The sequence below is a fragment of the Triticum aestivum genome, chromosome 7A (assembly GCF_018294505.1).
Source record: "Triticum aestivum cultivar Chinese Spring chromosome 7A, IWGSC CS RefSeq v2.1, whole genome shotgun sequence".
Classification (NCBI taxonomy): Eukaryota; Viridiplantae; Streptophyta; class Magnoliopsida; order Poales; family Poaceae; genus Triticum; species Triticum aestivum.
The window spans coordinates 373763969-373836057 of record NC_057812.1 but is presented as its reverse complement, the minus strand read 5'-3'; positions in this window follow the sequence as shown (position 1 = coordinate 373836057).

The window sequence follows — 72089 nt, the reverse complement described above, 5'->3', positions numbered from 1 at the left end:
CCCCACGTCAAGGAAGGAACGAGTTGCTCACGAGGGTGGGGGGCGCCCCCCTAGGGCATGCCCCCTATCTCGTGGGGCCCTCGTGGCTCCCCTGACATACCTCCTGCACCCATATATATCTACGTGACCTAAAACTTCCAGAACACACAATAGATCGGGAGTTCCGCCGCCAGAAGCCTCCATAGCCACCAAAAGTCAATCGGGACCCTGTTCCGGCACCCTGCCGGAGGGGGGGGGGATCCCTCACCGGTGGCCATCTTCATCACCCCAGTGCTCTCCATGACGAGGAGGGAGTAGTTCTCCCTCGGGGCTGACGGTATGTACCAGTAGCTATGTGTTTGATCTTCTCTCTCTCATGTTCTTGATTTGGCACGATCTTGATGTATCGCGAGCTTTGCTATTATAGTTGGATCTTATGTTTCTCCTCCCCCTCTTCTCTTTTGTAATGAATTGAGTTTTCCCCTTGAAGTAATCTTATCGGATTGAGTCTTAAAGACTTGAGAACACTTGATGTATGTCTTGCCGTGGATATTTGTGGTGACAATGGGATACCACGTGCCACTTGATGTATGTTAAGGTGACCAACTTGTGGGTTTTGTGACATTGGGAACCTATGCATAGGGGTTAGCACACGTTTTCGTCGTGATTCTCCGGTGGAACTTTGGGGAACTCTTTGAGGTTCTATGTGTTGGTTGAATAGATGAATCTGAGATTGTGTGACATTGGCGTATCTAGGTGACATTAGGGTTTTGGTTGATTTGTATCTTAAGGTGTTATTCTAGTACGAAGTCTAGGGTTGTTTGTGACACTTATAGGAATAGCCCAACGGATTGATTGGAAAGAATAACTTTGAGGTGGTTTCGTACCCTACCATAATCTCTTCATTCGTTCTTTGCTATTAGTGACTTTGGAGTGACTCTTTGTTGCATGTTGAGGGATAGTTATGTGATCCAATTATGTTAGTATTGTTGAGGGAACTTACACTAGCGAAAGTATGAATCCTAGGCCTTGTTTCAACGCATTGCAATACCGTTTACGCTCACTTTTATCACTTGCTACCTTGCTGTTTTTATTATTTCAGATTACAAAAACTATTATCTACTATCCATATTGCACTTGTATCACCATCTCTTCGCCGAACTAGTGCACCTATACAATTTACCATTGTATTGGGTGTGTTGGGGACACAAGAGACTCTTTGTTATTTGGTTGCAGGGTTGCTTGAGAGAGACCATCTTCATCCTACGCCTCCTACGGATTGATAAACCTTAGGTCATCCACTTGAGGGAAATTTGCTACTGTCCTACAAACCTCTGCACTTGGAGGCCCAACAACGCCTACAAGAAGAAGCTTCTGTAGTAGACATCAAGCTCTTTTCTGGCGTCGTTGCCGAGGAGACAAGGAAAGCGGCACTAACACACCCCGTCAACTAAGCTCTTTTCTGGCACCGTTGCCGGGGAGGTGAGTGCTTGAAGGTATATCTTTAGATCTTGCAATCGAGTCTTTTAGTTTCTTGTTGTATCACTAGTTTAGTCTATAAAAGAAAACTACAAAAAAATGGAATTGAGTTTGTCTCATACGCTTCACCTTTTTAATATCTTTCGTGAGTATGATGGAAAGGAAAATTGTGCTCAAGTGCTAGAAGAAGAAATCTATAAAATGTTTGGCCCTAAATATTTGAATGATGAGCATGATTGCAATGTTGTTAGTATGAATTCTTTGAATATCCATGATGCTAATGATATGCAAAGCCACAAGCTTGGGGAAGCTATGTTTGATGAAGATGATATTTTTTCCCCCAAGCTTTAAAGAACAATGATAACCATGAAACTTGTCATATTTATCTTAATTTTCAATCACATGATAGTTATTTTGTTGAGTTTGCTCCCACTATTATTCATGAGAAGAATTTTACTTATGTGGGAAGTAGTAAATTTTCTATGCTTGTAGATCATGATAAGAATGCTTTATGTGCTGGTTATATTGTTTAATTCATTCATGATGCTGCTGAAAATTATTATTAGGGAGGAACATATTCTTGTAGGAATTGCAATAATATCAAGTTTCCTCTCTATGTGCTTAAAATCTTGAAATTATGCTTGTTTTGCTCTCCTATGCTAGTTGATTATTGTTCCCACAAGTTATTTACTCACAAAATCCCTATGTATAGGAAGTATGTTAGACTTAAATGTGCTAGTCATATTCTTCATGATGCTCTCTTTATGTTATAATTCTTATCTTATATGTGAGCATCATTGAAATCATCATGCCTAGCTAGGGGCGTTAAACGATAGCGCTTGTTGGGAGGCAACCCAATTTTATTTTTGTTCCTGTTTAGTAATAAATAATTCATCTAGCCTCTGTTTAGATGTTGTTTTATGCTTTTAATTAGTGTTTGTGCCAAGTAGAACCTTTGGGAAGACTTTGGGAAAGTCTTGTTGATCATGCTGTCAAAAACAGAAACTTTAGCGCTCACGAGAATTGCTGCCATTTTTATTTGGAGAGTTCTATTTAGTTAATTATTTTTTCAGATTATTAATATATAAATTCCTCAGGTCCAGCAATTTATTTGAGAATTTTATGAGTTCGATAAGTATACGTTTGATCCAGATTTCTACAGACTGTTCTGTTTTTGACAGATTCTGTTTTTCATGTGTTGTTTACTAATTTTGATGAATCTATGGCTAGTAAAATAGTTTATAAACTATAGATAAGTTGGAATACAGTAGGTTTAACACCAATATAAATAAAGAATGAGTTCATTACAGTACCTTGAAGTAGTGTTTTGTTTTCTTTCGCTAACGGAGCTTACAAGTTTTCTGTTAAGTTTTGTGTTGTGAAGTTTTCAAGTTTTGGGTAAGGATTCGATGGACTACGGAATAAGGAGTGGCAAGAGCCTAAGATTGGCGATGCCCAAGGCACTCCAAGGTAATATTCAAGGACAACCAAGAGCCTAAGCTTGGGGATGCCCCGGAAGGCATCCCCTCTTTCGTCTTCGTTCATCGGTAACTTTACTTGGAGCTATATTTTTATTTACCACATGATATGTGTTTTGCTTGGAGCGTCAATTTATTCTGTTAGGATTTGCTTGCTGTTATTTAGAACAATGTTTTGCATCTTTTATTTCAATAAAAGTGGCATTGATAGCCCTTACTATGCCTATGTTACAAGTCCACATGTTGCTGTTTGAAAACAGAAAGTCTACCGCTGTTGCAATAATTCCCTAGAAAAGTTAGAATGTAATAAAATGTTGAAACCTTTTGCATATCAAGCTCTGATAAATTTACTACAGTGGGAATTTTCTTTCATAATTTTTTGAGCTAGGGAAGTATGGATGTTGCAGCATTCTTTACATACTATCCTGTTTAGGCAGATTGCTGTTTTGTTTGCATTGTTTGAATATGTTTGCTTCTTTAATGATTCTATTTGAGGATAGGACTATTAAATATGCAGAGGCATTTAGTATGCAATATTGAATAATAATTTTTGTGGTTTGCTACAGTAGAGTATGATAAGGTTTTTGCAATGGTCTATACTAACTTATCTCACGAGTCCTTGTTGAGTTTTATGTGGATGAAGCTTTTGAGATTTAGGGAGACCGTGATATGAGAGGAATTAAGGAGACACAAAAGCTCAAGCTTGGGTATCCAAAGGCATCCCAAGATAATATTTCAATAATTCTCAAGCGTCTAAGCTTGGGGATGCCCCGGTTGGCATCCCACCTTTCTTCTTCAACAACTATCGGTTAGTATCGGTTGATCCTAAGTTTTTGCTTCTTCACATGCTGTTTGCTATTCTTTGATGTCATTTTATTTTGCTTTTGCTTTCTGTTTGAATAGAGTACCAAGATCTGAAATTATTAAATGTTAGAGAGTCTTCACATGGTTTCATAATTATTCAACTACTCATTGATCTTCACTTATATCTTTCGGAGTAGTTTGTCATTTGCTCTAGTACTTCACTTATATCTTTTAGAGCACGGTGGTGGATTTTTTTATAGAAACTATTGATCTCTCATGCTTCACTTAGATTATTTTGAGAGTCTTAAATAGCATGGTAATGTGCTTAAAAATCCTAATATGCTAGCTATTCAAGAATAATAAAATTCTCTTATGAGTGTGTTGAATACTATGAGAAGTTTGATACTTGATAATTGTTTTGAGATATGGAGATGGTGATATTAGAGTCATGCTAGTTGAGTGGTTATGAATTTGAGAAATACTTGTGTCGAAGTTTGTGATTCCCGTAGCATGCAGGTATGGTGAACCGTTATGTGACGAAGTCGGAGCATGATTTATTTATTGATTGTCTTCCTTATGAGTGGCAGTTGGGGACGGGCGATGGTCTTTTCCTACCAATCTATCCCCCTAGGAGCATGCGCGTAATACTTTGCTTTGATAACTTCAAGATTTTTGCAATAAGTATATGAGTTCTTTATGACTAATGTTGAGTCCATGGATTATATGCACTCTCACCCTTCCACCTTTGCTAGCCTCTCTAGTACCGCGCAACTTTCGCCGGTACCATACACCCACCATATACCTTCCTCAAAACAGCCACCATACCTACCTATTATGGCATTTCCATAGCCATTCCGAGATATATTGCCATGCAACTTTCCACCGTCTAGTTCATCATGACACATTCATCATTGTCATATTTCTTAGCATGATCATGTAGTTGACATAGTATTTGTGGCAAAGCCACCGTTCCTAATTCTTTCATACATGTCACTCATGCATCATTGCACATCCCGGTACACCGCCGGAGGCATTCATATAGAGTCATACTTTGTTCTACTATCAAGTTGTAATCATTGAGTTGTAATCATTGAGTTGTAAATAAATATAAGTGTGATGATCATCATTAATAAAGCATTGTCCCCAAAAAAGTAAGGCCAAAAAAGGGAAGGCCAAATAAAAAAAAGAGAAAGGCCATAAAAAAGGAAAGGCCAAATAAAAATATATATATATAAGGGGCAATGCTACTATCCTTTTACCACACTTGTGCTTCAAAGTAGCACCATGTTATTCATATAGAGAGTCTCACGTTTTGTCATTTTCATATACTAGTGGGAATTTTACATTATAGAACTTGGCTTGTATATTCCAATGATGGGCTTCTTCAAAATTGCCCTAGGTCTTCGTGAGCAAGCAAGTTGGATGCACACCCACTAGTTTCTTTTGTTGAGCTTTCATACATTTATAGCTCTAGTGCATCCGTTGCATGGCAATCCCTACTCACTCACATTGATATCTATTGACGGGCATTTCCATAGCCCATTGATACACCTAGTTGATGTGAGACTATCTTCTCCCTTTTTGTTTTCTCCACAACCACCATTCTATTCCACCCATAGTGTTATGTCCATGGCTCACGCTCATGTATTTGCGTGAAGATTGAAAAAGTTCGAGAACATCAAAAGTATGAAACAATTGCTTGGCTTGTCATCGGGGTTGTGCATGATTTAAATATTTTGTGTGGTGAAGATGGAGAATAGCCAGACTATATGATTTTGTAGGGATAACTTCCATTGGCCATGTTATTTTGAGAAGACGTGACTTCTTAGTTAGTATGCTTGAAGTATTATTATTTTTATGTCAATATGATCTTTTGTCTCGAATCTTATGGATCTAAATATTCATGCCACAATTAAGAAGAATTACATTGAAATTATGCCAACTAGAATTCCACATCAAAAATTATCTTTTTATCATTTACATACTCGAGGACGAGCAGGAATTAAGCTTGGGGATGCTTGATACGTCTCCAACGTATCTATAATTTTTGATTGCTCCATGATATATTATCTACTGTTTTGGGAAATATTAGGCTTTATTATCCACTTTTATATTATTTTTGGGACTAACCTATTAACCGGAGGCCCAACCCAGATTTTTTGTTTTATGCCTATTTCAGTGTTTTGAAGAAAAGGAATATCACACGGAGTCGAAACGAAACGAAATCAACTGGAGAAGTTATTTTTGGAAGGAAACACACCTGGTGGACTTGGACCCTATGTAAAGGAAGGAACGAGGAGCTCACGAGGGTGGGGGCGCGCCCCCTGTCTCGTGGGGCCCTCGTGGCTCCCCTGATGTACCTCCTGCACCCATATATACCTATGTGACCTAAAACTTCCAGAACACACAATAGATCGGGAGTTCTGCCGCCAGAAGCCTCCGTAGCCACCAAAAGTCAATCGGGACCCTGTTCCGGCACCCTGCCGGAGGGGGGATCCCTCACCGGTGGCCATCTTCATCATCCCGGTGCTCTCCATGACGAGGAGGGAGTAGTTCTCCCTCGGGGCTGAGGGTATGTACCAGTAGCTATGTGTTTGATCTCTCTTTCTCTCGTGTTCTTGATTTGGCACGATCTTGATGTATCGCGAGCTTTGCTATTATAGTTGGATCTTATGTTTCTCCTCCCCCTCTTCTCTCTTGTAATGAATTGAGTTTTCCCCTTGAAGTAATCTTATCGGATTGAGTCTTTAAAGACTTGAGAACACTTGATGTATGTCTTGCCGTGGATATCTGTGGTGACAATGGGATACCACGTGCCACTTGATATATGTTAAGGTGACCAACTTGCGGGTTTCGCGACATTGGGAACCTATGCATAGGGGTTGGCACATGTTTACGTCGTGATTCTCCGGTAGAACTTTGGGGCACTCTTTGAGGTTCTATGTGTTGGTTGAATAGATGAATCTGAGATTGTGTGATGCATATCGTATAATCATACCCACGGATACTTGAGGTGACATTGGAGTATCTAGGTGACATTAGGGTTTTGGTTGATTTGTATATTAAGGTGTTATTCTAGTACAAACTCTAGGGCTGTTTGTGACACCTATAGGAATAGCCCAACGGATTGATTGGAAAGAATAACTTTGTGGTGGTTTCGTACCCTACCATAATCTCTTCGTTCCTTCTTCGCCATTAGTGACTTTGGAGTGACTCTTTGTTGCATGTTGAGGGATAGTTACGTGATCCAATTATGTTAGTATTGCTGAGGGAACTTACACTAGCGAAAGTATGAACCCTAGGCCTTGTTTCAACGCATTGCAATACCGTTTACGCTCACTTTTATCACTTGCTACCTTGCTGTTTTTATTATTTCAGATTACAAAAACTAGTATCTACTACCCATATTGCACTTGTATCACCATCTCTTCGCCGAACTAGTGCACCTGTACAATTTACCATTGTATTGGGTGTGTTGGGGACACAAGAGACTCTTTGTTATTTGGTTGCAGGGTTGCTTGAGAGAGACCATCTTCATCCTACGGATTGATAAACCTTAGGTCATCCACTTGAGGGAAATTTGCTACTGTCCTACAAACCTTTGCACTTGGAGGCCCAACAACGTCTACAAGAAGAAGGTTGTGTAGTAGACATCAATCTCCTCGTCCTCACCCCGTTTTCCCTGGTCCTCTCTAATCCCCGCGCCGCATCACCTGCAAGACACCGCCACCATGGTCAACCATCGCCGGAGCTCCAAATCGCTGCCGCCGTTGGCCAGATCCGGGCCAGGCGCCCCGGATCCGAGCTCAACCACCGCAGATCCGACCTCCCTTCGCCTCCCCGACCGGATCCGCCATCCCATGTCGTCGTTGACCGCCGGAACCGCCGCCGCTGCCTTCCCATGCGAGAGGAGGACGAGCCCCTCGCCCTTGTGCCTCCTCTACTCGCACGTGCATGGGCCCGGTTCGCCAGGACCAGCATCGCCCGTCTCCTGCATCCGGCCTGCGTCGCCCGGCCAGCGCTCCGCCAGGCCGGCCTGCCTCTACCTCCTGTGTAGATGGGGCAAGGCCTGCTGGGTGAGGCCACACCCCAGCGCCCCTCCTCTATTTTTTTTTCTCCTGTTGGGCCAACTTGATTCAGACCGTCATGTTTTTTTCCCTGTCCAGTGGTTTTAGCATTTTTCCAGGGAATTGGCAGATTTGCAGAAAACCCCCTAAGTTCATGCATGTCATATCTCACAAATCTTGCATCGGTTTAAAATAAACTTTATATGTAAAATGACTATAATTTCATCTAGTTTCATAATATCCAACTTTCATGCATGTTTGAAATATTTAAAATGTTGTTTGTGTTTAATTTTCTCAAATGCCATGTTAAAATGTTTTACTTCATAACTAAATAACCATAGCTCCATTCTAAATAAACTTTATATGTAAATGGGGTAGAAAATGCATAGATTAACTTGTTGAACTTTATTTTCCTGTTTAATAACTCTAAAATGTGGTTTAGGGCAGAACATTAGCTTTTTCGAAATATGCATATGAGGATTTTGCGGAATTGTTGTTGTTTCCGGCCTCATTTAAACTTGCCTAAATAGTGAGTTTACTTATGTTTCACCTCTTGCCTTCTTTAACAACATTTAATATTGATGAGTACATAACCGAGAGAGAACTAAATAAGTAATGTGGTGTTTCGTCAATGTGCAACTCGTTGTATATTGAGCTCCACTTAATTTGTAGTTTTGTTTGTGCACTTTGCCATGCCATGCCTCATTAAACCAGACATGCATCATAATTGGTTGTGCATCATGACATGTTTATGTGATGGTTGTTTACTATGTTGCTTGCTTCTTTCCATGTTGCTTCTCTCGTTAGCTTCGGTTTTGTTCCGGAGTTGTGAGGATCCGTTCGACTACGTCCATTTGTCTTCTTCATGGACTCGTTCTTCTTCCTTGCGGGATCTCAGGAAAGATGACCATACCCTCGAAAATCACTTCTATCTTTGCTTGCTAGTTGTTCGTTCGATCGCTATGTTGCGCTACCTACCACTTGTTATATCATGCCTCCCATATTGCCATGTCAAGCCTCTAACCCACCTTCCTAGCAAACCGTTGTTTGGCTAAGTTACCGCTTTTGCTCAGCCCCTCTTATAGCGTTGTTAGTTGCAGGTTAAGTTGAAGATTGTTCCATGTTGAAACATGGATATGTTGGGATATCACAAAATCTCTTATTTAATTAATGCATCTATATACTTGGTAAAGGGTGGAAGGCTCGGCCTTATGCCTGGTGTTTTGTTCCACTCTTGCCTCCCTAGTTTCCGTCATACCGGTGTTATGTTCCTTGATTTTGCGTTCCTTACGCGGTTAGGTGTTATGGGAACCCCTTGACAGTTCGCTTTGAATAAAACTCCTCCAGCAAGGCCCAACCTTGGTTTTACATTTTCCTAACAACCTAAGCCTTTTTCCCCTTGGGTTTCCGAAGTCCAAGGGTCATCTTTATTTACCCCCCGGGGCCAGTGGTCCTCCGAGTGTTGGTCCAACCTGGGCGATGTCGGGCACTCCCTGGGCAACCAGGGTCTATGCCAACCCAATGTCTGGCCCATTCCGTGTGCCCTGAGAACGAGATACGTGCGACTCCTATCGGGATTTGTCAGCACATCTGGCGGCTTTGATGGTCTTGTTTTACCATTGTCGAAATGTCTTGTAATCGAGATTCCGAGACTGGCCGGGTCTTCCCGGGAGAAGTAATATCCTTCATTGACTGTGAGAGCTTGTGATGGGCTAAGTTGCGACACCCCTGTAGGGTATAAACTTTCGAGAGCCGTGCCCATGGTTATGTGGCAGATGGGAATTTGTTAATGTCCAGTTGTAGAGAAAAACACTTGACTTAATTAAAATGCACCAACCACGTGTGTAGCTGTGATGGTCTCTTTTCGGCGGAGTCCGGGAAGTGAACATGGTTCTTGTGTTATGGTTGTGTGTAAGTAGTTTCAGGATCACTTCTTGATCACTTCTAGCTTCACGACTATTGCGTTGCTTCTCTTCTCGCTCTTATTTGCGTATGTTAGCCACCATATAAGCTTAGTGCTTGCTGCAGATCCACCTCATTACCTTTCCCTACCCATAAGCTTAAGTAGTCTTGATCTCGCGGGTGTGAGATTGCCGAGTCCTCGTGACTCAAGGATACTTCCAAAACAGTTGCAGGTGCCGATGATACCAGTGCAAGTGGCGCAACCGAGCTCAAGTGGGAGCTCGATGAAGATCTTAGTCGTTGTCTTGTGTCTTTTCCGGATGATCAGTAGTGGAGCCCAGTTGGGACGATCGGGGATCTACCATTTGGGGTTGTCTTCTTTTATTTTGGTTCCGTAGTCAGACCTTTGATTGTACTCTAGATGATATATGTTTAACTTGTTATTTGTGTGAAGTGGCAATTGTAAGCAAACTCTTTATCCCTTTATTATTCAGTACATGGGATTGTGTGAATATTACCCCACTTGCGACTAAACCACCATGCGGTAATGCCTCTAAGTCATGCCTCGACACGTGGGAGATATAGCCGCATCATGGGTGTTACAAGTTGGTAATCAAAGCCATCCCCGTCTTAGGAGCCCCCTGCTCGATCGAATCGCTGACGTTGTTAAGTCTAGAACAAAAATGTTTTGAATCTTAAGATTACACATATCGGAGAGTATGATTCTTTTTACTCCTCAGTCCCTTCGTCGCTCTGGTGAGGCCTCCTGACGTAGAAGTTTTGACTTTCCTCTCCTCATATTTCACGAATTTTTTTTAGGATCACGCGGGTATCTTGGAATCGTTCTGATAGTCTTGTGATGAGAACATTGTTCTTGGTGCCTCCTGACATTTAAGCGTTGTGGCAGTGTCCCGGGGAGTTGAGCTCCGAGGTGTTGTCGTCACAATTTTACCGTTGCAGTTCTGGAATATCTGAGTTCGCCGACATCGAAAATTTCTTTTATGCAGTTGTTGGTGAGATAACCTCGACCCCACCCAGTACTGGGGCGGGAGTTCGGAAGTAGTGCCATAACTCGTATAACAGATGCTTTTCGAAGGTTGAGGTACATGATTTCCGAAGGTTTCTTGGTTATGTGTTGAAGGATGGATACAGCTGGATGTAGGGATTGTTAGTTTGGGTGAGATATTATCCTTCCCCTCGTATCCCCAACACCTGATTGCATAACAAGAAAGTTTTGGTAGTTTATAAGTGAGAATTCAAGTATCTCGTAGGATATATTTCCAATATACACATGATACGGCATGGGATCTATCATATGTTTGTTTCCGGCTTATTCTGCAAGCCGATCTTTTGTTTTTGTTTTGGTTTGTGGTATTCGAGTTGCTTTGAAGTCAAGTGTTGATTCCATACCTTTCCTAAGCGGTGTTCTCATATTTCTATGTGAATACTAATCCTTCATGATAATTGAGATGGTCATGTCAATCCTTTTCAACCGGCGTGTTTCTCTTCAAGTGGATTCGATCATTTTCAACATCCGCGAGATCAACTCAAAGTCTTCTCAACGTTATTTGTTTCATCCGTCCCAAGTTGCCTTTTTTCCCTCCCTCCCATCCTTTTTCTTCAAGGACTTAGATTTCTTAATCAAGTATTTTTATTATTATTGATGGGAAGCCTATCCATTCTTTTCCGTCAATGTTCTTATCCGGTGATTCTCAGGAAGATACTAACGGAGCCTCAAGTCTATCATTCTTCATTCCTTTCTTCTCCGGTGGATTCAAGTCAAGCTTTGCCAATCATATCCTTTCCTCGTTTTAAATGTCTTCTCATGCCGATGCACCTCTTAATCATCCACTTCTCGCTATTCAATTGTTCCGGAGTGCCGAAGATATCTCAGAAGATTCACGTTTCCATTCTCGATCCATTCAAGTTGTTTCGAGGTTGTTATCTCATTCAAGCCATTTAATTCAATCGGTGCATTCTCTCTTTAAAATCGTTCAACGGTGTTTCTCTTGAGTGGGCCCTAACCCACAGGTCTTTTCCCAGGATCTTACCTGACTCTTCTATTTTTTCGGAGTTACTCTTAAATTCTTTTCAAAGTTTGACGTAAGAATGAATTGTCATCGGTCAAATGTCTTTCTCCAAGATCTTTCAAATTCTTTTCATCATCGGTCCAACCTTTATAATTTTCGTCCCGGAGTATCTCAACAATTCATGGTGGTGTTTCTCATCGTCATTCTCTGCATTTGAAGACTGAATAAGTGTTTCCCCTAAATATTGTTCCGTTCTCTCGAAGATTCATGGTTCTAGTGTTATGCCATCCTCTCATAATTGTTCATGATGGTGAGAATTCTTTCCACCCCTCCGGAGCAATTCATGAGTCTTTTTAGTTTGATTCTCCGGAGCCCATCATCTAAGAATTATTCAATCTCAGCATGTAGCTATCGTTCTCCAAATCTACCGGTGCATCATTCAAGTATTCTCTAGTTAGTTCATGATCTCTTCATTTCACTTGTATCTAAATTCTCTCAAGTTTTTTTTCATTTTCCAATTCCTCCTGGCGATGCGGTCGTTTTCTTCGCTCATTCTTTTAGTCCTAACGGTAGTTCCTCCAACATTCCTCTTCCGTCATTATCGTATCAATGCATTCGTGCTTTGCAAATCCTACTGGTGGTTCTTTGAAGTCCTTCGCAAGTTTGTGCTATATCTCTCTTAATCATTTCTACGAGAATAAGTAGTATGCCAAATCTGTTGCTTGTCATCAATTTAAATTGGTGAAGGATAAGCATAATGTAATTCTTATTCTTGTTTCATCGAGCAAATTCAATTCCTTATTCCGGAGGTTCATCAAAATTCATGGTTTCAATTGCTCATCTTTCTTTTCTGGAGTTCCATGTTTTCTCGGTTACATCGTCGTGAAGCTCCATCTAAATCATTGCAAGGCTTCACCTTATGTTCTCAACTTCTCTTTCTTTTTGATCATTCTTTTTTTACCGGAGTCTTCATGGAGGCTCTACATGGTGGTTCGTCAAGGATTCTTTTCATCCATCAATTGTTCTTCAAGATTTCTCTCAAAGTTATGGCCCGCCAAGCTATACTCAAAGATAAACATGGTTCTCAACGCATGTTTTGTTTTGAGGAGTTCAATTATTCTTCATCTTGCATTCCGAAGTGCAATTCTTTCTACCTTATCTTTTGAGACGGTGTTATGTCATTCTTGACAATTTCCTTCGTGTTTCGCGTTTCACATGTTGTTAACAACGAGATATTTTCAAGCCATTAATCTCTTCGTTGGAGTTATCTTTTGTCCGATTTCACCTAAAAGCTTCCCTAAGGAATGTTGTTGTTATGGTGCTTAGCAATGACCAAAGTTCTTCATTTATCCTCCTGGTGAAATAAGTTTCTCGTCTCCTTGTTGATATCAATCCAATCTATTGTTTTCTGTTAGTGGCAGAATTTCACCTCATAATGTTGAGAAGTTCTCCATAAGCCCACTACAAGCTTGTTCTTTTCGTTGTTGGTTTTCCAACAACTCCGTTATAACCTTCTTGGAAGGGTGCTTTCCAAGCTCATTTGTGGCAGGAGGTGGCATTTTCTTCTCCATTCTTATTCCAATGATCGATCTTCCATTCTTTCTCCCAGAGGCTTTGTGATGTTGCTCTTTTCAATCATCATCTTGAATTGCGAGGATCGTGTTCTTTTCATGATTATCTAATTAACCGAAGTGTTGTGTCATCTCCTCAAGCCCTTTTCATCTTATCAAGTCTTGCATCTCCTTTCAATCGGAGTGCTGCCCAAATTAGATCATTCTTATTCCTTCTCTATCTTGTTTTAACTGGAGTGTTGTGTCTATCATTCCTCTTAACCGGACTCTCATCCAAGTGCTTTCATTTTTCCAAGCTCATATTCTTTACCTTCCATTTCCAACCGGAGTGTTGTCGTAATTGATCTTTATCGTTCCTTGTACATCACGTTTCATCCGGAGTGCTTGCATGTACTTCTTGTCCATTGCAACCCTTTTCTTATGTCTTTCAACCTACAAGGTTCTAGTAAGGTTCGTAGTTCCTCTTTTCTAACGGAGTGTTTTCAACCTCGTTCATCTTAGTTGTATTCGTTTCTCGAAATTGTTTAACCTCTCAAGGTTCATTGGTTTCACTCGTTTGTCAAAGAAGCAACTTTGTTTTACCTCTTCCTTTTCTGTTTTCTCTCCGGTGCCATCCTAGATCTTGGGACGAGATCCTCTTGTAGTGGTGGAGTGTTGTAATGCCCCAAGTCCAATGCGCCAGGTGTCTTCGAGTTATTCGCTGTTTTGCCTTGTCATTCACTTGCGTGTTGCATCTTGCCATGTCATCATGTGCATTGCATCATCATGTTTTCAAAACTTGCATCTGTCTGGGTCTTCTAGTTCTCTCTGTTGTCCGTTCTGAGCCCAGACACACTTGCACGTGCCCGCGACACGTCCGAAAAATTATTTTATAAGTGGCCGTGAAATGTTCTCGGAATGGGATGAGAACTAGCGTGTGGTCTTATTATAGTGTAGGTAGACCGCTTGCCAAGTTTCATCGCATTCGGAGTCCGTTTGATGCCCCAATGGATAACTATAGCGACAATATAGTCGGTTAAACGTCAGACGTTTTCGGTCTCCGGAAACAGTCGCCGGGCCGCTTTCTAACTCTCTCTTCTCAGCCCAAGGCCCCTCTTCACAGCCCACCTACAGCCCACCTAATCCCCCTCCGCTCCGGACCATCCGATAGCGATTGAACGGCTCCGAAACGGACTAAAACCCCCTCTCCTAGCCCCTACCTATAAATGGACGACCTTCCCCTTCCATTTTGTTAAAAACCCAAGCCTCCCTTGTTTTCTGCGCCGCCCAATCATCATCCGCCGCCACCTCCCACCTTCTCCTCCATTTCCACGCCTGCCCGCTTCCCCGCCGCCACTTGGCGCGCCGCCGTTTGCCAGCCACCACCAGCGCCGCCACCCTCGGCCTATCGTTTCATGCCACCTGTCCCCAGCGCCTCGCCATGGCCCTACACCGCCGCGTGACCCGCGAGGACCCAGATCGGGCCCTGGGAAGCCCATCGAAGCTGTAGCCCGAGCGCCCGCATATCCAGCCTCTCGCGTGGACGACCCTGAGCTTCATCACTCGCGACCCGCCGCCTCCACCCTGTCGCTCGCCGGAGACCAAGGTCGCCTGAGGCCGCGACCACCTCTTCGACTAGCAGGTCAACAGCTCCGAGCCTCTCCTCGTCCTCACCCCATTTTCCCTGGTCCTCTCTAATCCCCACGCCGCATGAGCTGCAAGACGCCGTTGTCCAGATCCGGGCCAGGCGCCTCGGATCCGAGCTCCACCGCCGCAGATCCGACCTCCCTTCGCCTCCCCGACTGGATCGCCATCCCATGTCGCCGTTGACCGCCGGAACCGCCGCCGCTGTGTTCCCGTGCGAGAGGAGGATGAGCCCCTTTCCCTCATGCCTCCTCTGCTCGCATGCGCATGGGCCCACGTCGCCAGGCCTAGCATCGCCCGTCTCCTGGCAAAGTTCTCAAGGATGGCAAAGAAATTTTAAATTTTCAGCATAAGCATTTAGCCTCTCTTGCAACCATTTAGTTTCTAAATACTTATGCCTCTTGCAAAATCTATCTTCCCTAATTGGTGTGTGCTTGCAAGCTCTATGCACTACACAAAAATTGACATGCTTATAGGAGACATTTTCATCATGACTAGTGCAATCATCATTAGTACTATGGATATTCAAAGAGTTCGTACTAACAACATTGCAATCATGCTCATCATTCAAAGATTTAGTGCCAAACATTTTAATGCATTCTTCTTCTAGCACTTGGGCACAATTATCGGAATCCTTATTTTCATGAAAGATATTAAAATATGAAGCATATGAGGCACCCTCAATTCCATTTTTTGTAGTTTTCTTTTATAGACTAAACTAGTGATAAAACAAGAAACTAAAAGATTTGATTGCAAGATCTAAGGATATACCTTCGAGTGCTAACCTCCCTGCAACGGCGCCAGAAAAGAGCTTGATGTCTACTACACAACCTTGTTCTTGTAGAGGTTGTTGGCCCTCCAAGTCCAGAGGTTTGTAGAACAGTAGCAAATTTCCCTCAAGTGGATGACCTAAGGTTTATCAGTCTGTGGGAGGCGTAGGATGAAGATGGTCTCTCTCGAACAACCCTGCAACCAAATAACAAAGAGTCTCTAATAATAACATAATTGTATAGGTGCACTACTTCGGTGAAGAGATGGTGATACAAGTGCAATATGGATGGTAGATATAGGTTTTTGTAATCTGAAAATCTAAAAATAGCAAGGTAACTAATGATAAAAGTGAGCGAAAACGGAATTGCAATGCGTTGAAACAAGGCCTAGGGTTCATACTTTCACTAGTGCAAGTTCTCTCAACAATAATAACATAATTGGATCATATAACTATCCCTCAACATGCAACAAAGAGTCACTCCAAATTCACTAATAGCGGAGAACAAACAAAGAGATTATTGTAGGGTATGAAACCACCTCAGAGTTATCCTTTCTAATCGATCTATTCAAGAGTCCGTAGTAAAATAACACGAAGCTATTCTTTCTGTTAAATCTATCCTAGAGTTCGTACTAGAATAACACCATAAGACACAAATCAACCAAAACCCTAACGTCACCTAGATACTCCAATGTCACCTCAAGTATCCGTGGGTATGATTATACAATATGTATCACACAATCTCAGATTCATCTATTCAACCAACACAAAGAACTTCAGAGAGTGCCCCAAAGTTTCTACCGGAGAGTCAGGACGAATACATGTGCCAACCCCTATGCATAAGTTCACGAGGTCACGAAACCCGCAAGTTGATCACCAAAACATACATCAAGTAGATCACGTGAATATCCCATTGTCACCACAGATAGGCACATGCAATACATACATCAAGTGTTCTCAAATCCTTAAAGACTCAATCCTATAAGATAACTTCAAAGGAAAAACTCAATCCATTACAAGAGAGTAGAGGGGGAGAAACATCATAAGATCCAACTATAATAGCAGAGCTCGCAATACATCGAGATCGTGCCAAATCAAGAAAACGAGAGAGAGAGAGAGAGAGAGATCGAACACATAGCTACTGGTACATACCCTCAGCTCCGAGGGTGAACTACTCCCTCCTCGTCATGGAGAGCACCAGGATGATGAAGATGGCCACCGGAGAGGGATTCCTCCCTCCGGCAGGGTGTCAAAACATGTCTAGATTGGTTTTCGGTGCCTACGGAGGCATGCGGTGGCGGAACTCTCGATCTGGGTTTCTTTCTGGAAGTTTGGGGTTATATAAGAGGCGTTGGCGTCGGGAACAAGTCAGGGGGGTCCACGAGGCGGCCACGAAGTAGGGGGCGCGCCCAGGGGGGTAGGGCGCGCCCCCACCCTCGTGGGTGCCTCGGGAGTCCTCTGGCCCATCTCCAATATTCCGTGGGCTTCTTCTGGCCCAAAAATAATCTCCGTAAATTTTTAGGTCAATTGGGCTCCGTTTGATATTCCTTTTCCGTGATACTCAAAAACAAGGAAAAACATAAACTGGCACTGGGTTCTAGGTTAATAGGTTAGTCCCAAAAATCATATAAAATAGCATATAAATGCATATAAAATATCCTAGATGGATAATATAATAGCATGAAACAATCAAAAATTATAGATATGTTGGAGACGTATCATGGTGTCACTCACGGCCCCAAACGATGTGTACAGGGTTCCCAAGCCCACCAAACGGGCGACACTTGGTACACCCGGCCACGGTGCCTAGTCTGTCCCAAGACCACCTATACCGGGTGCCACTTGGTAGACTACTAACACTACCTACAAACACCAGAAACTAGTTGCAACTCCTGGATAGAGATCGAGTTGATTAATAAGCTGAGAGGGGTCGAGTTACCAGAACCCAATGTGTGGTAGCAACTGTCTTGGATCACAGACGCAGAACTCAGTTCCTGAGGACTGTTTCAATGAGACAACCAACCATGTACTCCTACATGGCCTCACACCGCTACCTTCACCAAATCGTGTTCACACACAATTAGCTCTCAACAATAGGACATGTTCACAACTTTCGAATTCACCCCCGATGAATCAAACCTGACTCAACTCTAAGCAGTAGCAGGCATGAAAAATAAGAAAGAATGAGTAGGCACATCAGCGCTCAAACAACTCCTACTCATGCTAGTGGGTTTCAACTATTTACTGTGGCAAAGACGGGTCATGCAGAGGAAAGTGGTTCAACTACCGCCGCATGTAACAGTTGAATCGTTGTTGTCCTAATGCAGTAAAAGATAGCAGAAGCAAGAGATTGGGATTGTATCAAGATGCTCAAAGGGGGGTTTCTTGCCTGGCACTTCTGAAGATAGTATAGCTCTTCGTCACTGTCATCAAACTCATCGTCGGAACCACGTCTACCGAGAGGGGACAAGCACCGACAAACAAAGAATAAACACAATCAATGCAATGCAACAGTATGATGCATGATCATGACATGGCAATATGCTGTTCATTGAGCTAATGCAACTAGCAACATAATTAAATGAAGTTGGTTTGAACCCAAGGCTCAAATTCAAACTCCACATGTGGTTATTTAAATGCCATTCATTTGATTTTTGCTAAAAAGTAGCCAAAAGTTGTTCTAACATGCATGAAAATAGCATAAATGGATAGATTGTATTTTTCTGATAATTTTCCATATATAAATTATTTCATTTGGAGTTACGATTGATTTTCCATGATTTTTCAAAGTTCGGGGTATTTTCTAAAATTCATAAATCATTTTCTGATTTATTCTAATTCCAAAAAATAGTTACAACGTCAGCATGACGTGATCAGGTCAACAGAGCTGACCGGGGTCAAACCTGGCATGTGGGGTCCACATGTTAGTGACACAGGGGTTGACCGGGTCTAATCTAATGTTGACTGGGGTTTGACTCGCTGCGGGACCCACTGTTAGTGGCACATGTGGATAATTAGTTGGTGGATTAGGCCCTAATGGCTGGATTAGGCCGGCGGTTAGTTGCCGGCGTAAGCATAGGAGGCGGCGTTTGCCGTTCCAGCGATTTCGGCGACGGGAAAAAGCGAGCCTGGTCCTGTTGGAACGGCCATGACGCGGCGTGTCCAACGGTGGCTGTGTCTGCAGCTAGGGTGGCTGGTAGCGGCAACTGCGGCGAGCGAGGCGGTGGCCGAAGCTACTGCCTAGCATGGCACACGGTTGCAACGCACAACCGGGTGAACTGAATGGTGCAGAAGCACATACGGGGCAGCAGGAGAACAACTATGCCACGGGGGCAAGTTGGGGGAGCTTGGGAGTGCGGGCTCGCCGGCCATGGCGGACGGCGGCCTCGGGCATTCGCAGGGCAGCGGCTTGCATGCAGATTATAGCATGGGTATAGAGGGGAGAGAACCGATGGCTCATGGTGAATTCATGGAGAAGCTCAGCGGCTCGGGGACGGCTCGGGCGAAGCAAATCGACGACGGCGATCTTGGGCGCCCGAGGAAGAAGACGACAGTGGCGATGGTGTTGCAGGCCACTCGGGGACGCGGGCGTCATCTTGGAGAAGCTGCGGAGCTCGACGGGGATGCTAGCACGGCGAATCATGGGCACTGGCCACGCGGGCGGCAGAGTTGGCCGGTGGGGCTTTCTGTTCGGGCGAAGAACGAGGAGGCAGAGGGGAAATGGCTAGGGGAGAAGGGGGGTCAGCACGGGCCTTGTCCACGTCTCTTGGGCGCGGGGTTGGGAGGAAGTAGGCGTCGACACGGTGAAGCAGGAGGTGGCCACTCGGGCACGTGCGCTGGCTGCCAGTAGGTGCAAGGTTGAAGACAAACTTGCCCGTGGTGGGCTGGGCTGGCTCTTGGGCTGCTGCTGCAGGTAAAAGGACCAGATAAGCCTGCTCTATTTTAATTTTGGTCTGTTTTATTTTTATTTATTTATTTGCCACTATTTAAATTCAAAACGAATTTCAATCCAGTGCCAAATCTTTCTGTAATTATTTATGTGACTTAAGTGGACTTTTCCAAAGGCACGTAAATTATTGCAGAAGTGTTCACTATTTTTGGTTTGGATCAAATCCCTTGCCGAAAATATCAAACATCAATCAAGATCATTTTGGTTTCACTGAATGCAATTTTTTTAGGGTTCTTGCCCTTTAATTAAATTTGTGAGACTTCAAAACATTCCTTAATTCAACTTTCTTGAAATTAGATATGATGCATGATGCTCTCAAATGTAACTAATATAATTATTTGCAGACAAATATTCTAGGGCTGTCACATCGATTCCCTCTTATCAAACCACCTTGCCTCACTGCATATGCATAGACCCCCCTTGCTCGTCCGAAACTTTCTCGAACCCGAACCAGGTGGTTGTTACCGGTTGGTTCGGATCATCCCCGAACATCCCCCAAACATCATCGGTTCTTTATTGGACTCTCCCACTATACTCTTTCTCGACTGTCCGATCTCGACCGGGTGATCCAAAATTCCCCCCTTTCAATATATATAGACCACCACTAACCAAATCTAGACAAACCCCTAATTTCTAGGGATCGTACCCAAGCGCCGCCACCTTCTCCCTCGGGATCCCTCCCCGATCCCCTCGATTCAGCCGGCGAGCACCGTCGCCCACCTTCTCCTCAATTTTAGTTCCACCCAGTCACCGCCTCCACCTGCCTTCCTCGATCCACCCCGCCCCCTGCTTACCTAAGCCCATACAGCCCTGCCCCGAGCACCCCCCGCAAGCAACAGTAGCTCCGGCAAGCCCTGCCATCGATGGCCCCCACAGGAACCCTCTACTTCCTCCCTTGATTCTTCTTCCTTCCCAATATTTCTTCCTCTCCTCTCAACATCTCGGTCTTACCTTTCACAGGAGCTTCTGTCGTCGCGCCATGGATGGCCATGGTGCTCCACGCTACGCCCGATCTCCTCCGCGAGCCTCACCGTCAGCCACCTTGAGCCACCATAGCTCACCGGTGAGCACATCTAGCCACCGCGCCCGTTGTTCCCTCCTTTTTGTTCCCGTTTCTTCTCCCCGCCTGTCCTCTCTGAACTCTCTCGCTCTATGTATTTCTTCACAAGAGCACATCCCCAACGCTGGTCCTCGCCCGCAGTACCTTGACGCCACTGGCCTCCTCTGCTTCGAACACACGCGCGCCTGCCTCGAGAACCGCTGGTCCGCCAAGTTCCTCGCATGCATCCTCCCGTCGAGCGCCGGGACGAGCGAAGGCAGCTCCAGCCTCACCTCGGCCCTCCTCGACCTCCTTCCCACCGGATCCGCCCCCCTCGTCCATCCACTCGTCACCGGAGGTCGCCGCCATGCCATGCATCCTGCATCGCTAGCCGCTGTGCCCTGCTTGACGAACGAGACGGCCAGCGCTGCCCCCTCGTTGACTTGGTCCAACGCCAGCATGGACGAGTGTCGTGTCGGCCGCACGAGCCCTCCTCCGATTTGCCTTCACCATGGGCCGGCAGATCCACCACCCGGCCTCAAGGCCCGATGTGAGAAGCTCCCCCGCGCCTTGGGCCAGATCTCAGTTTCGGCCCATGTCATGTTTTTTTCCTCTGGACGATTTTAGCTAATTTCCTGGAATTATAGTTTTACAGAAAAACCCTCTTTGTTCATGCACATCATATCTCATTAATCGTGCATCGGATTAAAATGAATTATATATGTAAAATGCTTAGAATTTCATCTAGTTTCATAATATGCAACTTTCATCCATGTTTGAAATGTTTAACTTGTTTTTTGCATTAATTTGCATAAATATCATGTTAAAATGGTTTAATTCATAACTAATTAACCGTATCTCCGAATTAAATAAACTTTATATGTAAATGGAGTAAAAATGCATAGATTAGCTTGGTGCACTTTGTTTTACTGTTTAACAACATTAAAATATGGTTTAGGGCAGAACAATACCAAATCCAAAATATGCATATGACGATTTTCCGTAATTGTTGTTTGTTGTTCCGGCCTCATTTAAACTTGCCTAAATAGTTAGTTTACTTATACTTCACCTCTTGCCATGTTAATCAACATTTAATATTGTTGCGTACATAAATGAGAGCGAACTAAATAACTTGAATGTGGTGTTTCGTCAATATGCAACTTGTTTCATACTAAGCTCCACTTAATTTGTAGAATTGTTTGTTGCACTTTGCCATGCCATGACTCATTAAACCGGACTTGCATCATACTTGGTTGTGCATCATGTCATGTTTATGTGGTGGTTGTTTACCATGTTGTTTGCTTCTTTCCGGTTGTGCTTCTTCTTGAAAGTTCCAGTTACGTTGCGATTGTGAGGATCCGTTCGACTACATTGGTTCATATTCTTCTTCATGGATTCGGTCTTCTTCCTAGCGGGATTTCAGGCAAGATGACCGTCACCTTGGATCGCTACTATCTTTGCTTTGCTAGTTGTCTCGATGCTATCGCTATGTCGTGCTACCTACCGCTTGTTTATCAAGCCTCCCAATATGCCATGAAACAGCCTGTGACGTTTTCACCATCCCAGCAAACCATTGTTTGGCTATGTTATCGCTTTGCTCAACCGCTCTTATAGCGTTGCTAGTTGCAGGTTGTTCCATGTTGGGACATGGATATCATGGATATCATGGGATATCACTATATCTATTATTTTAATTAATGCATCTATATACTTGGTAAAGGGTGGAAGGCTCGGCCTTTTTCCTGGTGTTTTGTTCCACTCTTGCCGCCTTAGTTTCCGTCATATCGGTGTTATGTTCCTTGATTTTGCGTCCCTAACACGGTGAGGGTTTATGGGCCCCTCTTGACACTACAAAAAAAGACACATCCATGACATTTTGGGCCGAACGGAATTTTTCTTTCATGCTTATGACACTTCTATGACGATAATTGTGACAAAACCCGGTATCATTATAGATGTGGTGGGCTCCTACTTCTATGACAAAAAATCATGACCGAAAAATAGGCTTTTCGTCCTAGGCGGGCCGGAGACGCATCTGCATGACATTCTTTGGGCTGTCCATGACGGAAAAAAACATGGTTGAAGCGAGGGCGAGGAAAATATCTGGGAGTTCCCGGTTAGGGTGGGTGGTCGGGGGCCGAGCGATGTGCGTTTCTTTCGTACGTACGTGCGTGTGTGCGAGGCGTTGCACTCTAACTGAACCCGAGCAAGGCATTGGGATCTAACTGAACCCGAGCGATTGCACTACTGGCTACGCGTTACTGAACCCGAGCGATCGAGCGATGGCTGTTAACTGAACCCGATTGAGCGGTTCCTTCTCTACTGCCGCTAACTGAAGCCGATCGAACCTGCTGCTGAACAGTGAGCGTTGTTGGGGGAGGGGGGGGGGTTGGATGAACAGTTCCCGGTGGGGGGCTGGATGAACAGGACCCCGTGGTAGTAGAAGACGTTGCCGCTGGATGAACATGACCCCGATCGATCGAGCCGGTTGGGGGTGGATGAACAGGACCCTGTGGAGGGCTGGATGAACAGGACCCCGTGGAGGGATGGTTGAACAGTAGCCAGTGGAGGGCTGGATGAATAGTAGCCTGTGAATGGGTGGTTGAACAGGACCCTGTGGAGAGGGTTGGTTGAAAAGTAGCTGCTGGAGGAGCGGTGGAGGCTGGAGGAACAGGAGCCCGTGGATGAACAGTCGCAGGTGGAGGCTGGAGGAGGTCGACGGTGGATGAACAGTAGCATTTGGAGGCATTCGACGGTGGAGATGAACCATATCCCGTGGAGTCCTGTTTTATGGTACGCCACACCCCTCCCGATGAACAGGACCCCCATTTTGGCCGTAGCGCTCCAACAAACGTCTGTTTCCTCCGTTTTGCGGTACGCCACACCCCTCCCGATCAACAGGACCCCGTTTCGAACATAGGATGTCCAAGAGAAGTCTGTTTCCTCCCTTTTGCAGTACGTCAGGCCCCTTCCTATGAACAGGATCTCGTTTCGGCCATGGCCGGTCGAACACAAGGCCGTTTCCTCCGTTCTGCGGTATGCCGTGCCTCGTTTCCATCGGCTGTTCCGTCCAAGCCAGTTGGCTCCCTATGAACATGACATATTCCGTTGCCTCCCCATGAACACGATGCATTCCGTTGCCTCCCCATGAACATGATGACGATGTAGTTTCTCCGTTCCGACCCAGCCATGTACACGAGCCCTGGCCATACGTATGCGCGAGTAGGCGTTCGAGACCCCGCCCGTATTATGTGGCCGTATTTACTTTCTTGCACCCAGGCCGCTATACGTACGTGTACATGTTACATGCGCGCCTCTACTACGACATGTGCGCGCCTCTACGACGACATGTGCCCTTACTTACACGGCCACGGTTCATCACCGTAGCCTGCAGACAGACCGATCGACAAGAATGTACGTACACTAATGTAGGGTAGAACCCTAATCGCCCGATCTTTCACGAAAGGAGCAGATCCCGCGAAGAACACGAGGAACACAAAGAGGGAAACGAGGGAAATCACAAGGGGAGACACAAGAGGAACACTCAAACTAACAAGAACAAGTCACACAAGTGCTAGATCCTCGAATACATAAAAGAAGATACACGATCCACGGACAACTAAGGATGATACACGGTAACCGGTCTTCTCCGCGAGGAGGTCTTGAAGTTCTTCTCCAAAAGGAGGTCTTGAATCCAAAGGGATCTTCTCTGTAGAGGCCGCGGTCTCTCTCGTGGAGTAGATCCGATGTGGATGAGCAATCCTCTATCTCTAAAATGAGCTCAACCAATGCTAACCCTAGAAAGTTGTACGGGGTGGAGTATATATAGTCTAGGGGGAGAAGGGATACACGGGCCTCGGTCCTTCACTGTGCGCAGACAGGGGAGGCCAGGTGTCCGGGCTGGTCGGGCCGGATGTCCTGGCTTTCAGGCAACGCCGGATATCCGGGCTGGGGGCGGATGTCCGGGCTGGAGTGGTGGCATTTGCTGCTCTCGGGTTCGGAGGGGCCGGATTTCTGGGCTGGTGGCCGGATGTCCGGGGGATCGGGAGAGGACGGATGTCCGGGCTGTCGGGGCCGGATGTCCGGGACCTGTAGCTTCCGGCGGCTGTGCTGCTGTAGTGGAAGACGCTCTAGGGGCCGGATGTCTGGGGCCTTGGCCGGATGTCCGGGGCCTGGGAGATGCTCTTGGCTCCTTCTGTTGGCTCTCCTCATCCGTGGACTTGGGGACTTGTACATCTTCATGTGCATCTTCGGGAGGGCCCTCTTGGTGCCTAATCATGCACAACACCTCGGACTTAGGTAGTAGCCATGTCTCATGCATAGAAAGTGGAAGTTCGGAGAGGAGTGAGTTCACCTTATCTTTGACAGCTTTGGCTCGGGCTCGTGTCATTGGTCCAAGTGGTGTTGTTGGAGGTGTAGGTGCGTCCATGGGGATGATCTTGGGATGCTCCGCATCATCTCCCCTCCCTTGGGGAAGATCCGCCCTCGGATCGAAATCCTCATCACCATGGTAGGGCGATAGATATTTGATGTTGAAGATGTCGCTCATGGAGTACTTGTCACGAGCGATGTCGATCTTGTATGCGTTGTTGTTGTAACGTGCAAGCACCTTGGATGGTCCATCCGCGCGTGGTCGAAGTTTGGACTTGCGTTCTTGGGGAAAGCAGTCCTTGCGAAGGTGTAGCCACACAAGGTCTCCAATGTTGAATATCATAGGGTGCTTGTTGATGTTGAGCTTAGTCGCAAGGAGTTGTACTTAGCGCTCAATGGTGTTTCTTGTATCTTCATGCACCTTCTTGAGATGGGTCACTCATGCACTTGCGTCCAAATTGATGCGTTCTTCGAGTGGTAGAGGGAGAATATCCAATGGTGACAAAGGGTTGAATCCGTAGACGACCTCGAAAGGGGACTTGCCGGTTGTTGAGTGTCTTGCTCGGTTGTAGGCGAACTCGGTGATGGGTAGACACTCCTCCCACTCCTTGATGTTCTTCTTGATGAGTACTCGAAGTAGAGCGGAGAGTGTGCGGTTTGTCACCTCCGTTTGGCCGTCGGTTTGAGGATGGTACGTCGTGGAGAAGAGTAGCTTGATTCCGAGCTTGGGACATAGGGTCTTCCAAAAGTAGCTAAGGAACTTTACGTCGCGGTCCGAGACGATGGTCTTTGGCACACCATGGAGATGCAATATTTTCCTACAAAAGAGATTAGCAACATGTGAAGCATCGTCTATCTTGTTGCAAGGAATAAAATGTGCCATTTTTGAGAAACGGTCCACAATGACAAATATGGAATCTTTCCCATTTTTGAGTCCTAGGAAAACCGAGTACAAAGTCCATGCTAATGTCTTCCCATGGTTGGTAAGGAATTGGTAGAGGCATATAGAGGCCATGAGATTGAGCTTTGGACTTAGCTTGCGACATGTAGAACATCAGTTGGTGAAACGATTGACGTCCCGAAACATCTTGGGCCAAAAGTAGTCCTTCGAGAGCGTGGCGAACGTCTTGTCGCGTCCGAAATGTCCCATTAAGCCTCCTCCATGCGATTCCTGCATAAGCAACAAACGAAGAGACGACTCGGGGATGCAAAGTTTGTTAGCTCTCATAAGATAGCCATCTTTGATGTAATAGCATTCCCAAGATGTATTCGACAAACACTTGGCATAAGGAGTAGCAAAAGTTGCATCATGCTCATACAAGTCTTTGATATGCTCGAAGCCAATTACATCTAACTCAAGTTGCGTGACAAGCATGCATATGCGGGAAAGAGCATCCGCTACTATGTTTTCTTTACCCTTGATGTACTTGATGACGTAAGGAAAAGACTCAATAAATTCACTCCATTTAGCATGACGCTTGTTCAACTTAGTTTGACCCTTAAGATACTTGAGAGTCTCATGATCGGTATGAATGATAAACTCATGGGGACAAAGGTAATGTTCCCATTGATGCAAAATGCGGACTAAAGCATATAGCTCTTTGTCATAGATGGGGTAATTGAGTTGCGCTCCGGAAAGTTTCTCACTAAAGTAAGCTATGGGGCGCTTCTCTTGCGTTAACACCCCCCCTATGCCATTACCACTAGCATTACAATGAATCTCAAAAGGTTTTTCAAAGTTGGGTAAGCCAAGTACGGGAGCATGAGTAAGCAAGTTCTTAAGCTCATTGAAAGCGGTATCTTGGTATGGTCCCCAAAGAAAAGGCGCATTCTTCTTGCTCATAGCATGCAAAGGCGAAGCAATGGTGCTAAAATCCTTCACAAAGCGACGATAGAAACCCGCAAGGCCAAGAAAACTACGCACTTGATGCAAGTTGGTTGGTTGCGGCCAAGTCTTAATAGCATTGATCTTGGACTCATCAACATGAACACCCTTATAAGAAACAACAAAACCCAAGAAAATGAGCTTATCAACACCAAAAAGGCATTTCTCCATACTAGCATAGAGGCGCTCTTTTCTAAGAGTTTGCAAAACGGTGCGGACATGGGTGACATGCTCTTTGATATATTTGCTAAACACAAGAATGTCATCGAAGTAAACTACGACAAATATACCAATGTAAGGGCGAAAGACATGATTCATAAGGCGCATAAAAGTGTCCGGTGCTTCCAAAAGACCCATAGGCATGACTAACCACTCATACAAACTAAACTTGGTTTTGAAGGTGGTTTTCCATTCATCACCCTCTTGTATGCGGATTTGATAGTAACCACTCTTAAGATCAATTTTGGAAAATATAGTGGCACCGCTAAGCTCATCAAGCATATCATCTAGGCGTGGAATGGGGTACCTATAGCGAACGGTGATAGCATTGATGGGTCCACAATTGGAGCACATGCGAAAGTTACCGTCACGTTTCGGCACAAGAATGACCGGGACGACACAAGGGCTCAAACTCTCACGCACATGTCCATGGTCGATTAGATGTTTTACTTGCCTTTTTATTTCTTTTGTTTTGTCGGGGTTGACACGGTATGGAGCTTTGTTCGGAAGAGGTGCTCCGGGGATGAGGTCGATTCGGTGCTCAATGCCTCATAGCGGAGGTAGACCCGGAGGTAGCTCATCGGGGAAAACATCTTGAAATTCCTGCAAAAGAGAAGACAACACTAGAGGAAGAGTGTGAGAAGTGTTAGTTTCTGGTGCATTGTCCTTGCACACAAGGACGTAGTGTAGGACACTAGATGGGTTATCACAGACTTCTCTTATCTCACGTTTGGTGGCAAATAGAACTAGGTTTTTGTTTTCACTCATCGCGGAGGCACATGATTTTGGCTTGTGGCGCTCACTCTCTTTTTGGTGGCTCGCTCTCTCACTATGATCTCCACGATGGGTGGCTTGCTTGTTGGTGATCACTTGACTTGGCGACATTGGACGGAGGACGTACTCCTTGCCCTTCATCTTGAAGATGTAGTGGTTCGTTCGGCCATTGTGGACGACTCCTCTATCGAATTGCCATGGCCGTCCAAGGAGAAGATGACAAACGGTCATTGGAACAATGTCGCACTCCAAGGTGTCTTCGTAGGCGCCGATTTTGAAGGAGACTTGTACTCGGTGCTCGACTTGGATGGTGCCGGAGTCACTAAGCCATTGCACTTTGTATGGATGTGGATGCTTCGTCTTGGGCAATTGGAGCTTGGGGCAAAGTTCTTCACTTGCGAGATTATGACAACTCCCTCCATCGATGATGACCTTGACGGATCGTCCATTGATGCCGGCCTTGGTGTGGAATATGTGGCATCGTTAGTCTTCTTCTTGGTGATGTTGGAGAGTCAAGACTTTGGAGACAACAAGTGCGGGATTGAGTCTTCATCACAAAAGACTTGTTCTTCTTCATTGTTCACTTGGAGGTGCATGGCGACTTCCTCAAGGGCTTCCATTTCGCCTTCGCTCATGGAGTCATAAGTGCCATTGTCGTTGAAGACCATGGTTCGCTTGTTGGTGCACTCGTAGGACTTGTGGCCTCAGCCTCCGCAAGTGAAACACTTGAAGGAACTCATCTTGATGGTCTCATCGGTCGGACATCCGGTCGGGGTCGGTCGTCCGATGGTCGTCGGTCATCCGTGTGGCATCAGACGTCCGTGGGTTTTGTCTCGGTTGTGAAGACGACGGTCATCCGGAGGGGGCCGGACGTCCGATGCCTGGAGGTCGTCGGACGTCCGATCCGGGCCGGTCGTCCGGAGCCTATAGCTTCTCATGCATCTCTTCTTCTTCTTCTCCGTCTTCACATCCACCTTCCTCTTCTTCTTCTCCTTGCTCCTTAGCTTCTCCATGATACCTGAGTATGCACAATGTATCCATATGAGGTAGTAGCCATGTCTCATGTGCATCAAAGTGGAAATCTAAGAGGAGTGATGTCACCTCGGTTTCGAGAGCTCTTGCACGTGCTTGTGTCATGGGTCCAAGAGGTGTCGTAGGAGATGTAGTTGTGTCCATGGGGATGGCCTTCGGATGCTCCGCATCACTCTTGTAGACACCTTTCTCTATAATTCCCTTCAATAGGCTATTTTCTTGCTCAAATGTAACCTGTCTAAGAGAATGACTAGTGGAATCAAGAGAACTACTAGAAGCAACAATATTGGATTTAACATGATTGTTGTTACTACTAGAAGAAGAATCTTTCTTACTCTTGTTGCTAGATTTATGTTGTGGCATGTAACTAGACAAGAGTAAACGCTTGGTAATGTAAAAAGTACTTTTCTTGCGAAGATCATCATTGATTGCTTTTAAGAACCCATGCTCTTGCTCAAGGTTGAGTTTTTCAAAGCGTAACTTCTCATTAGTATTTAAAAGCTCTCGATGATTTTCCAAGGTAGTTTCATGAGCTAACTTAAGAGTGTTTAGTTCTTTAGTTAGATGCTCAATCTCCTTCTTATCATCATCATTCGTTTTATCTTGATTAGCATGATTAATAGCAAGTTCATCATAGTTTTCATCACTAGAGTTGTCAACAAGTAAATCATCATCACCTAGCAAATCATCTTCATCACTATTGAAATCAACATAGTCAGGGTGTGATACCTTTGGTCCTTTAGCCATGAATCATCTTCCAATTCCTTCATTTGGTGATTCAAATATGTCGTAGGAGTTGGTTGACACAAGTGCTAGACCGGCAAAACCTTCATCTTGAGTATATTCGGAGTCAGAGTGATAACTTTTCTCGGAGTGATTGTCGGAGTCGGAGCCGGATACCCATTCACCAACATGAGCTTGATGTCTTCGTTTTGTGTAGCTCCTTGATGATTTTTCCTTCCTTTCTGAATCCTTGCTTCTCGGTAACGTTCTTCATTCATAACGGTCATCTCTACTCCACTCTCTAGGTGGTGATTCTTTTCTTCTACTTACCCTTTTGGGTGAATCTTCTTTTCTTTTGTTGGGAGACATACACTCATTGGAGTAGTGTCCGGGTCTTCCACAACTGTAGCAATTACGTTCACTACTCGAAGATCTTTTGTCATTGTACGACCTTGACTTGGAACTCCTTTCTTTGATTCTACTATTGTAGAACTTGTTGAAGTTCTTCACCATTAGGCCCAATTCTTCATTGAAGGCTTGTTTCTCACTTGATGATGTAGGGGCATCACATGAGGCTTTGTAAGCACCACTTGACTTGTTGTGAAGCTCTTCCTTATCCTTGAGTGGCATCTCATGAGCGACCATTCTTCCAATGACTTCTGTTGGCTTGAGATCTTTGTAGTTGGGCATCATTTGGATCAATGTGCACATGGTATAATATTTTCCATCCAAGGCTCTTAGGATCTTCTTGATGATGAATCTATTAGTCATCTCTTCACTTCCTAAGCCGGCAATCTCATTTGTGATGAGAGCGAGCCTAGAGTACATTTCAGCGACACCTTCACCATCCTTCGTTTTGAACTTGTCAAGCCGAGCTTGAATCACATCCAATTTGGATTCCTTGACGGATTCGGTACTCTCATGCATATCAATCAAAGTATCCAAAATTTCCTTTGCATTCTCAAGATGGCTGATTTTGTTGAAGAGAATATCACAAGCTTGAGAATTGTATTGCAGCATCTTCAAGTCTTCCGCAGTAGCTTCACGGTTTGGTTTTCTCCCATCAAAGAATTCACCTTGAAAGCCAATACACACAATAGCCCAAACGGCGGGATTATGTCCAAGAATATGCATTTTCATCTTATGCTTCCAACTAGCAAAATTAGTACCATCGAAGTAAGGACCTCTACAGCGGTAATTTCCCTCGCTAGATGCCATACTCTCCTAGGTTGTGAAATCAAGGCTATGATCACCAAAGCTATGGAAATCAAGGAAAATGGAGATCAAAGCTCTGATACCACTTGTAGGATCGAAAGTATGTCTTGAGGGGGGATGATTAGACTACTTGACCAAATAAAAATCTAGCCTTTTCCCAATTTTAAGTCTTGGCAGATTTTAACAACTTAGCACAAGTCAAGCAATCAACCTACACATGCAAGTCTAAGAGTGTAGTAGCAGAATGGAGAACATTGCACATGAAGTTAAAGGGAGGAGTTTGGTGGGAGCAAACGCAATGTAGACACGAAGATTTTTGGCGTGGTTCTGACAGGTGGTGGTATCGTACATCCACACTGATGGAGACTTCAACCCACAGAGGGTAACGGTTGCGCGAGTCCATGGATGGCTCCACCCATGAAGGGTCCACGAAGAAGCAACCTTGTCTATCCCACCATGGCCATCGCCCACGAAGGACTTGCCTCACTATAGTAGATCTTCACGAAGTAGGCGATCTCCTTGCCCATAGAAACTCCTTAGTTCAACTCCACAATCTTGACGGAGGCTCCCAAGTGACACCTAACCAATCTAGGAGACACCACTCTCGAAAAGGTAATAGACGGTGTGTTGATGATGACATCCTTGCTCTTGTGCTTCAAATGATAGTCTCTCCAACACTCAACTTTCTGTCACTGATTTGGATTTGGTGGAAATATGATTTGAGTGGAAAGTAACTAGGGAAAGCTAGAGATCAAGATTCGAATGGTTGGAATGGAATATCTTGGTCTCAACACATGAGTAGGTGGTTCTCTCTTAGAAAATGAATGCTGAAGTGTAGGCACATTCTGATGGCTCTTCTTCATAATGAAGGAAGGGTGGAGGGGTATTTATTGCCTCCACATAAAATCTAACCATTACACACAATTCACCAAACTCGGTTGGACCGAATCAAAAAACTCGGTGCGACCGATTCAGTTCAAAATGTGAACGTTAGGCTTTTCGGTGGGACCGACATGTCAACTTGGTGACACTAATTTCATTAGGGTTAGGGCATAACATAATCTTGGTAAGACCTATTACACAAACTCGGTGGGACTGATTTTGGTAATAAGCTAACCATAGAGTTGGTCAGGCAAACTCGGTAGGACCGAATCACTCATTTCTGTGAGACAGAAACATTACGGAAGGGAAACAGACAGTTTACATAGAAAACTCGGTGGGACCGATCGCTCATCTCGGTTGGACCGAAACATTACGAAGGGAAACATAGAGTTTGCAATCCCATCTTGGTGAGAGCGAGATCCCTATCAGTGAGACCGAAGTGACTAAGGTTTGTGGCAGTGGCTATGTCAAGTGAACTCAGTGGCGCCGGGTAGAACTTTTCGGTGGGGCCGAGTTTCACTTTTTGGTTTGGGACATATGTGGATATGAGAAAGTGGTTGAGGGTTTTTGGAACATATCACTAAGCATTTTGAGCAAGCAAGCCGTTAAGCAACACCTCATCCCCTTTTAATAGTATTGACTTTTCCTATGGACTCAATGTGATCTTGGATCACTAAAAGTAAAATGTAGAGTCTTGATCTTGAGCCAATATGTGTCCTTAGCATTTTGAGGGGTCCACATTCCTAATCCATGCCATGCCAATCATTAAACTTTCTGCAATGATCATCTTGAAATAGTTTTAGTTCAATTAGCTATATGTTGTCAGTAATTAGCAAAACCACCCGGGGATAGTTGCACTTTCAATCGTTCATCACTCTGTGTGGTACGTACTGGTTTGTCTACATACCATTCGGATTAAAGAGTGTCGGGTCAACTTTTGCAAGGGTAGTCCAGATCGGTTTTGAGCCACAGTTGCACAGAAATATAGAAGCCTATATGGATGATATCATGCTCAAAACCAAGGATAAGACCACCCTTATCCAGGATTTGGAAGACACATTTACTAATCCATGAAAGATCAATCTGAAGCTTAATCCGGAGAAGTGTGTATTCGTTGTTCCCTCTGACAAGCTACTTGGGTTCTTCGTGTCCCATTGGGGGATCGAAGCCAACCCCGACGAGATCAAGGCCATTGAGCATATCCAAGCGCCAAGGACGGTTAAGGATGTGAGGTGCTTGACGGGATGTGTTGCCGCACTAAGCAGATTCATTTCCAAGTCTGTCGAGTGTGCCCTGCTATTCTTCAATGTTTTGAAGAAGGTAGGGCCTATGAAGTGGACCCCGGAAGCATATGCAGCTCTGCAAGAGTTAAAAGCACACCCGTCATCCATACCCACCTTGGTTGCGCCCAAACCCCAAGAACCATTGTTGCTATACTTGGCAGCAACCAACAAGGTGGTCAATCGGCTTTGGTAGCGCAGCGAGAGGTGGATGAGACAGAAACTGAACAGAGAACAGCAAAGTCAGATAAGAATCAGGACATCAGTGAGCACGACAACGAAAACAACCCCAGGGACACGGCAAGGAAGAAAATGGTGCAGCGCCCAGTGTACTTCGTCAGCTCCTTATTACAGGGGGCTAGATCGAGGTACTCTGGTGTGCAAAGTTGATCTTTTTTCTCATTATGGCCTCAAGGAAACTGCACCACTACTTCCGAGCCCATGAGATCACGGTTGTTACTCGTTTTCCATTACAAAGGATACTCCGAAACCTTGAGGCAACTGGCAGAATAGTGGAATGGGATTTGGAGTTATCTAGCTTTGGTTTGAAGTTTGAGAGCACTTCAACTATTCAAAGAAGGGCACTGGCAGAGTTTATTGCAGAATGGACGCCAACCCCTGATGAGGAAAGGACAGAGACAGCCATCCCCGACAAGGAATCACCCCAAGAATGGATCATGTATTTTGATGGTGCTTTTTCCCTACAAGGTGCAGGGGATGGCGTGCTTCTTGTTGCCCCCTCCGAGGAGCACTCGAAGTATGTCGTCCAGATGCACTTTGCCTGGGAAGAGGCCACCAACAATATAGTAGAGTATGAAGGGCTACTTGTCGGGCTTAGGATTGCAGCCGAATTGGGAATTAAGAAACTAATCATTCGAGGAGATTCACAGCTTGTGGTGAGACAAGTCAACAAGGATTACCGAAGCCCATTGATGAAAGCATATGCCAAGGAAGTAAGGAGATTGGAGGAGCAGTTTGACGGGTTGCAAATAGAGCACATACCCATGCGGAAAACAGCATAGCTGATCACTTGTCAAAGTGTGTTGCGCAGAAGCTTCCTGTGGAACCAGGAAGTTTTGTTCTCCATCTATCTCAACCCTCCGTATCACTAGACACAATTGCCAGAAGAGGAGAAAGTTGGACTACGGTAAGCCCTTCTCAGCAGAGCAATCCGCTCCCGGAAGAGACCCTGCCAGAAAAAACTCCTCACAGCCTGCCGGACCACCCCCTCCAGCCGGGCCTATGGACCCCGCGAACGAGGCTGGTGCTCCCGCAACAGAGGAGGTGCCGCTAGTCCTCGTTGCCGAGCCCCAGGCTCCAACTTGGGCAAGGCACATTGTCCACTTCCTCCAAACCGGAGAACTCCCCAGTAACCAAGATGAAGCTGAAAGAGTAGCCCGGAGGGCCAGTATGTATCCGTTTGTCGATGACACTCTATACAGAAGGAGGCCCAACGGTGTGAAATTGAAGTGTGTTTGCCGGGATGATGGAAAGGAGCTGCTGGCTGAGTTTAACAAGAGGAATGTGCGGTTCCCACATTGGATCAAGGGCATTAGTTGGGAAAGCATTACTACAAGGATTCTATCGGCCCACATCCCTCCAAGATGTGGTTGAGTTAGTCACGAAATGTGAAGCCTGCCAGTTCCATTCCAAGAAAATACATCTGCCCAAGCTCTTCACACAATCCCTCTATCATGGCCATTTTTGGCCTGGGGGCTCGATATCCTCGGCCCCTTCCCCCGAGCAATCGGGGGCTTTGAATTCTTGTTCATTGCCACCGACAAGTTTACGAAGTGGTCGGAAGTGACTGTCGTGAGAAAGGTAACTGCTCAGTCAACTATGAAGTTCTTGAAAGAATTGGTGTGTCATTTCAGAGTTCTGGCAAGGATCGTCACTAACAACGGCACCCAGTTCATGAGCCACGCCTTCATGCAATACGTTCATACCCTCGGATGCAAAATCTCATTTGCGTCTATGGCACACCCCGGAGCAATGGACAAGCTGAGAGGGTGAACACTGAAGTGCTTCGTGGAATTAAGAAACAAACTTTTGATACGCTGGAGAAGCACGACATGCGGTGGACCAAGGAGCTGCTGGTAGTTCTCTGGTCCCTCAGAATGATACCTAACCGGGAAGACTCCCTTCTCCCTGGTCTATGGGGCAGAAGCAGTTATCCCCACGGAACTCATTTACGAGTCCCCTCGAGTGCTTGCCTACGATGAAGTAGCGCAAGATCAGCACCAGCGTGATGATGCTGTGCTACTAGAGGAAAACCGTCTTCGGGCCGCTACGCGCACTGCACGCTACCAGCAAGCCCTATGTCACTATCATACCTACAGGGTTCATGCCCGGTGTTTTGAGGAAGGTGACCTTGTCCTTAGGTGCGTTTAGTCCGCCAAGGGTACAAACATGCTGTCACCAAAGTGGGAAGGCCCTTATCGAGTGGTATGAGTCACAAGACCTGGCGCAGTCTGTCTAGAGACCGGGGATGGCACACGGTTGCAAAGCTCATGGAATATTGAGCATCTCCGTAAGTACTACCTGTATGGTGCGAGGCTGTCAGGAACTGCCCGACAGCCACCCGTTTGTACATGCCTTGCCTCAGTTGCATGTAACCCCTTGTACAAAGCCGAGGCGATGACCCCGTGCAAGAGAAAATAGAGAAGTGCTGTGGGGACCCCCAATCAAGATCGCATGCATGCACTAGCACACCCAGATCACTGCATAAGCATTTCATGAGCATTTGCATATGCATATAGATAGGATTGCATCCTGCATTTATTCTCATCTACATGGAGTTGGAGGTTCCTGCCGTGAACTTGACTCCGACAAGGGACAAGAAGATTGCATGGCACAGTGATCCCCGGCAAGCCAAACAGATAAGTTTACCTCTTGTCCATTAGTGTTCTGTAAAGCTAAAACTTTGCATGAGAAAACCTTGCCTCTCTCTTTTTGAAACATAGGTGCTCCCATCCATGACTTGAACGTTGCTTCAGTCAGGATGGTTGCAGTAGCCTTTGGTAAAAAGGAGCTGGCGAGGGGCTGGCCCCTCTCTCTATTCCCCAGCAGACGTAGTTCTCTGGCAGACAAAGAGGGTGCCGAAAGGATATCCTGCCGGGGAAAACCTGTTTATTTACATTAAAGAGGTATTCCCCCTCTGCATGGACAACACATGCGCGGGATCCCGACATGACTCATCTTTTTCATTCATATGCAAACACAAGTACAAGCATTGTAGAGCACAAAGATGGAGTCGAGAGATTACATTATTTGAATTAAAATTTGGCGATTGCCTGCAAGTTTAAGATTGAAAAAAGATAAGTGCCCCGTTATGCCTTTGGCCCTATCCATCTCCTACAGGAAGAGGTTGGAGGGGCCGGAGGCGGGCACAACTGGGATTCGGCGCCTCCCCAGGATCAGGACGGCACCGCCCCCAGCAAGGAGGAAGAAACCGGAGGACAGGCGTGGATGGTGACGCTGTCGGAGGACCATATGGGAGGCACGGAGTCACCGGCAAAAACAACTCATCAGAATGGTCGTTCCCGTTCTTGACATGTTGTGGGTTGCCGCTGTTGTCCGCATCACTACCACGCGAAGTCCTCGGCACGACTGCCACTCTTGACACCATGCTCTTCGAAGCCTTTCACAGAGAGCATGGTCGTCCCTAGAAGCCATGGCGTTAGGAAGCACCGCATGTCTGGAGGACGCATGTGGAAGTAGAGAGCCCTCTTGCGCAATAGAAAAATGATGCCCAGGGGGAGCCAGATTCACCCCTATTAGCGGCAAATCCTTCCCGCGGCTCCTCCTCTGTGCCACGAAGAGAAGAAGAATGGGGAGCGGTCGACTACCACGTGCCATACCCATCTCGAGCTACGACATGGTGTTGATAGCTTCCCCTCCTACTAAAGTCAAGGCCACGGGCGACCCGACAGCAAGCACGCCGGGGTTGCCACTCCCGGCATCAGCGCCACACCGCCCGAACCTTCCTCTCAGGTACGAAGGGAATCCCAAGAAAGAGCCCGAGGGCTGGCTCCAGGCTCTTCTCTTCGGCATCGTCGGTGGAAGTAGAGAACAAGGGAAGAAGAAGGAGAATGCAAAGATGGATGGCTCTGCCCTCCTTCGCCCTCCCTTTTATAGGCCAAGCGGGGAAGGGCAGCTGCCCCTTTCATGAGTGACCACCGCCCTCCTCCAGCAATTCAAGACGGGCGGGCCCTTTCCAAGGTACTCTCCCGTGCCACGCGCCTCCATTACCTACCCCGCGCGATGCATGCTGCATACGTGGCTAAGGATAAGGGCGCACTGTCGGAAGAGTAAATTGGCAGTTTTTACCGCCTGCGTTAAAAGTCATTCATGGGCCATCATTTGAGCGGCCCCACCACTATTGGCTTTACACCATGTACGGGGATACCGGAAACTGGGCCGGAATCAAGGCTGATGGAGCAGCAACGGAAAACTCAAGGGGCCAACCCCTTCAGCAACCTTGCGTGTGCACTTATTAGGCCCTACCCCGATGATGCTCAGCAGCGCGTTCGGAGCAGGCCCGGGGCTTCTGTCGGTGCAACAAACCCTGGGTCTATTCCCTACACTGTGCACAGGCACGAGATCAAGAGTGATGCACCGACCCAAGTCAGCGATTGAAGGACCAAGTGATTTGAAGAACCAACACGCAGTCCATAGAGACCAAGATTGAGCCAGAAGAGCAAGATATCGGCAAGAGAAGGGCCTCCGCAAGTCCCCGAGATATCGGCGAGTCCGGCAAGGGGCAAGGCCACCGCAAGGAGCAGGCAACCGAGGCACCCCGACAAGGTTTGCCGGGGCTCGCGATAGCAGAACCACCCCACCAACCACTCAAATGTGACCCACGTTGTCAATTAGTGCGGTGTCAAGCCACAAGATGGTTAAGTGGCAGCCATTCGCCACATGGCATCCATTTCCTACAGAACAAGCCTATAGATGACACCCGTCCTGCGACGTGTCAAGGGAACAGGTGCGGAGCTGGCAAGATAGCCCGGCAAGCCTTGCCAGGTGACCAGTGATGTGACACCAAGCAACACATTTATTGCGCCCTATCAGCCCGCAGAGTTAGGTACAATAGCACTGCTCGCTATCATTTCAGTGGATAATGACTACTTTGCCATTGTGGTCACCCCTTAAACTATAAAAGGAGGCCCATGGCACTCGTAGGAGAGGTTGGAAAGTTAATGAACCCAAACCACCATACGCGCGTAGTCGCTGCGGCCCTGAGGCGAACCCTGCCGGGCAAGTGTACTACGCATCACCACGTTCATTCCACCATAAATCCACCAAAGTAGGAGTAGGGTCTTACGCCTCGCGGCGGCCCGAACCTGGGTAAATTGCTTGTGTGCTCTCTGCCGCGTTGCGTACGCTCGTCTGCTCTTTTTGCAACATGACGTCCCCCTGGCGAACCAGCAAGGGGCCGCCCGGTCCCATAGGTTGCCGCGGACATTCCGTGACACCTGAGTATTTCCAAATTGTAACAAGGGACTCCTATTCGTCTATGTTGCCTCTAGAAAAATATTCAAGGCGAGAATAGCAACACATGTTGTTTCGTCTGCAAAGGTGACACATTCCCTACCTGAACCACGAGGTGTCTTGTTAGAAGCTTTGGTTTCTGAGAAGCATATACCAAAACCTACCCTAAATGGGATAAAAAATTACCACAACATTTTGTTTCCATTTCATGGGACCATGCTAAATGCTCAAACTAACTCAGTTTATGTATAAAAATGCCTAGAAAACTCAGTGAACATACAAAAATGCACGAACAAAACCTAAGTAATTCCAAATTGTAACTTCTGAGACTCCTATTGGTCTATGTTGCCTCTGGAAAAATGTAACATCCCAAATTTTCAATTTGGAATGTTATACACTAGATCATCGTTGCATATCATATTTATTGCATTTTGGTTGATCCTAGAAATTTTTCGCAACTCAAGGACCCTCGGAGAGAGTTGGGGATTTCGTTATTTTCATATTTGAGTTGTCTCAAATTTTGAAAATAGGATCATTTGATTTTATTTATTTTATCTTCAATAATCTCTATTGCAAAAATATGAGAGAGGGAATAAAATGACTTTCCCAAAATAAAGAAATATTGAGGATTTAATAAAAAAATCAAATAAGATTTTATTTGGTTTTATTTGCTATTTTATTTGAATTTAGGAAAAATGCGCGTTTTTCAAAATTGCATTTAGGCCCCAAGTAAATGTTCATCTTGTGCGGCTTGATTTTAGAAGCCGAGGGAAAATTTATTTCGGGATTTTTGGAGTCCATTTAGTATTTCTTTTGTTAGTGTTTCTGCGCAAAATTATTAAAAAAAACGTCCGAACCGACCTACGGGCCGTGCTAGGCCCGGACTCCCCGGACCCAGCCTTTATAAACCGCCGGCCCACCCGGGCCGAAACCCTAGCCGCCAGCGCCCGACCCCGCCGACGACGCTGCCGCCCGCCACCACCGACGCCGCCGCCCGCCGCCCACCGCCGCCGCCCCGCCGGACCCCCCCCCCCTCGCCGCCGCCGCCACCGCCTTGCCGGACCCCGCCGCCGCCGACCCGCCGCCCGAGGTTTACCTCGATCCCGCCGCCAGTTTTCCTAGAAAAGCCGTTCGGTTTTCGTTGGTTTTTTAGATCCGTTTTTTTATTAGAACGGTTTTTTTACGGTTTAGGCTAATTAGCGAGCGTTCGCTTGTTCGTTTGTTTTAATGAACATGTTCGTCGTTTAGATCCAGTTAACAAACGTTCGTTCGTTAAATTGTTCGTCGTTTTTCTTTTTCTCAGATTAAATCCACGATTTCTGATCTGACTTTCGTTTTAGTATAACTTCCCGCTCGTTTATCGGAATCAGGCGATTCAAGCGCCGGGAGTTTCGTCTCGAAACCCTCTTTCCGTTTAACCAACTTAAACAAGTTTTTGCTTCTGTAAAAATTGCCTTAGATCCAGAATAGTAAATGAAGCCTGTTTCTTTTGCCGTTTGTCTTTTGTTTCTTCGTTCGATTTGATTCTTTTTGTCAACCGGAGTTCTTAAGTTGAACTTTCTAGTTAGATCTCTTATTTGAGTTTTACCTGTGCATTAGTTGAGTACTTATTGTGTGCTTGTTTGTTTGTGATAGAGTACCCGGAGTGCGCCGCTTGCTACTTCGAATCGTTAGGTTTTCCGGATCATCAGCAAGGTAAGTAACACTTTGATCATACCTTCTACTACCCAGTTTTATTGCATTAGATCAATCCTTACACATTGCATGATTAGGATCTAATTAAATTGTGGGTTTGGGAAGTAGTTGAGGTAGTACCTATTACCTGTTTATTATCAAACCTTTGGGAGTTACTTCTACGTTTTCTTATTATTGCTATGCTATGCTAGTAGACGTGGATTGGGTGAGTGATATCCATGACATATGTGAGATTTTTAAATCAATGGTTTATCTAAGGTGGCAACTTAAATACACATCTGGGTGGATTGAGGTACCTGGGTATTCCAGGATTGCCTGTTTTCTTTTGGACCGCCACCCAGGCTCAAAGGGATCATGAGATTATTCATGCTAGAAACTTCCGTGTGCAGCCACAAGCTATTATGGGCTCTAGCGTAGTTGACTAAGTCGTGCGAACTCTTACAGTGGTAGACTAGCAGATGTAGGGGATGTAGGTGGTACGGTCTACCCATCGTAAGGTGCTAGCGCTTCTGAAAGACTATGTCTCGGTCATTCGTTTCTCAAACACCATGTAGTGCGAGAAATCCAACGGAGGAGACCGAGTCTTGTGGGGAAAAGTGCGCAAACCTCTGCAGAGTGTATAAACTAATCATGGTTAGCCGTGTCCCCGGTTATGGACATCTTGAGTATCTAGTACCTGGATTATCATGTGAATCTCAGCATGTTACTATAAAATTTAATTTGATGGGTTTGTTAATGATGTTACTTAATTGGGATTGAGAATGCTGTCAACCATTCTCAATGTTCAACAACCACCATAATAGTTAAATAAATTTATTCCTTTGCAGTAGGGAAAATTGGCTTTACGCAAAACTGTAACCATAGAGCTTACCACCAGCCAAATATGCATATAGTATAGCTGTTTCATTCCATTATTCTCTATGTGTTACATTGCCAGCATATTCCATGTGTTGACCCGTTTTCGGGCTGCAACATTAATGTTGCAGACTTTTCAGACGACGATTAAGGAGTTTTAGGTCGTGGTTCTATACTCAGTGATGCCGTTGGAGTTGATGGACTCACTTATCTTCCAAGCCTTCTGCTGTTATCATTATTAGATGGCCTTAAGCCACATTTATTGTAATAAGATCTCTATTGAGACACTCAATGTACTAAGTGTGTGATTGCTACTCTGTTATAAATCCTTCAAGTACTGTGTGGTGTCAGCATTACTGATCCAGGGATGACACCGGAGCACAGAGATTGGACCGTTTGAGGTCTGGTCGCTACAAAAAATATTCTTGGCAAGAAGAGCAATGAATGTTATTTTTTCCACAAAGGTGACACGTTCCCTACCGGAACCACGAGGCTTCTTGTGAGAAGCTTTGGTTTGTGAGAATCTCATACCAAAACCGACCCAATATGGGCCAAAAATTGACCACGGCATATTGGTGCCATTTCATGACACCATGCCAAATTTAATGAAGTTCAGATGATTTTTTTATTTATAGCAATTTAAAAACCAAGTTTCTCAATGTTTGTGGCTGAGCCACGATGCCAAGGTGTTTGAAATGCATTCCCATTTCTTTCTTGGCACCTACATGCACCCAAGGACACATATGGTTTTTCAAGCCATTCTAGTGCACTGGCGCATGTGCATTTAGTTCAAATTAAAATTATGCCTAGAAAACTCAGTTGATGTATACAAATGGCCAAACAAACCCCAAGTTATTCCAAATTATAACATGACACTCCTATTAGTCCGTGCCGCCTCATTAAAAATATTCAAGGCGAGAAGAAGCAACGAATGTTGTTTCGTCCACAAAGATGGCATCTTCCCAACCAGAACCACGAGGCCTTCTGAGAATCGCTGGTTTGTGTGAAGTTTATACCAAAACCTTCTCCAAATGGGACAAAAAAATTAGCACAACATGTTGTTGCCATTTCATGATACCATGCTAAATTTCATGAATTTCAGACTAGTTTCGGATTTACAGGAAATTTAAAATCGGAGTTTCTCAATGTTTGCGGCCGAGCCATGTTGTCGAGTTGTTTGAAATTCATTCCCATTTCTTGCATGGCACCTAAACATGCACATAAGCCATTTTGGTGCACTGATGCATGTGCATGTAGTTGAAATTTGAATTATGCACATTAAATGCCTAGGAAACTCAGTAGATGTATAAAAATTCCCAAACAAATCCTGATTAATTCCAAATTTTAACATGACACTCCTATTGGTCCATGCCGCCTCATTAAAAATATTCAAGGTGAGAAGAAGCAACGAATGTTGTTTCGTCCACAAAAGGTGACACGTTCCCTACCAGAACCACGAGGCTTCTTCTTAGAAGCTCTGGTTTGTGAGAATTTTATACCAAAACCTGCCCCAAATGGGACACAAAAATTACCACAACATGTTGTTGTCATTTCGTGATACCATTGCTAAATTTCAAGAATTTCAGACGAGTTTCGGATTTACAGGAATTTAAAATCTAAGTTTCTCAACATTTGCGGTCAAGCCATGATGCCGAGTTGTTTGAAATTCATTCCCATTTCTTTTATGGCACCTAAACATGCACCCAAGGACACATATCATTTTTCAAACCATTTTGGTGCACTGGAGCATGTCCATGTAGTTCAAATTTGAATTACGAACATTTAATGCCTAGAAAACTCAAATACAGTATAAAATGCAAGAAAAAACCATGAGTAATTCCAAATTGTAACATGACACTCCTATTGGTCTATGTTTCCTCTAGAGAAATATTCAAGGCGAGAAGAGCAACTAATGTTGTTTCGTCTGCAAAGGTGACACGTTCCCTGCCGGAACCACCAGGCTTCTTGTGAGAAGCTTATACCAAAACATGCCAAAATGGGCCAAAAAATTTACCACAACATGTTGGTGCCATTTCATGACACCGTGCAAATTTGATGAATTTCAGGCGAGTTTTGTATTTACAGGACTTTAAAAACCTATTTTCACAATGTTTGCGGCCGGGCCACGAAGCCAAGGTGTTTCAAATTCATTCCCATTTCCTGGGTGGCACTTAACATGCATCCAAGGACACATATGATTTTCAAGCCATTTTGGGGCACTAGAGCATGTGAATGTAGTTTAAATTTGAATTATGCACATTAAATGCCTAGAAAACTCAGTTAATGTATAAAAATGCATGAACAATCCCTAAGTAATTCCCAATTGTAACATGAGACTCCTATTGGTTTATGTTTTGCCTCTAGAAAAATATTCAAGGTGAGAAGAGAAACAAATGTTGTATCATCCAAAAAGGTGACACGTTCCCTACCGGAACCACAAGGCTTCTTGTGAGAAAATCTCATCTGTGAGAAGCTTATACCAAAACCTGCAACAAATGGGCCAAAAAATTTACCACAACATATTGGTGCCATTTCATGACACCATGCCAAATTTCATGAAGTTCATACGAGTTTTGGATTTACAGGAATTCAAAAATCAAGTTTCTCAATGTTTGCGACCGAGCCAAAATGCCGATGTGTTCGAAATTAATTCCCATTTCTTGCATGGCACCTAAACATGCAACAAAGGACACACATGATTTTTCAAGCCATTTCGGTGCACTGGAAAATTTGCATGTAGTTCAAATTTGAATTATGCACATGGTATGCCTAGAAAACTTAGTTCATGTATAAAAATGTCCAAACAAACCCTATGTAATTCCACAATATAACATGACCTTTCTATTGGTCCATGCTACCTCATGAAAAATATTTAAGGCAAGAAGAAGCAACGAATGTTGTTTTGTCCCCAAAAGTGACACGTTCCCTACCGGAACCACGAGGCTTCTTCTGAGAAGCCCTGATTTCTAAGAAGTTTATACCAAAACCTGCCCCAAATGGGACAAAAAATTACCATAACATGTTGCGGCCATTTCATGATACAATGATAAATTTCATGAATTTCAAATGAGTTTTGGATTTACAGAAAGTAATATCCAAGTTTTCCAATGTTTGCGGCGAAGCCACGATGCCGAGGTGTTTGAAATTCATTCGCATTTCTTGCATGTCACCTAAACATGCACCCAAGGACACATATAACTCTTCAATCCATTTTGGTGCACTGGAGCATGTGAAGCTAGTTAAATTTGATTTATGCGCATTAAATGCCTAGAAAAATCAGTTAATGTATAGCAATACTCGAACAAATCCTGAGTAATTTCAAATTGTAACATGACACTCCTATTGGTATATGTTGCCTCTAGAAGAGCAAAGAATGTTGTTTCGTCCACAAAGGTGACATGCTCTCTACCGGAACTACGAGGCTTCTTGTGAGAATCTCTGGTTTGTGACAAACTTATACAAAAACCTGGCCCAAATGGGCCAAAAACTTTACCATAGCATGTTGGTGCCATTTCATGACATCATGCCAATTTTCATGAATTTTAGACGAGTTTTGGATTTACAGGAATTTTAAAACCAAGTTTCTCAAAGTTTGCGACCGAGCCAGATGGCGAGGTGTTTGAAATTCATTCCCATTTCTTACATGACACCTAAACATGCACATAAGCCATTTTGTGCATGTAGTTCAAATTTTAATTGTGCACATTAAATGCCTAGAAAACTCAGTTGATGTATAAAAATGCCCAAACAAACCATGTTGAATTCCAAATTTTAACATGACACTCCTTTTGGTCCATGCTGCCTCATGAAAAATATTCAAGGCGAGAAGAAGCAACGACTGTTGTTTCATCCACAATGGTGACACATTCCCAACCGAAACCACAAGGTTTCTTCTGAGATGGTCTGGTTTGTGAGAAGTTTATAACAAAACCTGCCCCAAATGGGACAAATTTTTTACCACAACATGTTGTTGCCGTTTCATGAGAATTTTAGAGGAGTTTTGGATTTACAGGAATTTAAGATCCGAGTTTCTTAATGTTTGGGGCCGAGCCACGATGCCCAGGTGTCTGATATTTATTCCAATTTCTTGCATGGCACCTAAACATGCACCCAACGACACATATGATTTTCAACCCATGTTGGTGCAGTATAGCATGTGCATGTAGTTGAAATTTGAATTATACACATTGAATGCCTAAAAAGCTCAGCTAATGTATCAAAATGCACAAACAAACCCAGAGTAATTAAAAATTATAACATGACACTCCTGTTGCTCTATGTTGCCTCTAGAAAAATATTCAAGGCGAGAAGAGGCTACGAATGTTGTTTCGTCCACAAAGGTGGCACGTTCCATACCGAAAACACGAGGCTTCTTGTCAGAAGCTCCGGTTTGAGACCAAAACCCGCCCCAAATGGGCCAAAACATTACCATAGCATGTTGGTGCCATTTCATGATACCATACCAAATTTCATGATTTCAGACAAGTTTTGGATTTATAGGAATTAAAAAACATGTTTCTCAACGTGTATGGCCGAGCCACGATGTCGAGGTGTTTGAAATTTATCCCCATTTTCTGCATGGCACCAAAACATGCACCCAAGGACACATATGTTTTTTCAAGCCACTTTGGTGCGCTGGAGCATGTGCAGGTAGTTCAAATTTTAATTATGCATATTAAATGCCTAGAAAACTTAGTTGATGTATAATAATACTCAAATAAACCCTAAGTAATTCCAAATTGCAAGATGGGCATCATATTGGTCTATGTTCCCTCTAGAAAAACATTGAGGGCAAGAAGAGCAACAAATGTTGTTTCGTCCAAAAAGGTGGCATGTTCCCTACTGCAGCCATGAGGCTTCTGGTGAGAAACTCTGGATTGTGAGAAGCTTATACCAATACCTACACAAAATGGGCCAACAAATTTACATCAACATGTTAGTGCTATTTCATGACACCATGCCAAATTTAATGAAGTTCAGATGAGTTTTGGATTTATCGGATTTTAAAAACCAAGTTTCTCAGGGTTTGCAACCGAGCCACGATGTTGAAATTCATTTCCATTTCTTGCATGGCACATAAACGTCCACTCAAGGACACATATGAGTTTCAAGCCATTTTGGTGCACTGGTGCATGTGCATGTAGTTCCAATTTTAATTATTCATATTAAATGCCTAAAAACTCAGTTGATGTATAAAAATGCCCAAACAAACCCCGAGTAATTAGAAATTATAACATGACACTCCTATTGGTCCATGTTGCCTCATGAAAAATATTCAAAGTGAGAAGAAGCAACGGATGTTTTTTCGTCCATCAAGGTGACACGTTCCCTACCGGAACCACAAGGCTTCTTTTGGGAAGCTCTGGTTTGTGAGAAGCTTATACCAAATCATTCCCAGATGGGACAAAAAATTTACCACAACATGTCGGTGCCATTTTCATGATACCATGCTAAATTTCATAAATGTGAGACGAGTTTTGCATTTACAGGAATTTAAAATCTGAGTTTCTCAATGTTTGCAGCCGAGCCATGTTGTCGAGTTGTTTGAAATTCATTACCATTTCTTGCACCGCACCTAAACATGCACATACGCCATTTTGGTGCACTGATGCATGTGCATGTAGTTGAAATTTGAATTATGCACATTAAATGCCTAGAAAACTCAGTAGTTGTATAAAAATTCCCAAACAAACCCTGATTAGTTCCAAATTTTAACATGACACTCCTATTGGTCCATGCCGCCTCATGAAAAATATTCAAGGTGAGAAGAAGCAACGAATGTTGTTTCGTCCACAAAAGGTGACACGTTCCCTACCAGAACCATGAGGCTTCATCTTAGAAGCTCTGGTTTGTGAGAATTTTATACCAAAACCTGCCCCAAATGGGACACAAAAATTACGACAACATGTTGTTGTCATTTCGTGATACCATGCTAAATTTCAAGAATTTCATACGAGTTTCGGATTTACAGGAATTTAAAATCTGAGTTTCTCAATGTTTGCGGCCAAGCCATGATGTCGAGTTGTTTGAAATTCATTCTCATTTCTTGCATGACACCTAAACATGCACCCAAGGACACATATCATTTTTCAAACCTTTTTGGTGCACTGGAGCATGTCCATGTAGTTCAAATTTGAATTATCAACATTTAATGCCTAGAAAACTCAAATACAATATAAAATGCATGAAAAAACCCTGAGTAATTCCAAATTGTAACATGACACTCCTATTGGTCTATGTTGCCTCTAGAGAAATATTCAAGGCGAGAAGAGCAACGAATGTTGTTTCGTCTCCAAAGGTGACACGTTCCCTACCAGAACCACCAGGCTTCTTGTGAGAAGCTTATACCAAAACATGCCAAAATGGGCCAAAAAATTTACCACAGCATGTTGGTGCCATTTCATGACACCGTGCAAATTTGATGAATTTTTGGCGAGTTTCGTATTTACAGGACTTTAAAAACCTATTTTCGCAATGTTTGCGGCCGAGCCACGAAGGCAAGGTGTTTCAAATTCATTCCCATTTCTTGGGTGGCACCTAAACATGCATCCAAGGACACATATGATTTTCAAGCCATTTTGCGGCACTAGAGCATGTGCATGTAGTTCAAATTTGAATTATGCACATTAAATGCCTAGAAAACTCAGTTAATGTATAAAAATGCACGAACAAACCCTGAGTAATTCCCAATTGTAACATGAGACTCCTATTGGTTTATGTTTTGCCTCTAGAAAAATATTCAAGGCGAGAAGAGAAACGAATGTTGTATCGTCCAGAAAGGTGACACGTTCCCTATCGGAACCATAAGGCTTCTTGTGAGAAAATCTCATCTGTGAGAAGCTTATACCTAAACCTGCACAAAATGGGCCAAAAAATTTACCACAGCATATTGGTGCCATTTCATGACACCATGCCAAATTTGATGAAGTTCATACGAGTTTTGGATTTACAAGAATTCAAAAATTAAGTTTCTCAATGTTTGCGGCAGAGCCAAAATGCCAATGTGTTTGAAATTAATTCCCATTTCTTGCATTTCACCTAAACATGCAACAAAGGACACACATGATTTTTCAAGCCATTTCGGTGCACTGGTAAATTTGCATGTAGTTCAAATTAGAATTATGCACATTGAATGCCTAGAAAACTTAGTTCATGTATAAAAATGCCCGAACAAATCCCGAGTTATTCCACATTATAACATGACATTTCTAATGGTCCATGCTACCTCATGAAAAATATTTAAGGCGAGAAGAAGCAATGAATGTTGTTTTGTCCCCAAAAGTGACAAGTTCCCTACCGGAACCACGAGGCTTCTTTTGAGAAGCCCTGATTTCTGAGAAGTTTATGCCAAAACCTGCCCTAAATGGGACAAAAAAACTACCATAACATGTTGTGTCCATTTCATGATACAATGATAAATTTCATGAATTTCAAATGAGTTTTGGATTTACAGGAAATTAATATCCAAGTTTCCCAATGTTTGCGGTGGAGCCACGACGCCGAGGTGTTTGAAATTCATTCGCATTTCTTGCATGGCACCTAAACATGCACCCAAGGACACATATAACTCTTCAATCCATTTTGGTGCACTGGAGCATGTGAAGGTAGTTAAATTTGATTTATGCGCATTAAATGCCTAGAAAAATCAGTTAATGTATAGCAATACTCGAACAAACCCTAAGTAATTTCAAATTGTAACATGACACTCCTATTGGTCTATGTTGCCTCTAGAAGAGCAATGAATGTTGTTTCGTCCACAAAGGTGACATGCTCTCTACCGGAACCACGAGGCTTCTTGTGAGAATCTTTGATTTGTGACAAACTTATACAAAAACCTGGCCCAAATGGGCCAAAAACATTACCATAGCATGTTGGTGCCATTTCATGACATCATGCCAAATTTCATGAAGTTTAGACGGGTTTTGGATTTACAGGAATTTAAAAACCAAATTTCTCAAAGTTTGCGACCGAGCCATGATGGCAAGGTGTTTGAAATTCATTCCCATTTCTTGCATGGCACCTAAACATGCACATAAGCCATTTTGTGCATGCAGTTCTAATTTTAATTGTGCACATTAAATGCCTAGAAAACTCAGTTGATGTATAAAAATGCCCAAACAAACCATGTTGAATTCCAAATTTTAACATGACACTCCTTTTGGTCCATTCTGGCTCATGAAAAATATTCAAGGCAAGAAGAAGCAACGACTGTTGTTTCATCCACAAAGGTGACACGTTCCCAACCAAAACCACAAGGTTTCTTCTGAGATGGTCTGGTTTGTGAGAAGTTTATAACAAAACCTGCCCCAAAAGGGGTAATTTTTTTACCACAACATGTTGTTGCCGTTTCATGAGAATTTTAGAGGAGTTTTGGATTTACATGAATTTAAGATCTGAGTTTCTTAATGTTTGGGGCCGAGCCACGATGCCCAGGTGTCTGATATTCATTCCCATTTCTTGCATGGCACCTAAACATGCACCCAACGACACATATGATTTTCAAGCCATGTTGGTGCACTATAGCATGTGCATTTAGTTGAAATTTGAATTATACCCATGGAATGCCTAAAAAGCTTAGCTAATGTATCAAAATGCACAAACAAACCCAGAGTAATTAAAAATTATAACATGACACTCCTATTGCTCTATGTTGCCTCTAGAAAAATATTCAAGGCGAGAACAGGCTATGAATGTTGTTTCGTCCACAAAGGTGGCACGTCCCATACCGAAAACACGAGGCTTCTTGTCAGAAGCTCTGGTTTGAGACCAAAACCCGCCCCAAATGGGCCAAAAAAATTACCATAGCATGTTGGTGCCATTTCATGATACCATGCCAAATTTCATGATTTCAGACGAGTTTTGGATTTATAGGAATTTGAAAAACACGTTTCTCATCGTATATGGCCGAGCCACGATGTCGAGGTGTTTGAAATTTATCCCCATTTTCTGTGTGGCAGCAAAACATGCACCCAAGGACACATTTGTTTTTTCTAGCCTCTTTGGTGCGCTGGAGCATGTGCATGTAGTTCAAATTTTAATTATGCACATTAAATGCCTAGAAAACTTAGTTAATGTATAATAATACTCAAATAAACCCTTAGTAATTCCAAATTGCAACATGGGCATCATATTGGTCTATGTTCCCTCTAGAAAAACATTGAAGGCAAGAAGAGCAACAAATGTTGTTCCATCCAAAAGGTGACATGTTCCCTACTGTAGCCACGAGGCTTCTGGTGAGAAACTCTGGATTGTGAGAAGCTTATACCAATACCTACACAAAATGGGCCAAACATTTTACAGCAACATGTTGGTGCTATTTCATGACACCATGCCAAATTTAATGAAGTTCTGATGAGTTTGGGATTTATCGGATTTTAAAAACCAAGTTTCTCAAGGTTTGCGACCGAGCCACGGTGTTGAAATTCATTTCCATTTCTTGCATGGCACCTAAACGTCCACTCAAGGACACATATGATTTTCAAGCCATTTTGGTGCACTGGTGCATGTGCATGTAGTTCAATTTTTAATTATGCACATTAAATGCCTAAAACCAAAGTTGATGTATAAAAATGCCCAAACAAACCCCGAGTAATTAGAAATTATGACATGCCACTCCTATTGGTCCATGTTGCCTCATGAAAAATATTCAAAGTGAGAACAAGCAACGGATGTTTTTTCGTCCATAAAGGTGACATGTTCCCTACCGGAAACACAAGGCTTCTTTCGAGAAGCTCTGGTTTGTGAGAAGCTTATACCAAATCATTCCCAGATGGGACAAAAATTTTACCACAACATGTTGGTGCCATTTTCATGATACCATGCTAAATTTCATAAATATGAGACGAGTTTTGCATTTACAGGAATTTAAAATCTCAATTTCTCAATGTTTGCGGCCGAGCCACGATGTTGAGGTGTTTGAAATTCATTCCCACTTCTGGAATGGCACCTAAACATGCACCCAAGGACACATATGATTTTTCAGCCCATTTTGGTGCACTTGAGCATGTGCATGTAGTTAAAATTTCAATTATGCACATTAAATGCCTCGAAAGTTCAATTAATGTATAAAAATGCAGAAACAAACCCAGACTAATTCCAAATTATAACGTGACACTCCTATTGGTCTATGCTGCCCGTAGACAAATATTCAAGGTGAGAAGAGCAATGAAGGATATTTCGTCCACAAAGGTTACATGTTCCCTACCGGAGCCATGAGGCTTCTTGTTAGAATCACTGGTTTTTGAGAAGCTTATACCAATACTTGTCCCAAATGGGCCAAAAAGATTACCACAACATGTTGGTGCCATTTCATGAATTTCAGACAAGTTTTGGATTTATGGGAGTTTATAAAACAAGTTTCTCAATGTTTACAGCCGAGACATGATGTCGAGGTGTTCGAAATTCCTTCCCATTTCTTGCATGGAACCCAAACATGCACCCATGGAAACATATGATTTTTCAAGCCATTTTGGTGCACTAGCGCATGTGCATGTAGTTCAGATTTGAATATTCCACATTAAATGCATAGACAACTAAGTTGATGTATTCAAATGCCTAAACCCCCCCGAGTAATTTCTAATTATAACATGAGAATCCTATTGGTCCATGTTGGCTCATGAAAAATATTCATGTTGAGAAGAAGCAACGGATGTTGTTTCGGCCACAAAGGTGACACCTTCGCTACCGGAACTACGAGGCTTCTTTTGAGAAGCTCTGGTTTGTGAGAAGTTTATAACAAAACATGTTGTTTCCACAAGAAAATTACCACAACATGTTGTTTCCATTTCATGATACCATGCAAAATTTCATGAATCTTAGACGAGTTTTGGATTTACAGGAATTTAAAATCCGTGATTCTCAATGTTTGTCGTCGAACCATGATGCCGAGGTGTTTGAAATTCATTCCCATTTCTTGCATGGCATTTTGGTGCATGTGCATGTTGTTCAAATTTGAATTTTGCACATTAAATTCCTAGAAACTAAGTTGATGTATAAAAATACTGAAACAAACCCCGAGTAATTTCAAATTATAACATGACACTCCTATTGGTCCATGCTGCCTCATGAAAAATATTCAAGGCGAGAAGAAGCAACGAATGTTGTTTCGTCCACAAAGGTGACACGTTACCCACTGGAACCACGAGGCTTCTTCTATGAAGCTCTGGTTCGTGAGAAGTTTATACAAAACCTGCCCCAAATGGGATGAAAAAATTGCCCCAACATGTTGTTGCCATTTAATGATACCATGCTAAAGTTTATGAATTTCAGATGAGTATTTGTCGGGGGAAACAACACCTATGGGATCATGAGGAATCCCTTCTGCTATGGTTGGCAGGCACATGACTGTGGAAAGAGCGGGATTGAGAGATCAACGCGGGGGGATTCTCCAGGTTTGGGCCGCAAGTGATGCGTAATACCCTACTCCTGCTGGTTTGTGTTTATCTGGTGTTCTTGGACTAGCTACAAGGCGTGCAGGGTCCAAAAAATCCGAATCCTCTCTCAGTACGTCGTGGGCCTCCTTTTATAGTCAAAGGGGCTGCCACAGTGGCACACATGAAGTGGAAAGCTATAGAGTAGTCGAGTCTATCTTCTGGCACCATAGGACAAACACATTTAATGCGCAGCCGACGTGCCCTTCTTGCTTGATGAGGACATCAATACCATTGTTACACCCACATCCCTGCTGCTATACATATTGGACCAATTACTAGAGCTCGCGCACGTCAATTGAATTATTAGGTACTTTCGTTTCTTGGTAACGATTCTAATGTTCATGAGAATATGATGCTGCCTAAATTGGATACATTTGTTTTGCTTACAAATGAAGGGTCTAGCTTGGAAAAGAAAGACGAACCTTGGAGAAAGTTCAAGCATGGAGATGATGGCATGCGCAAGGGGATCAAGAACGGAGTTACAAGTGATGATTTCAGGACTTTGAAGCCACCATAAGGAGTGCATGAAGCCTTGGACGAAATATACAAGATGCCACTTCACAAATTTCATCCAGAGGCTATTCTAGGTGCTGCGTCACCTTATTATTAGGCCAGGCCCAGGTATTTTTGAAATACTTAAGTATAGGCTGTTTTTAGAGTCCGTATGTGTGGGGAAACAAGAGTTAGGGTTGGTTTCGGACCCCTCCTCTAAGGGCCACGAAATCCCCCCCTCTTCCTCCATATATACAACCCTTAGGGCGTCGTTTAGACTTTGGGTTTTGTTTAGATTAAAAGCTCACCGTAGCTGCAACTTCGCCTACTTCATTTGTGTCCAACGACCAGACCAAGACGTCACAGAACCCCACCTTCATTAATAAAGCTTTCCTCTTTAATTCGCAATATGGAGATTGCAATCTCAGTTTCTTGCTTGTTCTTCGTTTGCTCGCAGGAAATAGACCCTCGTGGTCTAGTTGATCGTGCTCCGGCGTGGTCAATAACCCTCCAAAGTTGGTTTAGCGATTGCTAAGGTGCGACGTCTTCGCACGTTCATAGTCGGATCGTCATAGTCGACTCCCACAGAAAATGATATCTATCTCATCAAAACATCGGGACACCTTCGCCTCTATCAAGTGGTATCAGATTTCCAGGTTGCTCGGTGAGATTTTACAGTTTTTCGTAGTTTAGATCGAGTCTGTTCTTCATACCTACAGTCCATGAAAAAAGCCAAAAAAAATATTAGGGTTAGTTCATCATATCCGAACCAATCTGAGCCTTTGCATAGTCTTTTTGGAGTTTTGCTTTGTTGAATTTGCGGTTGCATCGTCGTGTCGAGTTGTTGGTCTTATAGTCTAGTCAATTAGAGTTTCGAGTTCTGTTCACAGGTTGCCACGCCGCCGCCGCACCATCGTCATCATCATTGCCATATACCACCACCCCACCATATACATCACCGCTGCCATATACAACCACCAATGCGAGTCCTCATATACCATCGCCATAAACCACCATCAATCCGAGTCCAGATATACCATCGCCATATACAACCACCAGTCCGAGTTCCACCAGATCCATCGCCGCCACCAGTCCCAGTTCCACCATATTCATCTCCGCTACCAGTCTGAGTCCAGTATTTGTTGCTTTGTTTTCGAGTTCCAAATCACGAGATACTTCGAGTCGTGACAGAGTAAGACTCCCAAAATTCTGTGCTACCCGCAGTAGAAAAATAGTTGCAAACTAAAAAAAAACTAAGTCTGGAAAATTCTGGCTAGACAGTTTTTTGACCATTTGTAGACTTTTTCGGAAAAAAATTGTCGCGGAGCAAAAAAAATAGGAAAAAAGTGCAAAAAATAAAAAAAATTCAGAGAGTGCTCCTCCCTTGTTTACGTGCCGCGCCGTGATTTTGTTCATGTTCTAGGCTCGCGTCTCCAGTACGGTCTAGCCTAGGACCAGCACAGTACCGTCGTTGAGCGTTTATTCAACTTTGCATCTGTGAATTGATTATTGCTGCTCCTTTTTGCTACCATATTATAAGCCTTCCAAGCTCCACATATATCTACGTCGTGCATTTGACTCTGCCTGGTAATCGCTCTATCCAAGCTTTGAGAGTTTTGACTACGACGGTTGCCGATCACCACCTGCTGCTGGGCCAGAACTGGTAAGAATTTGATATTTGCTTGACGGATTTGTGACACCCTCCACCACCTCTTGTTATTAGTCCATAGGGTCATATTCTTGTGTGTTTCTATTGCTGCTAACCATGGCAGGATCACAAGCCGACAAGACTGACTGGGAGAACATGACGAATAAGGAGTTGCATGATAAATTTCAGCAGATGATGAGTGGACAAGTGCAAGATGTGCTAAAAAGATTTGAAGAGGCCATGGATAAGATAGATGGCATGGAGAAAATGTTTGAAACAAAGCTCAATAACAAGTTTAATGAATTGCTCGCGCGTCTTACTCCACCACCGGCTGCACCTAATGCACCTCTACAACAACAACAACAACAACAACAACAACAACAACAACAACAACAACAACAACAACAACACCATCGCCTTCCAAATCAAGTGGGACGAGAACATCATGTTCCCATTGACCTTGGGCAAAATTATGGTGCCGCTGTTGATGCTTCTGTAGCTCTTGCTACTACTGCAGAGGTGGAGGACCATTACGAGGATGAGGTTGATCAAAATCAGAACTATGTGCAACCACCAGCACCACCACCACCAGGCCGTCCTCAGGTATATCATCGCAACGGTAGGGCTGCACCACCACGTGAGGTACGAGATCATGACCTTTTTCCTAAACTGAAGTTGAATATTCCACCATTTGAGGGTAGATATGTTCCTGATATATATCTTACTTGGGAGTTAGAAACTGAATAAGGTTTTACATGTTTACAATATCCCGAGGAGAGACGTGTTCCTGCTGCTGTTTGTGCTTTCACTGGTTTTGCATGTGTTTGGTGGTTTGAACATTGTAGATTATAGCCTATTCCAACTACTTGGGCTGCTTTGAAAACTGCTATGCGTACTCGTTGGGTTCCACCATATTATCAACATGAATTACTTCAAAAATTGCAGCGTTTAAGACACGGGAAAAATTCTGTAGAAGAATATTATCAGGAATTACAAACTGGCATGCTTAGAAGTGGTATTGTTGATGAGAATGAAGCTATGATTGCATGTTTTATGGGTGGATTAAATAGAGAGATTCAGACCATTCTAGAGTATAATGAGTATACTAATATCACTCGTTTATTCCATCTTGCTTGTAAAGCTGAACGTGAAGTGCAGGATCGACATGCATTGGCGCGAACTAACTTTTCTGCAGGTCGATCTTAATCATGGACACCATGTGCATCCTCTACTTCCACTGGACTAGCACCTCCATCAGGTGCCACCTCTAGCCGTGATACAAGAAAGCAAGCACAACCACCACTATCTGCCAAGAGCACACCTACAGGGCCTGCGCAGAGCTCTTCTTCTTCCACGGCATCAACAAGGCACACAAGTGATATTATTTGTCGTCGTTGTAAGGGAAGAGGACATTTTGCGAGAGAATGCAAATCTCAGCATGTGATGATTGTTACTGAGGATGGTGGGTATGAGTCCGCTAGTGACTATGATGAGGAGACTTTGGCTCTTATTACACATGAAGAACACGGTGGAGATGATTCTGGTCATGAGACGCAATACATGGCTGCTGAAGATGCTGACAGGTATGAATGTTTAGTTGCTCAACGTGTTTTGAGTGTGCAAGTTACACAAGCTGAGAAAAATCAGAGGCATAATTTGTTCCATACAAAGGGAGTTGTGAAGGAACGTTATGTTTGCGTCATCATAGATGGAGGGATCTGCAATAACTTGGCTGGCATGGAGATGGTGGAGAAGCTATCTCTCACCACAAGACCACATCCACATCCTTACTACATCCAATAGTTCAACAACATCGGCAATGTTAAGGTAACACGTACTATTCGTGCGCATTTTAGTATCTCTACATATGCTGATTATGTTGATTGTGATGTGGTACCTATGCAAGCTTGTTCCTTATTACTTGGTAGACCATGGCAATTTGATAAAAATTCTATACACCATGGTAGAAACAATCAGTATACTCTTGTTCGTAAGGATAAAAATATTACTTTGCTTCCTATGACTCCTGATTCCATTTTGAAAGATGATGTTAATAGAGATAATAAAGCAAAACAGGAGAAAAATAAGAGTGAAAATCATATTGTGGCAAAAGAATTTGAGCAACAAATGAAGCCTAATAATAAACCATCTAGTGTTGCTTCTGAAATTACATTGAAAAGTGCATGTTTACTTGCCACCAAATCTGATATTGACGATCTAGAGTTTAGCAAATCTGTTTGCTATGCTTTTGTGTGCAAAGAGGCATTATTTTCATTCGAGGACGTGCCTTCCCCTTTGCCTCCTGTTGTCACTAACATTTTTCATGAGTTCACTGACGTCTTTCCACAAGACATGCCACTGGGATTACCACCTATTCGAGGGATTGAGCATCAAATTTACTTAATTCCCTGTGCATCATCACCCAACCGTGCACCGTACCGTACCAATCCAAAGGAGACGAAGGAGATTATGCATCAAGTACAAGAACTGCTCGACAAAGGTTATATACGTGAATCCCTTAGTCCTTGTGCTATTCCTATCATTTTAGTGCCAAAAAGGATGGTACATCGCGTATGTGCGTTGATTGTAGAGGCATTAATAATATTACTATTCGTTATTGTCATCCTATTCCTAGGCTAGATGATATGCTTGATGAATTGAGTGGCTCTACAATATTCTCCAAAGTTAATTTGCGTAGTGGATACCATCAAATTCGTATGAAATTGGGAGATGAATGGAAAACATCATTTAAAACTAGGTTTGGATTATATGAGTGGTTAGTCATGCCTTTTGGATTAACTAATGCACCTAGTACTTTCATGAGATTAATGAACGAAGTTTTACATGCTTTCATTGGACGATTTGTGGTAGTTTACTTTGATCACATATTGATTTATAGCAAATCTTTGGAGGAACATTTGGAACATTTACGTGCTGTTTTTATTGCTCTACATGATGCACATTTGTTTGGTAACCTTGGAAAGTGCACCTTTTGCACCGACCGAGTATCTTTTCTTGGCTATGTTGTTACTCCACAGGGAATTGAAGTTGATAAAGCCAAGATTGAAGCTATTGAGAGTTGGCCGCAGCCCAAAACGGTCACACAAGTGAGGAGTTTCCTTGGCCTCGCTGGTCTCTATAGGCGTTTTGTGAGAGATTTCAGCACCATTGCTGCAACTCTCAACGAGCTTACAAAGAAGGATGTGCCTTTTTTTTGGGGTACCGCACAGGAAGAAGCCTTCATGGTATTGAAGGATAAGTTGACACATGCTCCTTTACTCCAACTTCTTGATTTTAATAAGACTTTTGAGCTTGAATGTGATGCTAGTGGAATTGGATTAGGTGGTGTGTTATTACAAGATGGCAAACCTGTTGCATACTTTTCTGAAAAATTGAGTGGGCCTAGTCTGAACTATTCTACTTATGATAAAGAATTATATGCTCTTGTTTGGACCTTAGAAACATGGCAACATTATTTATGGCCCAAGGAATTTGTTATACATTCTAGTCAAGAATCTTTGAAACACATTAAAAGTCAAGCAAAACTGAACCGTAGACATGCTAAATGGGTTGAATTCATTGAGACTTTCCCTTATGTCATTAAACACAAGAAGGGTAAAGCAAATGTTATTGTTGATGCATTGTCTCATCGTTATACTATGCTTTCACAACTTGACTTTAAAATGTTTGGTTTGGAGACCATCACAGATCAATATGCGCATGATGCTGAATTTAAAGATGTATTGCAGAATTGTAAGGAAGGGAGAACTTGGAACAAGGTCGTTCTTAACGATGGATTTGTGTTTCATGCTAACAAGCTATGCATTCCAGCTAGCTCTGTTCGTCTTTTGTTGTTGCAGGAGGCGCATGGAGGAGGACTAATGGGACAGTTTGGCGTCAAGAAGTCGGAGGATATACTTGCTACACATTTCTTTTGGCCAAAGATGAGACGAGATGTTGAGCGTTTTGTTGCTCGCTTCACTACATGTCAAAAAGCTAAGTCACGACTCAATCATCATGGTTTATATATGCCTTTGCATGTACCTAGTGTTCCTTGGGAGGATATATCTATGGACTTTGTTTTAGGTTTACCTCGAACAAAGAAGGGGAGGGATAGCATATTTGTTGTCGTGGGTAGGTTCTCGAAAATGGCACACTTTATACCACGTCATAAAAGCGATGATGCTATTAATGTTGCTGATTTGTTCTTTCATGAAATTATTCGCCTCCATGGTGTGCCAAATACTATTGTTTCAAATCGTGATACTAAATTTCTTAGCCACTTTTGGAGATGTTTATGGGCTAAGTTGGGGACTAAACTGCTTTTTAGTACTACTTGTCACCCCGAAACTGATGGATAAACTGAAGTAGTCAATAGAACATTGTCTACTATGCTTAGGGCTGTTTTGAAGAATAATAAGAAAATGTGGGAAGAATGCTTGCCTCATATTGAATTTGCTTATAATCATTCATTACATTGTACTAATAAGATGTGCCCTTTTGAAATTGTGTATGGTTTCCTACCTCGTGCACCTATTGATTTGTTGCTTCTTCCATCTTCAGAGAAGGTTATTTTTGATGCTAAAGAACGTGTTGAATTGATTTTAAAAATGCATGAGTTAACTAAGGAAAACATTGAGCGTATGAATGCTAAATATAAACTTGCTGGAGATAAGGGTAGAAAACATGTTGTGTTTGCACATGGAGATCTTGTTTGGTTACATTTGTGTAAGGATAGATTTCCTAATTTGCGCAAATCAAAGCTAATGCCACGTGTTGATGGTCCTTTTAAGTTGTTAGAGAAAATAAATGATAATGCATATAAACTTGAGCTGCCTACAGATTTTGGGGTTAGTCCCACTTTTAACATTGCAGATTTGAAGCCTTATTTGGGTGAGGAAGATGAGCTTTCGTTGAGGACGACTTCATTTCAAGAAGGGGAGGATGATGAGGACATCAATACCATTGTTACACACACAGCCCCTGCTGCTATACATACTGGACCAATTACTAGAGCTCGCGCACGCCAATTGAATTATCAGGTACTTCCGTTTCTTGGTAATGATTCTAATGTTCATGAGAATATGATGCTGCCTAAATTGGATACAATTGTTTTGCTTACAAATGAAGGGCCTAGCTTGGACAAGAATGATGAACCTTGGAGCAAGTTCAAGCATGGAGATGATGGCATGCGCAAGGGGATCAAGAACAGAGTTACAAGTGATGATTTCAGGCCTTTCAAGCCACCATAAAGAGTGCATGAAGCCTTGGACGAAATATACAAGATGCCACTTCATAAATTTCGTCCAGAGGCTATTCTAGTTGCTGCATCACCTTATTATTGGGCCAGGCCCATGTATTTTTGAAATACTTAAGTATAGGCTGTTTTTAGAGTCCGTATGTGTGGGGAAACAAGAGTTAGGGTTGGTTTGGACCCCTCCTCCAAGGGCCACAAAATCCCCCCCTCTTCCTCCATATATACAGCCCTTAGGGCATCGTTTAGACTTTGGGTTTTGTTTAGATTAAAAGTTTGCCATAGGTGCAACTTCGCATACTTTGTTTGTGTCCAACGACCAGACCAAGACATCATAGAAACCCACCTTCATTAATAAAGCTTTCCTCTTTAATATGCAATATCCAGATTGCAATCTTAGTTTCTTGCTTGTTCTTCGTTTGCTCGCAGGAAATAGACCCTCTTGGTCAGGTTGATCGTGCTCCCACGTGGTCAATAACCCTCGGAAGTTGGTTTAGCGATTGCTAAGGCGCGACGTCTTCGCACGTTCGTAGTCAGATTGTCAAAGTCGACTCCCACAGAAAATGATATCTATCTCATTGAAACATCGGGACACCTTCGCCACTATCATTTCTTTATCGGGGATGGCAAGGAAGCTCGTCCCAGCTGTCGCCGCCTCGCTTGGCTTCGATGCGCGTCCGCACTCATGAGGCGTGTAGCGCCACGCTGGCTAGCTGCTGAGTTGGTGCGGTGGCAGAGTCTTCACAAAGATCTGCAAGCCACCACGCAGGTGCTTGCCGAGTCGGCCTAGAGGCCACATGTAACCACGCAGGTGCTTGCCTAGCTGGTGGGCTGGCAACTGCATGGGAACGACGGTGGAGTCCTGGCAGATGTGGGCCTGGCTGCGGCCCCGCGGATGTCTTCGGCAAGAGTCTTGTCGGGGCCCCGGCAGGGGTCTTGCCGTGGCGTCGTGGTCTTCCCCGGCAAGGGTCTTGCTGGGGGTCTCGCGGGTATCCTTGGCAAGGATCTTGCCGAGGATCATCGTCTTCTGGTTATCATCTAGTCTTGTGTGCTTCTGGTCTCCACAAACATCTGCATGCCACCATGGAGGTGCCTCCCGAGCCTCGGTTCCAAAGTCGTTGATGGTGCTGGAACTCTTGGGCTCAAGGGTGGCGGCTCTGCTAGTGTTGGGCAAGTTGGCCCTAGCAAGGTTCTTGTTGGGGCTATGGAGGCCGCCCGGGAAAGGGCCTTGCCGGGGGAGTTCACCTCGCCCCTCTGCTCTTCGTGTTTCTGGCTTGGTGTTGCTCTGGTTGTCTTGTGGCGTTGCTTCCTTCCTCTGCTCCACTAGGTGTGGCCACAAGCGCGGCTTCAACTGCCCGCGCACAAGTAAAGGGGTACAAAATAGGACCCTCCTTTTGTGCACCGACAGGAGCCCCCGGGCCTAGGTGATACATAAGCGCAACGCGTTCTTGGGCTAGGCCCAAAACGGTGCACAGGCATGCAGGGCTGAGTTGTACCGCAGTAACTCCCCCGCCAGTTGCACTTCCCCACGACCCGCATTGTATGCGCGACGTGGGGGTCGTGCGTGACATGGGGGTCATGCGTGGGGAGGTTGCTGCCGTCATGCGTCACATCGTGGTAAATGGTAAAGAGGCAGCCCGCGCCTTCCCCATAAAAGGGAGGAAAACGCAAGGCCGCGGCTAATTTACTAGGTGGACTCGGGTTGCGGCCTTCAAGGTGCCCATGCCCCATGGTCACGGGGGGGAATGCGGTCGCTTCAGTCATCCTCTTGATTCCGGTTCGCTTGCCACGTGTCCTCCATGCCCCGAGGTGGGTAGGTGGTGGACGCGGAGGGCACATGCCATAATGTGGAGGCAGGAAACTAGGTTGACGCTGATTGGAGCAGCTCGGTCCTGATTCCCTGCGCCCCTTGGTGGCCGGATTGGTCGAGCGGGGCGGCCGAGCCTCGGCCCCGCCCCTTTATAAGAAGAAGGGGAGGGGACGGTGTCCTTCGATCCTTCAGTGCTCATCTCCTCTTCCCTTCGTGATGGTAAGAGGGCGTGATGGTGCCCCAATGGCGGTGACGAGGGTCTCCGCTCGACAACATGCCCTGCCTTCCCATGAGCTCATGGCGGCGGAGCCGGCCGCGAGAGGAAGAGGGAGGGGGCGAGGTCGAGGCCGCCGTGGCGCTCGGGGGAGAGGAGGACGGGGCGGCGCACCGGCTTCGCCTCCGCCAGCGGCCCCTCCTCCAATGGAGGGCCATGTCGGAGACCAGCCCTGCGAGTTCTACGTCAAGCTGCGCGGGCCGGTGCGCAGCCGTCTTCGTCTCCCCACTCCGATTGCACGGGATATGGAGCTTGGCCTGCCATAGGCCTTGAGGCTGCATATGAGGGGCTACGGGAATGGCAGCATGCGGGTCGACGTCGACTTCCCAGCCCCTCATGTTATGTATCTCCGCCATGGATGGAAGACCTTGGCTCGTGCCCATAGCCTATCGGAGTGGCTCGTCCTCCAATTCAAATTGATGGAGGATGACCTGCTCTCCATCAAGGTCTTCGGGCTCTTGGGAACTCGCTTAAGGTGTTGTGCAGAGAGCTCCTCTGATGGCGAAACCTCCTCTTCAAGCGGGAGTGACGAGGAGGACAGTGACAGCAACGACGAGGGCGTCAAGCGGGAGGACACCGACTCCAACTTCGACTGACCGCGCCGCCGCACGGGGCCAAGGGTCTTCCTCATCAAGCTCTCCATCGGCGTGTTCCTCGCCGCTTCCTTTTTGCCTTCACCTACCGCACCTGGGAGGAAAGGGCCAAGAACGGAGATCACGGGGGACCTATCTTTCTTTTTAAATTGTAGGCACTTGCCAAATCTTAATTTCTATATAATGTAATCTCTCGAGCCCATGCTTGTATCCTGTAACCTTTGTACTCGCATCAGCATATTAATGAAAAAGTCTAGTCCTGATGGTAACTCGTGCACATGTATGTTTGTGCGAAGGCGAGATGCCTCCTTAGTGTAGATAAACGAGTCCTTCCGGCAAGCCACCTTCCCGGCGCCCCTTGCGGCTGCTCGAGAATCACATCTGCCGGGTTACAGACAAAGGGCCTAGCCCCCCGTCCACCTATTTTTGACAAGGGTCACCATGACCATTCTGATCGAAGCAGCGTTCGAGTCGAAAATGGGAGCCCCCGAGTCCTTAAAGACGAGTGGCGAGGTTTTCTAATGCACAAGTCACAGGTTAAGGATACGAATGTGCAAGAGGTAAACGTTATTTGTTTGGTTTGTCGGGGATCGCCGTGCCGGGCGGTCTTCTCAACTTCTTGCCGGAGCCTGGTCCTTGGCGGGATCGTGCATCCTTGTAACGCCCACGACGCAGGTATATCTCCCATGTGTCGAAGCACGACTTAGAGGCATAACCGCATTGTAAGCAATGTCGCAAGTGGGGTAATCTTCACACAACCCATGTACTGAATAAGAAAAAAAGGTACATAGTTGGCTTACAATCGCCACGTCACACAATAGCATAAATATAACATTACAATCATCCAGATACAATCAAGGTCCAACTACGAAACCAAAATAAAGACAACCCCAAATGCATAATGTCCCCGATCGCCCCAACTGGGCTCCACTACTGATCGTCTAGAAAGGAAACGTAGTATCGTACTGAGTCCTCATCGAACTCCCACTTGAGCTCAGTCATATCTCCTGGAACGGTATCATCGGTCCCTGCATCTGGTTTTGGAAGTAATCTGTGAGTCACGGGGACTCAGCAATCTCACACCCTTGCGATCAAGACAATTTAAGCTTATAGGTAAGTATGAGGTGGAGCTGCAGCAAGCACTAGCATATATGGTGGTTAACATACGCAAATGAGAGCGAGAAGAGAAGGCAAGGCACGGTCGAGAAACTATGATCAAGAAATGATCCTTGAACAACCTACAGTCAAGCATAACACGAGACCGTGTTCTCTTCCCAGACTCCGCCGAAAAGAGACTATCACGGCCACACACTCTGTTGATTCATTTTAATTAAGTTTAGTTTCAGGTTTTCTACAACCGGACATTAACAAATTCCCATCTGCCCATAACCACGGGCACGGCTTTCGAAAGATCAAATCCCTACAGGCGTGTCCCAACTTAGCCCATCACAAGCTGTCACGGTCAATGAAGGATATTCCTTCTCCCAAGACAACCTGATCAGACTCAGAATCTCGGTTACAAGACATCTCGAGAATGGTAAAACTAAACCAGCAAAGCCACCCGAATGTGCCGACAAATCCCGATAGGAGCTGCACATATCTCGTTCTCAGGGCACAGCGGATTGTCCAAGGTTCCGGTAGGCCAGCCCAGAGTTGCCCCTGGTGGCCACCGGCAGCTGACAGGTTGGACCAACACTCAGAGGAGCACTGGCCCGGGGGTTCAAAACAAAGATGACCCTTGAGTCCGTGAAACCCAAGGGAAAAAGAGCCTAGGTGGCAAATGGTGAAACCAATGTTGGGCATTGCTGGAGGAGTTTTATTCAAGGCGAACTGTCAAGGGGTTCCCATTATAACCCAACCGTGTAAGGAACGCAAAATCAAGGAACATAACACCAGTATGACGGAAACTAGGGCGGCAAGAGTGGAACAAAACGCCAGGCATAAGGCCGAGCCTTCCACCCTTTTCCAAGTATATAGATGCATTAAAGTAAACAAGATATAATAGTGATATCCCAACAATAAAAATGTTCCAACAAGGAACAAACTCCAATCTTCACCTGCAACTAGCAACACTATAAGAGGGGCTGAGCAAAGCGGTAACATAGCCAAACAACGGTTTGCTAGGACAAGGTGGGTTAGAGGTTTGACATGGCAATATGGGAGGCATGATAATCAAGTGGTAGGTATCGTAGCATAGGCATAGCAATAGAGCGAGCATCTAGCAAGCAAAGATAGAAGTGATTTCAAGGGTATGGTCATCTTGCCTGCAAAGTTCTCTGAGTTGGCGTAAGCTTGATCCTCGTAAACGTTCTCAACGGGTTCCTCGATCACGTACTCGTCTCTCGGCTCTACCCAAAGCAAGAACACAAGCAAAGGGAGACACAATCAACCACGGTGCAATGCGCAAGCAACATGATTCAAACATGGCATGATATGCGGGATGTGATATGTGATGCATATGCATGTTTCAAAAAGGAAAGATTGAACCTGGGCTCAACATGGAAAACCAAGAGTGCCACTGGAAAGATGAGTTGATTTCGGTCGAAATCGATATAAAGATCACCGGAATCGGATGCACGGTTTGCAAATGGCAAGCAAAACAAAAATGGCACAAAGCTGTGATTAATAGCACGAGGCCATCTAAATGCAACAAGAACAACAAGCTACTGCACTATAACATAGCAACAAAGCACATGTAAGGGATCCACTCAAAATGCTAGACAAAAGATGAACACTGAGCTACGACTAATTCGCACAATAGCAGGTTCAAAGAAGCAATGAAAAAGTGCAAAAGATAACAGGTTACAGACTTAGCGAAAATAACAACATGCCAGGAATTTAACATCAGGAAGCAATGTTTAGAGCACGATAACCACATGCTACAGGAACATATCTTGGCAAAGCAAGGAATGGCATGAAGCTACTCAAAGCATACAACAAAAGTCCCTTACTGACCATGAGCCAAAAGGGATCAGAAAATACAATGGCAACCATGTGAACATAGCAACTTTCGTTAACAGATTCAGAATTAGCAGAAAACTGGAACATGGCAAAACAGATTCACGTAGGCATGTTTGCGAGCTCGATGCACTCACCCCAAGGCATTTCATGACAAACTAAGCATACACCCAGCAAGTAGACATGGCATAGAAGCTAAACAGGGCAAGAACAGCCTCATAGCATGCAAGGATAAACTATAACAACCTCGGCAAAATTGCTTAACATGTAAACAATCTGCCAGGAACATTTTATAGCAAAAGTGGAGCAAGATTCAGTCATGCTAGGGTGCTCCATAATTGCAAACAAAGACATGGATGGATAGAGCATAACAATATCTCCAAAACACCTTACTGATCATGCTCAAAAGAGGCATGGATCACTCTGTAGCAACAAGAATACATGGCATAAAAATATTATCAGGGAAAACACTTAAGAAGATTTCTATGTCCCTGAAATTAGCAACATCACGAGAGCTACTTTGCATGCTTGTGCTAGTCACCACAAAGATCACAAAAATACATGGCATACACCCCTGTAAAGATGGCATGGCATACTTCAAAACACATGTAGGGCTCAAGATCATATGAGGCACACATTAATCATGGCAAAAAATGACAAATGTCCAATCACTGATAAGAATCTGAAACTAACATTGCATAGCACTCTTGCAACAACATTTAGGGCATCAAGATGAACTCACATGAACATGGTGCAATGGAATGAAATGAAGTACTCATCGATACGAACAATTTGACATGCTACACGCCCAAAACGGAGCCACGGGTGCAGAGTTATGATGCGATGAAGAATGCAAAAAAATACTAGGACTTAGGGAAAAAGTCAACCCTCTCTCATATCTAGGGTTCTTCGCAGACGTGCGAACCAAGGAACTCCGGTGAGGGAACTTGCTCCGGCGAGGTAGGCAGGCGAGGGGGAGGCCGGAGTAGGGCGGATCCGGCCCTCCCGAGGTGCGCCGGCGACGAGGGGGGCACCGGGCGGCGGGGGCGGCGACTCCCGCGTCAGATCCGGCCGGCGGAGGCGGCAAGGCGATGAACCGCGATGGCCGGACTTGGCGGCCGGCGAGGAGGAGGAAACAACGGCGCGGCGGAGGGGCGACGCGGCGAAGGGGCGGCGCCAGGCGGCAGGGCGGCGGGATCGGATGGCGGGGACGTATGGGCCTCGGGGGCCCGCCCTGGGCTCGGCGGGCCGGCGGCGGAGGGAGGCGGCAGGGCGAATGGCGAGGCGCCACATGGCGGCATCGGCGCGGGTCGGACACGTCCGGCCCGAAGCGGACGCGTCCGGCGGCGAGAGGTGGGAGGAGACTAGGTTTAGGGTTGGAGTGGATCCTGGATTTTCGGGGGGAGTTGCCTTTTTATAGGTAGAGGGAGCTAGGAGGCTCCAAATCGAGCACGGTTTGCGGCCACGCGATCGTGATCGAACGACCGAGATTATGCAGGGGGTTTGGTGGGGTTTGGGCCACTTTGGAGAGGTGTTGGGCTGCAACACACACGAGGCCTTCTCAGCTCATCAGTTAACCGTTGGAGTATCAAACGAAGTCCAAATGGCGAGAAACTTGACAGGCGGTCTACCAGTAGTAAACCAAGGCCGCATGACAAGTCTCGGTCCAATCCGAGAATGTTTAAAACCCGCACAAGAAAATAGGTAAAAGGGGACACCGCAGGACATAGGAGCACCGGAATGCAAAACGAACAACGGGGAAAATGCTCGGATGCATGAGACGAACACGTATGCAAATGTGATGCACATGATGACATGATATGAGGTGCATGAAAAAGACAAAAGCAACACGAAGACAAAAACCCGACAACGAGGAAATAACATAACTTAGTGCCGGAAATGGCAAGAGTTGGAATACAATTATGGCAGGTTACATACGGGGTGTTACAATCCTTGCCATGGCTGGAAAGAAATGAGGACAAAAGCACGAAACCTCGGTGGTTCACTAACATTTATTGGAATCAAAAAGCAGTACAGTACCCTGGACAAGCATGCATATATGTATACACAAAAACATGGGAATGAACAGGAAACTATACATACTAAGGGCTTCCTTTGCCTGACTGTGCATAGGGTCTGCGCCTGGCTTTGTACATAGGGTTAGATGCCTTGCCGGCAAGGCTAGTACAAAATTTGGGTTGTCGGGGCTCCCGGAAATCGCGCCTTAGGGGTAAAACTTGCGAAGATGTTCAATATTCTAGGAGTTGCTCACCGGAATGCCATCTTCGGTCTCAAGGCGGACTGCGCCAGGCCTGGTGACTCATATTACCCGATAAGAGCCTTCCCACTTTGGCATCAACTTGTTTGGATTCTTGGGGGATTGGATCCGCCTAAGAACAAGGTCGCCTTCCTCAAGGCTTCGGGCGTGAACCTTGCGGCTATGATAGAGGTGCAATGCTTGCTGATAGCGAGCGGCTCGCACAGCGGCCCGAAGATGTTCTTCCTCAAGGAGTGTCACATCATATTGGTGCAACTGCGCTTGCTCAAGTTCATCATAAGCGAGCACTTGAGGCAACCCTATATCAGTTCAGTGGGGAGAACTGCTTCTGCCCTGTATACCAGGGCAAAGGGTGTCTGGCCAGTGGCTCGATTTGGTGTCCTCCTGATTGACCAATGAACCGTTCGCAACTCATCACTCCAGCGCCTTCCGCACTTGTGTAGCTTGTCAAAAGTTCTGGTCTTGAGGCCCCGCAGCACTTCCGCATTCACCCTCTTAGCCTGGTCGTTACTTCTGGGATGGGCAATAGAAGGAAAACAAACCTTGCTGCTGAGGTCTTTGATGTACTGCATGAAGGTGTGGATCGTGAACTGCTTGCCGTTTCCGGTGATGAATCTATTCGGCACACCAAAACGGCGGGCTAGTCCCTTGAAGAACATGACGGTTGACTGCGATATTACCTTTCTCACTGGCTCCACTTCCGGCCACTTTGTGATCATGTCGATCGCGACGTACAAGACTCAAAGCCCCCGACATCATGGGGAAAGGGGCCCAGTATGTCGAGCCCCTAGACTGAAAATGGCCAGGAAAGAGGGATTGTCTGAAGAGCTTGGGCGGGTTGATGAAGGTTCTTTGAATGGAACTGGCATGCTTCACACTTGGTTACTAGTGCAGTTGCATCCTAGAGGGTGGTGGGCCAGAAGAAACCTTGCCGGAACGCTTTGCCGGCAAGAGCCCTTGACCCTACATGGGAGCCACACATGCCTCCATGTATCTCTGCCAACAACCTCAATCCGTCCTCCCAAGGAATGCACTTCAATTTCACACTGTTCGGTCTTCTTCTATAGAGGGCATCATCCACAAACTGGTACATGCTGGACCGACGGGCTACTTTCTCTGCTTCTTCCTGCTCCTCGGGGAGCTCTCCTGTTTGGAGGAAACGGACGGTGGGCTGCGCCCATGCCGGATCCTGGGGCTCGACGGCAAGGACTAAAGGCTCATCTTCGGCCATAAGGGCAGTTGCTTCTATGGCCAAGGCGTGAGGCCCTTCCGAGGGTTACTGCCCTCCGGCAAGCTTGGGACTCCCGGCAACATCCTTGTCGGCACCTCCTGGGAGCTCAGTGGGAAAGTACTTGCCAGGGCCCGCCTTCCTTCGTTTGTTCTGTCCTGCTGATGGTTCAACGGATGGATGAGTTAGCTGAAGCACAAAGGTACCTGGCTCCACAGGTAACTTGAGGGCAGCACGCTTTGACAGGTCGTCAGCAATGCCGTTCGCCGCTCGGGGAACATGCTCTGCTTGCAATCCGTCAAAGCGCTCTTCCAACTTCCTCACTTCATCCACATAGGCCTCCATCAACGGGCTCTGGTAGTACTTGTTTACTTGCTTGACGACGAGTTGTGAATCACCTCTGACGATGAGCTTTCTGATTCCATGGTTTGCCGCGATCCTGAGACCGGCCAACAACCCCTCGTACTCCGTCGTGTTGTTCGTTGATTTTTGCCGAGGGAAGTGCATCTGGATTACGTACTTGAGGCACCCTTCGGTGGGCGCAACGAGCAATACATCAGCACCAACACCTTGGTGTGAGAAGGCTCCATCAAAGTACATAATCCACTCACTGCTTGTCTACTTGCCGGGGAGGGTGGTCTCCTGAATCTCCTCGTCGGGCGTTGCGGTCCACTCTGCTATGAACTCCGCTAGGGCTCGACTCTTGATTGTTGAAGTACTTTCAAACTTGAGGTCAAAGCTCGACATCTCCAACACCCACTCCACAATCCTCCAAGTTGCATTTGGGTTGTGCAAGACTCATTGCAGCGGGAGGCGCGTGATGATAGTGATCTCATGTGCTTGGAAATAGTGGCGCACCTTTCTCGAGGCCATGAGGAGGCTGAAAAGTAGCTTCTGCATACCAGAATATCTTGACCTAGCCCCCTGCAAGAGGGAACTGACAAAATAGATTGGGTGCTGCACCATATTCTTCTTCTGTCCTACTTTGCTCATCTGCTCAGACCCCGCCTTGCCAGGATCGGGTCTCGCCGGGGGTTCTGTCTTGCCGGTGTCAGACTCTGCCGGGGAGGGCCCTAGCCCGCCACCCAATGGCTCTGCTGCTACTGCTGCCTCTTTCTCAAGTTCCCTCTGTGCCACCAGCGCGGCACTGACCACTTGATTCATTGCTGCCAAGTATATAAGCAACTGCTCTTGCGGTTTGGGCGCGACAAGTATCGGCGTGGAGGAGAGATACCTCTTAAAGTCTTGCGATGCAGCCTTTGCCTCCGGAGTCCACTTTACTAGACCCGCCTTTTTCAAAACTTTGAAAAAGGGGAGGGCGTGCTCAGCCGATTCGGAGATGAATCTACTCAGGGCGGCAAGGCAGCCGACAAGCCTACGGACGTCTTTGATCCGCTTCGGTACTTCAATCTGCTCGATCACCTTGATCTTGTCGGGATTTGCTTCAATCCCGCGCTGAGACACAAACAACCCAAGAAGTTTGCCGGACGGGACACTGAACACACATTTCTCTAGGTTGAGCTTGAGGTTGATCTTACGCAGATTTGCAAATGTTTCTTCTAGGTCTTGTACGAGCGTGGCCCTGTCCTTGGTTTTGACCACTATATCATCCATATAGGCTTCCATATTTCTATGTAGCTGGGGCTCAAAACCAATTTGGACCGCTCGGGAAAACATCGAACCGACGCTCTTCAACCCGAAAGGCATCCGTACAAAGCAGTATGTACCACATGGGGTGATTAACGCGGTCTTCTCTTCATCTTCTTTCATCATGAAGATCTGGTGGTATCCTTAATAGGCATCGAGGAATGACAGCAATTCACACCCGGCAGTGGAGTCTACAATATGGTCGATGCGTGGCAGGGGGAAAGGATCCTTTGGACAAGCTTTATTGATGTCTGTGTAGTCAATACATAGCCTCCACTTCCCATTTGCCTTACGCACCACCACCGGATTGGCCAACCACGTGGGGTGGAGTACTCCTCTTACCAGGCCTGCTGCCTCCAACTTCCTGATCTCTTCTATGATGAACTATTGTCACTCCAAAGCTTGCTTCCTGACCTTTTGCTTGACGGGTCGCACATGAGGACAGACAGCAAGTTGTGCTTAATCACCTCCCTGGGAACACCGGGGATGCCGGATGCTTGCCATGCAAACACATCGACATTCGCCCGCAGGAAGGCAACGAGCGCGGTTTCCTATTTGTTGTCGAGGGTGGGGCTTATGGTGAAAGCCCCGCCCATGGCTTCCTCCTTGACGGACACCTTCTTGGTTTCTGGTGGTGCAGCCTTGGACTTTTTTCTCTTGCCGGTGGAGCTCTCTCGCACGTTCTCAACAAGAGTGCAGCACTCCGAAGAGGTGCTCTTGCCGGAGTGGGTGCAAGAGGTCTCGCCGGAAGAGATCTTGCGGGCCTTCTTCCTCCCTGGAGCTTCAGCGGCAGGGGCAAGTGTCTTCACGGCAGTTGCTGCAACTGCCTCTCGGTAAAGTTGATCGGCGCGGATGAGCGCATCTTTCTTGTTGGAGGGGACGGTGATGATGGTCAGCGGCCCCGGCATCTTTAACATGTTGTAGGCGTAGTGGGACACCGCCATGAACTTGGCCAGCGCTGGGCGGCCAAAGATCCCATTGTATGGCAAGGGGATCTCGGCGACATCAAAGACGATCTTCTTCGTCCTATAGTTCAGCTCGCCTCTAAATGTAACGGGCAGCATGATTTTACCTTTAGGCTGGCTCCTTCCTGGGTTAACCCCTTGAAACGTGCCCATCTCTTTGAGGTCTCCATCAGGAATCTACACTTCTTGATCACAGCGGGCGAGATCAAATTTAGACCGGCCCACCGTCAACCAGCACTTTCGTCACCTTGAGGTTGCATATTGTTAGCGATACCAACAATGGAAAACACCTTACCGTAGTTGTGTGATCAGGGTGATCCAAGGTGTCAAAAACGATGGGCGTGTGGAGCACTTCAGGGGCTTCTAGGCATCGAACGACGGCTGTGCCGCAGCGAC